Raw genomic sequence first — 53,331 nt, forward strand, 5'->3', positions numbered from 1 at the left:
TGAGTTTTATATTTTTTCTTATTCTATATCTTCGTAGAATCTTGCAATATTTCATGATGTCAATTTATCCATAATTGAAACTTTTTTTAATGTATATTCTTTGTGTATGTAAATATGAGTTTATGATTAGTAAATTGCACAACAAATAATTGTTATTAAATGTAATGATTCACTATAATAATTTAATTAAAATGCATGTGGAATTTAGTAGACCTTAGGAACATTTTGACGGTGGACTCCATATGAAACATGAACTGATCCTAAAATTGTTTACCTCTAGATTTGGCAAGGTCTGACATTATAATTAAAATGTTCAGGACTAAAATGGAAAAAAAAATAGAAAGGATTAAGGATCCGTTTTTCACAAAAAATGTGATCATTTTACAAAATATCTTCCAATAAATCATTTTCTAGGAAAGTGAAGATATTTTTAGTAATTAGTTGAAGTGTGAAAATGAATTGGACAACATTTTGCGTCATTTGATATGTAAAATCTGATTTAATTTTCTTAAATAGACATACACTTTTCGAATGCCGGTAACTCGCGCATGGGCAGCCAGAGTATCAAGTAAGGGCACTAGAGTCTCGGGTCTAGCCTCAATGGACTCTAACTCGGGCGTTGGAATTGGGGTATGGGCATGGCCTTGCGCACTTAAGCATGGCCTTTTTGGCTCTAGACATAGCCTTTGTTACCCTGGTGTTGGGGATCCAAGCTTGGGTACTAGGATCCTATGCTTGCCCTTTGTTGACTCTGTTTCGGCTGATGGGGCATTGGGCATGAGCGTCGGGGCTCAAGGCCTTGCCTCAATGGACCCAAGGGCGAGCACCAAGGATTCGAGCATGGGCACTAACATCTGAGTCTAATAAATGGTAGGTTTTAGAGTATGTAAGATAAATTTTAGGTTGCCAAATAAAATTTGAATTGACCTTGGATTCATTTACACTAGATAATAGCGAGGGTCAGAGTTCTAATCAAAAGGTTGAGATTAAATCGAAAGGTCGTTTTACGAAAAGTGTAACAATATGATTTTTTTTTCCAATAAGTCATTTTTCTAAGACAATGAAATATTTGTTAGTGTTCAGTTGAAATCTGAAATGAATTAAAAAATATTTTCCGTCGATTGGTGTGGAAAATCTGATTTGATTTTCTTAAATAGATATACATTATTCAGGCACTAGTAACTTATCGTGGGCAAACAAAGAATTAGATACGACCACCAAAGTCCTAGTTCTAGCATTGATGGACCTTGACCCAGGTACTAGGGATTGGGGCATTGGCACTTGGGCCCTAGGCATGACCTTTGTGGACCTGGACATGGCCGTTGTTGACCTGGACCTTGTTGGGGATCTGAGCTCGGCTACCGAGATCTCGCACTCAGCTTTTGTTGACTAGGCTTTGAGTAATGGGGCATCAGGCACAAGCACGAAGCTTGGGGCCGGCGCCAGATCTGGCTAGGGATCCAAAGCATGGGTACCAAGATCATGAGCATGAGGAAGACTTGATATTGGATGTTGGGAATCAACATTGGAGTTTCTATACCTCAAGGTAGATTTTAGATTCAAACATTGATATTTAGTCATATTTTAGAGAATAATTTCTGATTTTTTAAAGAGGAATCATTTTTCTAATTATAAGTTTTCGTTGATTAGGAAAACATCTTATATTGACTAATATTCTTAAGCGGAATCGAATACGGAAAAATGAGAGAAAACTTTATTCTCAAAAATATTTTCTTCAAAATAAACAGAGCCTAAAATTAAATTGACATTCATATAAAATGTTTAGGACTTTTTCCTTTGTACTTTTCCCATTAAGGATAAAAATAGAAATTCTATTGAGAGGCTATTGGGCCAAGTCTTGGTTCGGCCCATCCTATTTACATCGAATTAGGTAATGTGTTAACTCCAGACAGATTCCGCTGGTCCATCGGCAGCAATCCATTACATGATTTATGAAATTTCCATCACGCCACAACTTGTCACAATCATATCCCGACACATTATAATGATAGATTTCATGCATCGTTTTATGGGTGACTTATCTTCTTTCGTGAGCTAAAAGATCACCAGGACCATATTTATGCCCAGAATTCCAGATGAGCTGTTTAGCTCGCTTTGGAAAATGATCTTTCAATCGCTCCAGCTTCAACATATTTGCTGCTCTTATGATTTCGTTTGAAACTTCACGCGAGCCCGTTATGTGAAGTCTTATTAGTACAATCAAGCGACGGGATTTTATCAAGAGATCTCAACTCGGGATCAAGTCATTTGTGGCTGCTGCTGTACTCGTGCAGCAACCGTGAAAAGGAACCAATTTCCCCGGAACCGGAAGGACTGCAAAAGCATTACAAATGAAGACTCGGTACGTTCTCATAGCACCTGAACTATCTTACTTCTTTTTCTTCATTCCGAATGAGAATTATTATCGGGGACACCAAAAGGAGGGATCAGTGGCGCGAACAAGCAATTTGTGCTAGCCCAAATGACTGCAGATATCTCTGTCTTCGACAGATAATTTAGATGCGCAGGAGTATCACTTGCACCTACTGAGATGAACTGTGTATCCTACGGTTGCACGAGATATGCATAAACAGGCAATTACAAACAGATACAAAGAGACTTGAATTGCATGCTGAAAAGTATCTCGACAAGAGAAAAAAAGAAGACAAGAACGAAGAGGAGATAATTTCAATGCCGGTAAAGAAGCCATGGGATAAGCAAAGAGAGATGGCCAATTCATTGAAGCTAAGAATGTGTCAATTCTGTCAGTACCTTTCAACATCTAGACAAGACAGTCCAATCTCCATAAGTCTCAACAATCGAAGAAACTGATCAGCAGGCTATCATGCCCGACATTTTAATTGATACGTTAAGAACATGAATTTGCTAGCAAAAGTAGACCATGTCGGACTAAAAATGCTAGACATGAAGGATATAAATACATATTCTAAGCTGAGAAGCATGAGAAGAACTACCGGTCACGCTCCTAGAGATGAAGAACAGCTCCCTCAGTCCCATTAATGGAACAAAGATAGGGAGCGCATAACTATGAGGATCGCTTCATCCTCTTTTTCCGCGACTTCCCTTCTCTTTTCATATTGGTGGCAGTAATCAGCTTGTAGTTTGACAAGGCATTGCACTTAAATTCCCAAATCTTTCCCCGTAAAGTTCCATAACTCCGCCCTGCTCATCACCAAATAGATACAATCACGTTTCGTCAATGTGGAAGGTGGGATTAACAAAGAAGGAAAGGGCGTGTAATAGAATTCCACAGCCTCTCATGGCTTACCAGTATGCGAGGAACTGAAATGGAGCATACTGTCCATAAATATCCTCCACATCACTTTGAGCAGTTTGAATGGTAGAATTTTTTCCATGGACCTAAAGTTCCAAATCTCCATTTTAGATCATAAGCAAATAATACTAAAAGTGAAGCCACAGAGCATACCTGCTTCAAATGCCTGATTGTTTCAGAATCAGTTGGAATGGCATGGTAGAATCCCATGCACATCAGCACATTGGCACATGTAAAAGGACCGAAACCATCTATTTGCCTCAGCCTCTCTGTTAGATCTGCATAACTGGACAAGCACTGTATCACAAATCTCTTCCAGTTGACTCAGGTTTATTCTACCTTCAACAATACCCTGAGAAAGCTTTACAATCCGACCAGCTCTATAACCAAGGTTACAACGTTTCGCTAGAAAGCCTTCATCTAGGCTTGCTAGTTCTCTCGGAGCTAGGAAAGTTTCCCACCACATCCCACCAGCATTCTTCTTCATGAGCGATTTGCACAATAGGCTCTTGACATGCACCTTGCTCGCGAGCTTCCTCAGAAGTCTCACAAGTTTCATCAGAAGCCAGACGAGATTGGCGGTCACAATGCAAGCTACAGCCATCTGAAGAAGATAAGCCTGAGGTCAATTGGCCATTCTCATGGATGCCATTCTCATGGATGCCAATACCTAATGTGATGGTCTCCATCCTTGTGCTTGTAGCTACTTCTGCTTCAGGCGTAACATCTGTAAACTTGGTCATTAAATTAGTTCGAGTCTTGCATCCTCCCCGTTTTCTCTTCGCCTCCTTTGGAGCAGGTGTTGTCGGAGCCAGATGTGAAGCCACGCCTTTGTTGATGTTTGAATACCATCCTTATCTTCCATGCAAGATGAGTTACGCTGCAGCTCAAGCTGCAGCTCAAAAGTGCTTGAGCCATGCTCAAAGTCCTCGACCACCTAATCAAAAAGCTGATCAGTCACCCTACCAATTTAATCGAAATGCAAACGAGTGGAATTCGTGCAGCCCAATCAGTCAAAGCACGAGTAAGGCATCGAGCCGTATAGACATAAAAAAGAGAGTACGTTTTTCATGGATCATTTCGCTTTAGGAAATACAGGTTGGACCCAAGCATTCATTTCCTTTCATTTTCTTTTATCTCTATTCAAAACGAAGAGAGCCCGACATTCTAATCATTTTGAGCAGTCCTGGTTCATATCGTCTGCAAATAGCAGCGGGGATCAAGTCCGGATTTTGAAGAGATGGGAGCGAAGATGGCCACTCCAAAAATGGAGGGCACAGTGCAGATTTTTCCAGTAAACAGAAACTCAAAAAGAGCTAACAACGGGTAAAGTGCGAAAGGCGAGAAGGAAGAGGAGGAGAAGAAGACGAACTGGCAGTTGCAGAGGAGGATGCACTTGACCATGTCCTCGAACAGCGTGGGGGACCTGAAGACCCTCCCCCGAACTCCCTCACGCAATCCGGGACGTCTTCCCCCACCGCGCCGCACACCCTCTCGAACTCCTCGCGTTCCGCTCGTCCTCCTCCGACAGCCGCAGCATCCGCCTCACCTGCCTCTGTTGTTCACAACACCAAAAAAAACAAGATCAGCCCCATCAAAGGGAAGGCGCGGGGGAGGGATGAAGGGGGAATGGCAACGGCGGACGGACCAGGAGGGAGCGGTGCTGGGAGAGGGAGAGGGCGGAGACGCCGCGGACAGGAGGCGGAGGGAGGCGGAGCGAGGAGGGTGGGAGATGCGGACGGCGACGGGGACGGGGGCGGTGTCGTCGGCGTCGTCGTCGGAGGGAGGCGGAGGGGCGGGAGGAGAGGGAGAGGGGTCCCAGCGGTTGGGGGACATCATGAACAGCCCGTGGCTGCACACCGCCTTCTCCAGCCGGAACGTTGCCGCCGCCTCCCCAAGCCCCAGCCCCACCTCCGCCGCCGCCTCCATCGCCATCTCTCTCTTTCTTCCTGTTCCGCTTTCCCCTTTGTCGGAGCTCGATCTGGTGGGCGTTGGGGCCGACCCCAACGGTAGAGTGGAGATAGAAAGTAGGACTTCGAACTGCCCAAAAGTAATGCACGCTGGACTTTCTGTCTCGGCCTTGATGACATCCATGGCGGCCTTGTGCAATCTCTCTCCCTAAAGCCACTAAAGAAAATGTGATCAGATCAAAGGGAGAAAGAAGCCCAAAAAAAAGAAGAAGAAAAAAAACCAGTTTATATGCCTATTGAGGAAGAAATATTGGATCCTTGGTTTCAAAAACTTGTCTCTGTTCCCGATTTTAGATTAAGAATTGACCTCTTTCAGAACCGACCACCCTTGATTTCTCTATGGTATGATTGTGAAAATGTCCTTGTCCCTTTCTTAAGATTTAGTGGTAAAAATTAAATCCTCAAATTGAGTCCGTGTCTTACAAACATTATTTTTGTAAACTTATAAACAACATATTTCAAGTTTAAACGATCTCTTGTTTTATCGCTCGAATTATATGTTTTCACACTTCAAACTTTAATTAAAATCCATTCTATATGTGAATGAGAGTTGGAGGATAGTAAAAAATTTAAATTACACATTCATGTGAGGACTTCAACTTTTAGGATAATCGGGTTATAACTTTGTGGCACCGTTGATTATTGATATTGTTTGTTTCTTCGATCATCACGGTAGACCTATCATAATAGGTTTAGAATTGTTATATAATTTATTCATATTTAGTAAATGGATAAAAAAATGGTTTTATAATGATAATACCCAAAATAATATGTGTATTATATAGGTTTATAGCTTACTTAGATTAAACATACCTTTACAACTCTTTCTTCATTTTCTCATACCCTCACTCAATCTCGTACTTGCTTACTTCATATTCTCATCACAAATTGCGTATGAGTTTTTCTAAATTTTGCTAAATATTAAAGTATTTTAGCAATATGGACCAAGTTAGATTTATGTTAACAGATTGTATGAAAATGAATAAAAAAATGGGAAAATGTCACGAAAAACTCTAAACTTTACCCAAAGTGACACATTTACCTTTAACTTTTTTTTGTGACGTGAAAAACCTTGAACTTTGCCAACCGTGACACATTTATCCCAAACTTTTTTTTGCAATACAAAAACCCCGAACTTTTTGTTACGTGACACATTTACCTCAAAATTATAGAGCATTTTGGTCTATTCATTTTTAAAATTTTTCTTCTCTCTTCCCTTCGCCGGCCTGCGGGCGAGGGCCGTCCTCACTCGACGTCGGTGAGGGTGGCCCTCGCCTGCGATTGGCGAGGGCATCGCTCCGCCGACACCGGCGGGCGACCCTCGCAGACGCCGCTTCCCTCCATGGCCGGTGGAGGGAAGAAGAAGAAAAAAAGAAAAAAAGAAAAGGAAAAACAGAATAAAAAGACAAAAATGCCCTTGATGGGGTAAATGTGTCACGGTTTGAAAAGTTTGGGGTTTTTATGTTACAAAATTTTTTTGGGGTAAATGTGTCAAAAGTTCATGATTTTTCGTAGCTTTTTTCCTAAAAAAATTGGTTAAATATGTCATTTCGAGTTGGACCATTTCTAGCCTGATCTATGCGTTTGACGGGTCCACCTCATGGCACGGGCCGGAACGTGGGTAGTGCACCAAGTTCCGGCGCACGGAAGTCGTGGGCCATTTTGGGCTTACACCTCACCTATCGCTCGATGGGTCGGTTTCGGATTCTCCGTTTTTCCATCGCCTGCGCGTGTTGCGGTGCTTGGGATTTCCTGGAGTTTCTGTATGATTTGCTGCACGTTGCATCCGAACTCGGCGTATTTGTCCTGACATTGCATTCCTGTCGAAAGATGTATTGGCTTCTCGGAATGGAGAGGGCGGCGTGTCGAATTATGGGGATCGACCCGGGAACCCCTTGGCTTCGCCATGCTCGAATTGGGGTGATTTGGAAAGAGAGAAATGATTCAGTCAATCACTAGGGAAAAGGAAAGAGAGAAAAGGATGGGTTAAGTAACATGTTGTGTTTTGGTAGGTGTGATCGAGACAGAGAATTGGAAGGGAATCTCTCGTGCATTCGAATCATCCCGTTTTCGGAGGGAATTCCAAACTTACAAATAATGAACTTCAGAGAGGCTTGGAGGGATTCGGATGGAAACATTTATTCCTTTCTTTTCTCTTCACTAAAATTAACCCGACAGGATGCCTTCCTCTAAATAGCGGTGCAGAGGAAATTTCCCAAAAATAAGGGCTGCCCATGAGATATTTCACCGAAGTTTCTACGAATTATCCAATTAGATTATCCATTATATTTACTGAATGTTCCGCACAAGCTAATGATAAACGCGATGGATTAGATCTCACTGGGAAGTGTTTGCAGTTATTTGAACATTTGGTCTTCCTTAACTAGCTAAAATTTTTGACAGGGCTGATGTTTAAGTGGATGGGATGCTTCTTCACTTCCTCCTTGGTTAAGACTTCCAGTGCACGGTTAATATGGACTGTACTTCTTTCTGCCTATATGTCAGGGCTTAAGGAAGTAGAGTGAGTCTGTTGAACTTTTTATATATCTGTATGCTTAATACAGATCAACCCTGCAGTGATGAGTTCCTGCCAAAACTTAATCACTATGCCCTTTCTAGACTGCTGTAGGCTCTACTATGCTGACTTATGGTTACATTGCGCATGTTTCGTGATCCAAAAGCATTTTGAATTATGAAATAAAATCAGCCTCCTAGATGTTTGTTCAGTAAATTATTTGCAAACCAAGAAATGAGCGATGCAGACTCATTTTCTGCCCCTCTTTATGTGGTTCACTGGTTATATTTTAGCCAAGGAAGAAAGATGCATGTTTGCTCGTGAGTCTTTATGAACATTTTTGTCCTAATTTATCATCTACGAACTGGCTAATTTTGTTGTCGAATTCTTTTTACTTTGCATCTCTTTCTTGTTTGTTTACTGACTGGTCCATGGTTTGGTTATTTTTTCTTGAAAGGTATTGGTTGCATATTATAGATGTCGATCCATCATCTGCAACCTCTGGTGGCTGGTCAGAAGATACTTCATTGGTGGAAAAATATCAAATTTCAGATGAAGCTTATGATAAACGCGATGGTGTGTTCTTACCATGAAGTTGACCCATCCATCCGTTGAAGTATATTTAACATAAAGATCATTTAGTCATTTTGCATTTACTTTACCCGTGTCATACTTTTAATTATGGAACAAGAAAAATATAAGTAAGCAACTTCTTATGTTCAAAAGTCATCAGAACAGGTTGGTGCAACTCCATAATGAAGAGATGTACTTGTTTTGGAATTGCCTGAACTTTTATTGCTATATGAAAATGGATATTTCTCATGGCCTGTACTGTCCTGCCAGATAGAACGGATGATAAGATTAACAGTAATATATAATGAAGCTGATCATGACTGATGTTGGAGGATTTAATCCTAGTGTTGCTTGTTTGGGGACATATTAATCCTACCATGCGTACCTTATTGCGCACATTTGTGTTTTCTGAGTTTACTGCTTCATCTTGTCATTGAATGGATTTGAACATGTATTTCGTCTTTTCCAGGAACTTTCAGAAAATTTAAGGAAAAAATCTCATCCCAAAATTTATCAGCTTTTGAGCCGAAGGTAATGTCTTGAGTTTGACTAGCTGAAAGGTACAACCACTAGTGGAGTCATATGGCTTTAAAGTCATGTTTCTGTAGAGCATTCTGTCCCCTCTTCAAATGTATTTTGTATGCCAGTCATCGGAGGTGTTTCTTTTTCATGTTTTCCTATCATTCCTATTCAATTAGCGATCCCATGTCCTTATTAAAAAATATTTCTGGATAAAGCATTTGAAATTGTCTACCATTGTTATCTACAGATAACAGACAACTACATGGAAGATTTATGCACGAATATCAAGGTTAGTAGGTTGGTCAGTTTTTCCTCTGGTGATAAACGAACGATCTCTTATGTGATACTACTCATTTTTTTTAAACAATCTGGCTATGGGTAGGTGAAGCATTCTGGATGGAAAGGAGGTTGAGGGTGAATAAAAATTAAATGACAGAGCAGTGACCACTTCGAGTGCTCTGACAATAGTTTATCGAAAGTCATCCTTGCATCTCTGAAGAGATCAATGTATCTGGGTTCCTTTGTGAAGGATTCTGTCTTCATACTAAAAATTGCATACAATATTTATCATCTGCTTTGGTTCGGGTGATTCCGTATCCAAGAGAATGAAAACTAGGAGAAGTTTTTGGCTTTCTTATTAATTTCAAGAGTTGCTAACCACTTTTCTTTTTGTGAGCATGGTTGATGGGGAATTAATTTAATCTGATTGATAGCTTTAGGAGTTTTTGAGTCTAAGATCTGTATTTCACCTGTTACGTGAAAGAGGAAGTTGAACGCATACATTTGTGCTGAAGTTTTTTGATCTGAGGTACAGAGGCATTTCTTGGCTTGTTCTATTTTTCTTCCTTCTGTTGTTTCTTGCTATCCTTTTGTCATATTTTGTGCTGTTTCTATGCCTTGCTAATAGGATAGACATGATTTGTGGTTTCTGTATTCTTCGATTGTTAAGGGGGGAGATAGGTGTGAAGTTGAGCCGGGGGCTAAAAAAGGAGTCCTGAAATTTGTGGGTAAAGCAGAATCTCTTGCACCTGGTTTCTGGGTTGGAGTTTAAGGTAATGAACCATTGGGAAAGCACGATGGCATGTATGTCCCTCTTTACAAATCTTTCTTTTGGAGTTAACTTCAGTTGCTTGATATACTCGTCACTGTTAATGATCCATTGTCAACTTGTATCTCCAGATTAATTTTAGTGTTCATTTGTGCTGTTGGGAATAACGGATCCCCGAAAACCGGATTCGACACTAAATCGAACCCCTAAATCAATGCGGAAAACGAAGCCCGAGAAAACACGTATCACCGATCGTAAAGCACACCACTTGAGTCGAGCGTACCTTATTAGCCCAGATTAGACACCAATGCCGAAGATCGAGGAAGAAATTCTGATCCGATGATGTCAATTCGCCTTGAAAAGGGAAACCGTGCCTTTTGCCTTAATGTTTCTTCTTTTTCTTGTTGGAGGGAGAGAGGGAGAGAACGCACGTTCATTTTCCAACCAGTGTCTTCTCTCTCTCTCTCTCTCCCTTTTATATGTCCCCCATCCACGGGCCGTATTCCCGTGGGTCGGGCTTTTGGGCCCAACATGGGCGGACGGGCTTTAAGCCCATCGCCAATTAAAACCATCATCTCCCACTCGCACATGGTGGGCTGAACAGGATTCTCTTTACCTCTCTTCAACATTCATACCGGTGAATAATCCGTGCGACCAGCAATTTGAGAGCTCGTTGCCATACATTTGTTAGGAATATATAGCAGCTCATATTGGGCATCACATCCTGAGTAGATTTAGTATGCAGCACCCTAGATCGATTAATCACATTTATATCTCTCTTGATCTCTTTTAAACAATGATATATATATATATATATATTGTATTCACAATTATGATTATCACAAAGACAGTCATAATTGGTTAACCGGTGAATACAAAAAACTACAATGTGATTCTCCAAATTCGATTTTCCTCTTCCCTTCAAACTCTCAATTTCAGTTCAGCTTGCTTTTTTAGAAATGCCCCATTAGATCGAATCAACTCATGACCATTGGCAACATCCTAAGATAGCAAACACTAAATAGAAATCTTGAGAATAAGTAAGAGTCATGAGGGGACTAAAAAATTGAGGAACTCTTTTCCTCAAGAGTCTCACACGACATAAAAGTTGAGATCAAACTTTTGCCGCTCTTATTGGTCGTTTCATGCATACGTAGTATGAAATACGTATTACGGTATTAACTCATTTCCCATGGAGCGTATGTCTACACTTTCAATACCGTACAGATGATAGTTCAGACATACCCAATGTCTAACTTGAGTTCACGTATCTACTCAATTATAAAATTTATCGAACTCACATCCGGCATCATAGACGAGATAAAGTAAAATATGTGGGTTATTTTACTTTCGGACATAATTAGTATTATGTCCTCATCTTAACACTTAGTTAAGGCGACATACGTATTTTAAGCTTGAGCTCTCGATTATCACCTAGATAATAAGCTTAAAAATAGTCTCATCTCTATCTATCACACAAGTAAATAGAGGCGATTACCCGTGTGAGTGGGCTAATCTTATATCTGTCCGACATACTTTCTCAACTTAAAGTAATGCACTGAGCATTAATATGCATAAAGATCAAACAAAGATTCATAGGCATTAATGATGAAAAACACAAATTCATCAAATGTGAATACTTCAGGGAAATTATAATCTAGTACATCATCCTCTACGCAATCCTAGAGATTTCATATGGCCACAAAACACATCTCTAGGTATTGGCTTTGTCATAGGATCTGCTACCATTTTATGCGTAGTATGTACTCTAAGTTCACATCTTTTCGTGCAATCATATCCTTGACAAAAGTATACTTGGTATCTATGTGTTTGGTCTTGCCATGATATTTTGGATCTTTGGTGTACGCTTTTGCTGCTTGGCTATCACAGTTAACCAACAATGAATCTGCAACACTTCAAATAACACCTAAATGATCCAATAATCACTTAAGCCAAACATCTTCTTTTATTGCTGCTGATAATGCCACGAACTCAATTTCCATCGTGGACAAGGCTATACACTTTTGTTTCTTACTGTTCCAACATATGGTGCCATTATTCGGTAAGAAAACAAATCCGGAGGTAGATTTTCTTTCATCTAAATCTCCTCTCCAATAAGTATCAGAATAGCCTTTGAGTTGCAGATCCTTTCCATAATAACTCAACGTATAATCAGCAGTCCCCTTTAGATACCTTAGTATTCATTTAACGGCTTTCCAACGTGCTTGACCTGGATTGGATTGGTATATGCTCACCATTCCAACTGCATAACATATGTCAGGTCTTGTACACATCATAGCATACATCAAGCTCCCAACAGCACTAGTATAAGGAACATGTTTCATTTGTTCCTTCTCTTGTGGAGTCCTTGGACACAGTCTATGGCTAAATCCTTCACCTTTTGCAATAGGAGTGTCTATGGGTTTACAATCCCATATCCTTCAATTCAAAATTGGAAGACAACCAACTTTTGACAGTATTGACAAGCTCCATATTGCTTCCGGCAATTAGTATATCATCAACATATAATGATATGATCACAAATTGATCCTTGGATCTTTTGATATATATACAATGATCCTCATCTATCATTGTAAAATCATATGCCATTATGGCATTATGAAATCGTATATACCTTTGTCTTGACGACTGCTTAAGGCCATATATCGACCTCAAAAGTCGACATACCTTTTTCTTCTTGGCCTTTCACTATGAAACCAGCATGTTGTTCCATATATGTTCATTCCTTTAATTCTCCATTGAGGAGAGCAGTCTTTACATCCATTTGATGTAACTCAAGATCCATACTAAACACTATTGCTAGAATTATGCGAATCAAGGTAAATCTCACTACAGGAGAAAATGTATCTTCATAATCAATATCTTCCTGTTGATTATATCCCTTCGCCACAAGGCGAGCCTTATGCTTTTCTATTGAGCCATCAGCCTTTCGCTTTATTTTGAGAACCCACTTGTTCCCAATAGCTTTGTGTCCTTTTGGAAGATCAACCAGTTCCCAGACTTGGTTTGATTTCATTGACTCAATTTCCTCTTCCATTGCATGAATCCATTTTTCCTTATTAGGGCAATTCAGAGCCTCATTAATATTTCTTGGCTCATCCTCATCTTGTGGAGCAATCATAAAAGTTTCCCTTTCAATGTCAAAACTTCGACCGGGAATACTTTGGCGACTTGTTCGCTATATGGGAGATTGTACACTTAGCACATCATTCCCATTTATGCTCCCACTCGGATTAGATAATGACGATATCATCTCATTATGTGGTTGTAATTGAGAATGAGTTGAATTCAATTCATCACTTCTCATATTACTCCCACTTGGACGAATTCCACTAATATCATTATCTTGATCCAAAGTTTCAAATAAGGAGTAATTTTCCCCTATTTCGCCCTTCTTAGGAAATTCATCCACTAAGAATATGACATCCCGTGATTCAAATTCAGTTATACTCCCACTTTCCTGCTCACCTACGAACACATACCCTATCGAGTGTTCGGAGTATTTCATTAAAATACTGTTATTTCCTTTAGGACCCAATTTCCCAAACTTGTGAGAGGACTCATGAGTATGGGTAGCACAACCCCATGGCTTAAGAAAACTTAAGTCCGGTTTCTGCTTGTCCATAACTCATATGGAGTGGAACTAACGATTTGGAAGGCACCCGGTTAAGTATTTAGGCAAAGAAGTTAACAACGCATCACTCCAAGAAGGTGATATGTAAGTTAGCATACGCCATCATGGACCTAACCATTTCCGGTAGGGTTCTATTTCTTCTCTCGCAACACCATTTTGTTGAGGAGTATATGGAATAGACAAGCGTATTTCTATTCCTTTTCATCACATTATTTTCTGAACTCATCAGATAAATATTCTCGACCTCGATCGGATCTCAATACTTTTATTTTCTTATCTAATTGATTTTCAACCAAGTTCATAAACCTTTTGAAACAACATAATGCTTCAAATTTATGAGAAATCAAATAGACATATCCGAATCGAGTATAATCATCTATAAAAGTGATGAAATAAACAGCCCCATGCCTTTTCTCACATTCATTGAACCACGAGACATCATAATGGATTAAATGCAGAGGAAATTCAGCTCTTTATCTTTTCCAAATGGTTTCCTTGTCGTTTTCCTACTAGGCAATGCTAACATCCGGGGCAAATCGACTTTTCAATGTTGCCCAACAAACCCTTTTTGGCTAGTCTATTTATACATTGTTGGCCAATATGACCAAGTCTAGCATGCCTCATATTCACATCATTATCACATGAAGTAAAAGACGTGAAACAAGGGAATAACATATTGACATCACCACAGTCAACATTCAGTACAATAAAACCATCCGAAAGTGACCACATCCATAGTAGTTTGTATCCAAATACAAATCTACATCGCTATTATGGAAGTTCACACATAAACCAAGCTTAACCAACACCAAAACAGACATTTAAATTTCGACGAATCTCCGGAGCATTTAGAACGTCATGTAGGAACAAGATGCGTCCACCACGCATGTTCAATTGGCGGTGCCAATCCCTTTAACTTCATTTCTGAGTTATATCCCACATAGATCTACTTAGTTCTAGTCGGTATCGTCGGAATTCCACGAAGGATTCTCTATCCTTCGCTACATGGTCTGTCTTTCCTGAATCTACAATCCACAAATGATTGGATTCAGCCAATAATTCAGAACTTGACACATAATCAAAGTTCTCAAATGTACAAGAGGTGTTTACCTTCTTTGGCTCACAACAGTCGCGAGCATAGTGACCCTTCTTGTCACAATTGTAACACCTCATCCTTGACATTTTCTTCACTTGAGGACGTTTTCCTCTTTTGTGTTGGTTAATTCTTGATTTCTTACAACAAGGACTTGATCCTTTGCATTCCCACATATTGAACGAATCAATATGCTTGCGCTTAGAGCTCAAAGCCCTTTCTGAGCTAAGACCAGCATAGCCAATGTCTATTTTCGGCTCAAATGCCGATAGGCAGTCAGTCCTCTACTAGCTCAAGGTGGGGCATAACATCCTCTAGATCTTCCATAATATGGTCAAGAGCTACTAGTGCTTCTAGCTTTTCCAGCACATATTGAATCTTCGTATTCAATATTCCACAATTGTTGCCGTTCATATCAGCAATTACGTTCTTAGTTGCTGAAACCATCGATCTGAACACATTAGACTTATATGCCCGAATAATTAATGCCTATCATTTATGCATCCCTTTTTGCACGAGACCCATCATATTAATGAATAATTTCAAGTAAGGTTTAGAATCAAAAGGTCACTACGTTTCCAATCATCCTCCAAAATCCTAACTTAAAACTATCATTAATATGATTGTCATATGCAAAATCAATTCTATGAAGCTACAAAAACTTCTAAACTACCCACAGCTAATTACCCACAGCAATTAGCAACAATGAAAGCAAATGATAATTGGCATCCAATAAAATAATAATGCTTTCAACTAATACAACAATTCATTACACTAAGTGATATATCCAAAAAGAAATATCAACATAGAAAGAGATATTCAATACTCAAAAACATCTCAAACTAATCTAAGAAATAAATAGGGAAAGTCCCTTCTAATCTATCAGTCAAAGTATTTGAGAAAACTGAAGGCACATTTGCCAATCATGGAAAAAACTTTTGGAGAGCTCTCATGTCGCCACCAAGGCGCATTCACTCTGTGCCATGTGGTGCTCAATCTAAGGGTTGAAGTTTTGACCAACTCAATTCTATAGTACTCTCTTACAAAAGCTTCCACTAGTCTCCTATAATCCGGGACCACGTTGACCTCCCATAGCCGATCTAACACCGCTTGCCATTCGGGTGGAAGAGTGTTCATCAAAGCCGGCACCTTCTCGAAATCCGGCATAAGATAACCATTCCGAGATGATTTCCGTATCATCTAATTGACCTTGACCATGTGTGATACTAAATCACCATCAAGTCACCGATAATCAGCTAATTCTTTCATCAGCCTTTTCAGTCTAGCTCTTCCTTCGTCCGTTCTCGGGATTGCAGGTATCCTTGCATAATGCATCATAGTTCCTGCAACAAATGCGAACCAATAAATGGATCACTTATAATCCACAATAAACAAAATGGAAAATACATAATTTTCCATGATTCATGCAACAAATGCAGAATAAAAATGGATTACCTACATAATAGACATAATTGAAAAAAAATTTTTTTTTTTTTTCAGGTCAACAGTCCAAAGTCAACGGTCAACGGTCGCCGGTCGTCGGACGTCGGACCGGACGGACCGGTCGGGCCGGTCGGGCCGGTCGGTTCGGTTCGGGCGAACCGACGGCACGTGCCGGCGCGGGCGTCCGCGAGTCGGGCTCGAGTCGGGTCTCGGTCGAGTTGCCGGCCCGATGACCACCCGCCAACGTCGTCGTCGACGTCATCGATGACGTCACCCTAGCGGTTACGAGCGTTGGGTGACGTCATGCCGATCGGACGCGCTGCGTCCGCGGACCGGTGCGGGCGGTTCGGCGGCGGCGGCGAGCACGGCCTGGTTCGCCGCCGGGCGCGTGTGCACGCTGGCCCAGGCGAGCCAAGATTTCCGGCGCGTCGCGCCCACGCGTGGCCGGCTTCCCGCGCGCATGTGGGCGCGTGCGGCGTCTCCGCGGCGCTCGACGTATCGCCGGACTCGTCTCGACGTTACCTTTCTTCCTATGCCATTAGAATTCGATTTCGACTTACGAAAACACGGAAAAATGGCCGAATAGCGCTCGGGTGTCGGGATTTCTCGTCCCGATCCGTACGGCCGAATTGCTTTTTCGAAAAATCAATCAAAAAACGTCAAACAGGTCAGAAAACGTGAACTAGGGCTCATACCAATGTTGGGAATAACGGATCCCCGAAAACCGGGATTCGACACTAAATTGAACCCCTAAATCAATGCGGAAGACAAAGCCTGGGAAAACATGTATCACCGCTCGTAAAGCACACCACGGAGTCGAGCGTACCTTGTTAGCCACAGATTAGACACCAATGCCGAAGATCGAGGAAGAAATTCTGATCCGATGATGTCAATTCGCCTTGAAAAGGGAAACCGGCGTTGCCTTCAGCGTACTGTTCTTGTTGGAGGGAGAGAGGGAGAGGAACGTACGTTCATTTTCCAACCAGTGTCTTCTCTCTCTCTCTCTCTCCTCCCTTTTATATGTCCCCCCATCCACGGGCCGTATTCCCGTGGGCTGGGCTTTTTGGGCCCAACATGGGCGGACGGGCCTTAAGCCCATCACCAATTAAAACCATCAGGTGCAAAGAAAGAGTTATTATAGTAATGACAATGCTAAGAAAGATAAAACTGTGCTTGGATTGATTCATGGATGAATTGATCAGCGAATGTTAGTGGAAAAAACCTATTTATTTTGAAGCTTGTTCTATTATTCCATAATCTCCATCCCAAGTTGAAAACGCACGATTTACTTCTTTCCTTGTCCTCTGCTTTCCGCCAAAAAAAGCCTTTGTGAAGAGCAATGCCTACCTCAATTATAAGGCCATGCACATATGGCCTGTTGCTTGCTTCTGAATAATGGTTGGAAAGCCGCAATAAGCTGCAAAAACTTGTTAAAAACATGAGGAAGGAAAAAGGCTCAAAGGCATATTCACCTTGAGGTGTGTTAACTCCTCTTTTTTTAGATCTCTGAAACTCTGTTCTCAGGACACGATGATTCTTAGGCTGAAAGGCATTTAACAATTCATTACTGCGACGATTCTCAATAAATAACATAATATTCAACTCTTTTGTGTATGTCTGTGGTCATCTGCTTCTGCTAACATGAGTGAGTTCTTTTCCCCATGGCGGGCCCTGCGCAGTTATGTACTTACTGGACATTATGTTGCAGGGTAAAAGGGACACGGTACTTCAGGTGTCCTCCACTGCATGGTGCGGTGGTCAGACCAGACAAATTAAAGGTAAGGCGACAACTTTAGTTTGATGATTATCTTAGCTAATACTTGAAACATAGTCCTGCTGCTACCACTAGATGTTTGAATTATAAGCCAATTGTTGAACTGGAAAAATCGTTAAAAGTGAGGTAATCATTTTGCGCACATCTCTCTTGAAACATACTTGTTGAATTCAAATGTATTGTTGATGCTTTGACACATGTATCTAACTGTGAGATGCAAGAACTTCCAAGTGTCGAATTTTCTTCATTTAGCTTTGATAGAAATGCCTGTGAAAATTCCTAAGGGAAGTGTCCTTGTTAACCATAGTTGGGTTCTGTTGCCTTAGCATGTTGAACTACCACTGTCCTTAACTTGAATTATCTCATCATCATGTGGTTTCCAGGTTGAGGACTACCGTGAACGAGATATTTGTGAGGCAGATGAGATATAAGCAATGCAATGGGTTTTTCTGTTTCAACATAGTACTTGGCAGTTTGCATTTTGCAAGTTTTCTTTCAGTTTTGCTGGCGCTGATTCTTTGACTTAGTTTCTCTGTCTGGACTTAAGTACACGAATATATAAAATACCCTAACCATGTATACAGAGTGAACTTAGAGTAGCTTTGTTATTCGCAATTACTCTTTTGTATCCATTGCTTAAGCAATCGTGCTCGCATGTTGCGGTACATGGAGTACCTGCAAACATGGGCGAACGTTATATGCCGATCTGCACTTTACAATTTTGAAAGAAGAGAGAGTTGTGATTTATCACTAAGGTGATCAATTTAAAAATAGGATCTATTAGGCATTTTAAATAGTTGCATGAATGACAAGCCAGCTGTGTAAAACTTAGTTCCTAATGTGATGCACTTTGAAAGATGCCAGATTCGTAGCTAGAATTAGATTCAATCTGATTGAGTGTGATTTGATATAGGTATCATGTCTTTGGAAACATGGACTGAAGACTGTAGGTTCCGGACTTAATACCATAGGTGTTCACCGCCGATGGGAGGGAGAGAGGGTGGAGATGCTGCGGGTGAGGAGACAGAGGTGGAGGGAGGTGGTGTGAGGACAGGGTAAGCAGTGCTGGCCTTCACATGGAAATGGCAGGGGAGACGGAGGGCACAAGAGAGGGAGGGGGGAGTCTTCCAATGGTTGGGGCACATCATGAATAGTCCGTGGCGGGCACGCTGCCTTCTCCAACCTTAATTTTTGGTCTTATTAGTGACGTATCCCTACTACAGCCAAGTCAGACAGAACTGTTGATAGCTACAAGAATATTCCTAGTGAGTTGACTTTCGATGCGTCTATCGTTAGTCAAGCTCAACTCAAACTACGAAAAACACGTTGCCCTCCAGGACAACCCCAATGGAGCCGACAATGGTTTGGACTCACTTGGTGGTCTTGGTTGTTGTGGGAAACAGGTCTTGGGGCACACCTTTCGACTTCTCCTCTTCACTAACTTTGGGTTTTAATCTTGGATCTGTGTTGCTGATTTTAATGACTAGGCATTGTAACCCAAGAGTGGGGCCAGCAATGTGAAAGCTTCCAGATACGTTGACAAATTTAACGATATGGCTTTTGATACAGAGCCTACTGACCTTGCCTACAGGGGAAGGCTGGACAAATAGGGAGGGGGTAGAAAGAGGTGTTATTTTATTCGATTTCATCTATGGTCATCTCTAGCTTATTGCACGAGGCGATAAATTTTTTATTATGACACGGGTGGAAAACGAGCTATTCATAGCCGACTGACCTTGCCTACGCATGCGAAGTTGTACGCCTTGTGTTTGAGAAATTTCGAAAACTAAATACTTGATTAGGCTCATGAGCTGCTCGTCTCGAGATTTCTTTGAACTTGGACTCAGAATAGTTAGTCAAGATCAACTCGGACTAAGCAAAAGGATGTTTTTAATTAGATTATACGTCGGGCCGAAAAATTTGTGTGAAAGCTCGACTTGATTGCACATTAGGACAACCGATGGAACCCGAAAATGGCGGCGTCAATCAGTCAAAAGGTGATCAAAGAGGGAAATTCGGCGCTCTTGGTCGTCAGGGTAAAGCACACGTATCGGGATACGACGCCAGACTTCTTGGCCTTCGTCTTCTTCTGAATTCCCGAATCAAGGGCACGGAACGTGGGGGCGTTCAAACCTCGATAACCGCCATTCCCACATGGAAACGGAATCTGGGAATGTGCGGCGGTCAAAATTCCCCTCCACTGGGGTTAGGAGGGGTTTATGAGAAAATATTAGGTACCCTCAAAGGACCACGTCATTGGTGCTCTGAACGATTCACCGTTCGACACCTGTCCAGCGGCAGGTCCACGTCGGCCGTCTTCGCTTTTCGGTGCACTTCTCTCTCTCCTCTCTCTTCTCACTCTCTCCCAAGTAACTCCGCGGCTGGTGGCTCGGCTCGGCTCGGCTGAGTAGAAGAAAGCACGAATAATAAATGCGCAACATCCCGCTTAAAATTTCTCTCTCCTCACTTGAATATTTTCTGGACTCTCTCTCTCTCCTCGTGGACGAGATGCAATTCCTCTGTTTCCTTCTCAGCGCATTCCACCCCTCCGCCTCCGCCTCCGCCTCTCCAAGAAGCCTCGCCGATCATCTACCTCTGGCACGTCGCCTCCTCGAAGAGCCCCATCAGTCGCAGCTAGTTCCCGACCCCCTTCGCCTCCAACTGTTTCCAACGCCGAGATCGAGCATAAAGTTTGTGCTCGCGTTGTTCTCTCGGCAACTTCTGGCCTCCGTCCGATTGCCTCCCTCCGACGAACAACTCGTCATCAACTCCGACTCCAAGCCGCCGCTGCCGCCGATGGCGTCCTTCGTCTCTGACATCTGCTCGTTCTCCCCCTCCCTCAGGCCGAAGACGCCGCCGGCCTCCGCCGCGAAGCCGTCGGCCTCCGGCAGGAGGGAGGCGGCCTCGGTCTCGTTCCCGAGCGGCACCAGGCTCCCCGCCGTTGACCAGGTTCTGTCCCTGTCGGTAGCCCGATCGGTCGCGAGGGAGATCTCGGTGTACCTGGGCAGGGCCGACGGCGCGGCGAAGAAGGAGAGGCGTGGGCTAGAGGGCTAGAGCTCGCTGTGGACGAGGTACGTGGACTGGCTGCACCAGCACTGGATTTAGGGCTTTTCCTTGGACGCGAGCCGAATCGGGTTCACGGACGAGTTCGTGGAGAAGATGGAGCCTCGGTTCCAGGCCGCGTTCAAGGCGATGGAGGAGCTGGAGAAGGGCACGATCGTGAACCCGGCCTGGGCGAGGGCCGCATGATCAGGCATTACTGGTTGAGGAAGTCAGAACTCGCGCCGGCCCGGTTCCTGAAGGCGCAGATTGAGAGCACGCTCGACGCCGTCTACAATTTCGCTGCCGACGTGGTCAGCGGTGAGGCCAGTTCTGGAATTCCGGTTGTTGTTGCTCTTCGTGTGGTAAGAAAGTTCGTAGTTCCCTGCGTTCTTTTTTTTTCTTTCCTGGAATCGGTTTGCCGTCGTAGATGCCTGTGTCAGTTTTCTGGTAAACGCCAGCATTGTCTTAGTAGCTTGAGAAGAGCGTGAGATGGGGATAAATTGAATTGGTTTCTGGTCGAAAAGATGAAGAGCTCGTTTACGTATTATTCACTTGAAATGACCGTGTATGGAAATTTCCGACGGTTGGTTTTCTTTTAGTGTGCTTAGCTGATTGCATCGGACACGGATGGATTGATTGACTTGATTATGTTTGACGCTTAATTTGCAGATTAAGCCCCTCTTACTTCTCCCGTGGATCGCTTTCTCTCTTGCCCTTTCAGTTGGAATAGGAGGTTCAGCTCTTGGGCCACGGTTTGTTGCAGAGGCATTGGCTCCCAGTAATCCTCCATTTAATTGTTAAAGACCGGAGTGTCCATCCTCCTCTCACAATCTACCCTTCAGGTATTTAGCTTTACGGAATGTGCTGCTCTTTTAACGTTTTATACCTTCATTGATCTATCCATTTAAGTTGTCAGTGGATGCACATTGCACTGTTGATAGTGGAGGTGAGCACAGCCCTTTTTCATTCAGTTGGGCACAGAACCAAACAAACTGCATTAATACAGTTTACCAAACCAAACCACACTATGTTCTTTTTGGTAACTTTTACTCCATCCTATTTTTCAAAGCAAGCTGAGCTGGTCACTTCCTTCGGTTTTGTTGGCAAATTGTGCGGCAAGCCAGACTCTGTTTTGCTTAGCGCATTCCTTCCCCCTCAACAAAAAGAGTCCCTCTAAAATCTATGGCATGGACAAATATGCACTATTTGGTGGTTTAAATCAGCACCTAACCTAGCTCTTCACCGTATGTCATTTTTTATTGTCTTTATTAGGAAGCAGCCTTGCAGGAGTTGGTATTGCTCTATGCTGAAGAAGTGGACGAAACTGATGTTCAAGGTGAATCTGAGTTCAAATCATTGGATGTATAGATCTATGAGAGAATCCCTATTTGAGCTTTGCCATTAAATTCTTTATGATATCTGACATTACCATGTTTTTCGTTTATTTAATTTTTCAACATGAATCGATGAGCTCTAAACTTCTAGAATTGAATTCACTGCATTTTTTTTTGCAATTGATTAGGATATATTTCCTCACAAAGTATCATTCCGTATCATGGACACGGCATGTAGAAGATCTACTCTCATCATGTCTATGCTCTCAGCATGTCCTGAATGAACTTCTTTTATACTTCTCTGATTTATTTCTTCCTTCAATGAAGTAGTTTAGATTTTTAATAAAGAAAGTGATCTATCTAAATTACTTCCATTCAGATCATCTACAGCTTCATGTTTAATTGCCAGAATCAAAATTTGCTACCTGTTTTATCGCATTTCAAGTAACTTCAATGGTTAATCGTAATAATAATAGAAAAACTTTCATGGTTAATCACATTTAAAATAAAGCGAGGTACAGGGGATGTATATCCACTGGATAAGAAGACCTTAAATCCCAGTACTCATTTCAAGTCGTTAAGTTGCTCAACATTTCACGCTCATAATAATCTTTTAGTATCAGGGAAAGGTGTTGAGAGATGAGAATATGAGCCCCAAATCTATTATTTGATACTCCTGATAATTGCTTAGTTGTAGGTGGCTTATGGACACATAAAAGAGTTACATATTGCTTTACGACTTAAATACTGGCTTCTTGTTGACTACATATTATTGTTTGTCATCTAATATTCGTGAAATTAGTTGGAGAGCTTGGATTAGCGGTGCACAGCAAGTCCAGTTCAAGCCAAGAATCGGGTAGAGCCATCCTGATGAAGTCCGGTTCCAGGTCAATTCTCAAAAAAATTAGTCCACTTCTTGATAATGAAACTGTAGAGTCGGCCTTTTTCTGGTTTGGCTCCCGGTTCTTATACTAAAACCATCTATTGGACCATGAAACCGACCAACCAGGGTGGTTCTAGGCTCAAACCAATCCAGAACCCATGTTTCACTTTATTTATAAAAAATGTAATAGCAAGTTGCAACTGAGAGGGATTGGAAGCCGTGACCTCAAGTATGAGGTGTATGCATAACACCACTAAGCTCACAAGAGTTTGCTTGACAACAGCTATAAAAGATGATCAATGATATTTTAGACATGATTTTCACAAGAAAAAACCTGGTTCTTGAGTACTGGAAACTGGCCCGAAACCGGCCAAGTGTAATTGACTCAGTTCTTGCTTCCAACCTCGGAAATGAATCGCCCAATTCCCAAAAAGAGCTTTGTGGAAATCAGATCATACATATTGTATGTTATTTCCATTGCTCATGTCCAGGCTAGTTGCAGATCATTTGTAACTGAGACCTCCATGGTTGGTACTAGGTTTTTGCCGTGGAATTGACACATCCTAGAACAGGTCACCTGTTGTTTTAGATGTCAAGTAGCAGTATTCTTTATACATCTGATTTTTCGATCTCAAATTTTCCTTTCAATGATTCAAGGAATTGATACTCCACCAACCATTGTTGTTTGATAGGGTGACAACAATCTATCCTTTTTCTCAGTTTTTTTCCCCTGCCTATAGAAGTTTCACCGACAAGTCATTGAGTTTCATGTTTTTTATAAAGATACTAACTAGAGCAGAGTTAACAACTAATTATTAGCTTCTCGTGACGCGCAAGAGCTATAAGCTATCGAATATCAGACTTATCCTTTTTATTGCAAAGAAATTAGTTGATCTTGGTTGATGTGCTCATGTGGTTATCACAGAGTAGGTTCCATGGCCTTTCTATTGTTGTTGCACATAAACAAAAAATTAATAATAATAAATCGAACACCTTGTTGGTTTCTTTTCTGGTTGAGCATTTTCTTTAGGGCAAGCTTCTAGAGGTCTCGGGTTGAACTCTATTTTGGTGCATGTATTTTATAATTAGGACTATCCAGTCTAGTGGCTTTTTAAAGTCATTATTGCTAATGAGGCTTAGTCAGCTTGTTAGTCTTGCGTGGAAAAGTTATTGCTTGTAATGTATAACAAAATCTTGGGTAATTGGATGTCTTCATTTATATGTCATTCTGATGGTACACTTGCATGAAGTTATGTCAAAATTAATCTTTTTGGTCGTTTGCTTAAGTGAAATTTTGGCATCTTTAATTTTGCAGATATTGCATTGATCACTATTTTCCCCATCATGAATGTAGGGTGTTCCCATAACACGAGAACTCGTTGTTGGACAATACTGCGCTGGTTGAGGGCTGGTTGGCTAGATTTCCAATGTTTGACCGGGTGGGTGGTAGAACATCTGACATGTCTGCAGTTGGTCTATTTCCAGCAGCCCTTCAAGTTCGTAAGCCTTACTTCTAATCTCATTGTGGTTATATTCTGATTTGACTCAAGAGCATATTCATTAGCGAATCCAACTTTGGGGGATCGATATCAGAGAAATGCTTGTTGGTGCATCCTTGGTGGATGAGGCTACCACGATTTAAAGTGGTAACATTGCTGTCAACTAATGTTTTTGGTGTTTCTTTGGAACGTTTTGTTGTTACCCAAGTCCAGTAAAGGAATTAGTTTCGGTATCAATGGGGCAACTTATGGTGTAAAATCTTGCTCAGTGTGTAGTGCTCAGGATTCTGCATGTGCACTTTTATGATGTAGGAAGCTGGGTCGCCGGAATGAACTTAGTATGGTCGAGATATCGGTCTTGATTATAGATAGCTAATCAGGCATTAAAGGATGTCAGCTAACAAGTTGAATAGTTGTCACTAATGGTATGCACTGTGATGTATGCAAGAGTAACTTGTGAACTTATATGCAGCAGAATCGTACTTGTATCCAGTCATTATGCGCTGAGAAGATTTTGTAGTATATGTGCTAGAGGATGTCATACAGTATAATTCATTGTAAAATAGAATGTAGAGGATCCATTTGATCCATTTAAGCTCACGACTGGCAATTGCTAGCAATTGCTGTTGTTGTCGTTTAGTTGCTTCAAGGCATGTTCATTTCTAGTTGCTGATGCACGCTACAGTGAATCAAAGTACAATGCACTTTGATTTGTGCCTTCTCTTGTTGCCTGCTTTTAGTATCAAATTCCCCAGCAATTTGAATCCTTGTTCAGGATGCAGAGTAAATCTGCAATGCAAGTCGGAGAGATGATTCTGTTTCCTTGTCCAGGATATCCATTATTTTGTAGGTTGTCTGAAAAAGAACCATAGACACGTTCATTTGGGGACTGAGCATATCCACAGTGTTTGCATTCCTAGATTGTGATTCCTTTGCTTGCTAGCAGTATTAAATCTGGCAGCAAATAAAATTCTCTTTAAGGATACTGTCCAACGTAAGTCTGGGAATCAATTCTGTTTCCTTGTCCAAGACATTGCTAACTTGTATGTTGTGTCAGAAGAAGATCCACAGAAACATTGATGTAGGGACTATAGATTAACTTAGCATGTCCACATTGTTTTTTTATTTTTTTGGTGACCCGGGAACCCCCGAACAGCCGACAGTTGGCGGGGTAAACCCGGGGCGAATTGGGCCACCACCACAGACCCAGCCGCGGGTGAGTCGCGCAATGGAGATGCGGGGTTTCAACCCCTCCCCTCGGTGGGGAGAAAGCGCGAAACCATTTGCGGCCACCGCGGGCGGTGGTAGCATGTCCACATTGTTTGTGCTTCCTACATTGTAAATCCTTTGGCAAGTAACTTATCATTGTACTACTTTCGTCAAATAATCACAAACATAAATGTAAAGGTCTGTTTGGGGTGGCTGTGAGTTTCAGCTTACCCTTCTGGTTTTAGCCGTAGGTTTGAGTTTTTGGCTTTACAAAAATGAAGTTGGCAGAAGACATAACTTCTAACTTGAAAATGACTATGGCTTATTTTGAGAATTTAATAATACTGAATGCTGAACCTTAAATCATAGATGTTTGGATTCCTGGATAATTTTACTTCTAAAATGAAGCATGTGATAACTTTTAGTGACCGAAATCCATATACCTGATGCACAGTCCCTATCATCCCCCCCCCACCACCAGCGGGCGCGGAAAAAGGAAAATAACAACACACACTCACACTCACACACAAAAACAAAAGAAGTAGAAGTTACAACATAAGCAGTATCAGTAGTTTTCCATAGCTGTCTGAGTGGCTTCTATACTGATACTGATGAAAGGATGGTTCTTGCCTTTTGTAGTCCTGTGCAATGAAAATAACTCATTTCTTTTCCAGGTGAAGAACAACCCTGCTGCATTTCCAAATTCTTTGTCCTTTTATTTGGTAGGAGGAGTAAATCCTTTATCAGAATGACTGTTCTGTAACTATAAGTAAGGAGAAAATATGGGCCTCCATCTTTCAAGATTCTTGCTCTTAATGCTTTTTATGATCACTTTTATTTTGTAGATGGGAGAAATATCAAAGTGAGGAGGAAGCAGCTCTTGGTTGGGGAAAGCGTGTCAGAAAAGCTGTTTCTTACAAAGAAGCATAGGCAGCACATCCAAGTGAAATGGCCAACAAGGTATTTTATCTAAATTGCCTTCTCTTATGCTGTTTGGGCTGGAAACTTTAGAATAAGAGTGTACTTGATGGTGTTAAATATTGACCAAGGGATTATGATGGTGATCTAATGGTTATTTCTTTGATATGCTGAAGAAACTCTCTGTTGTGCTGAAGAGCAACTTCATGGATCCACTTTTAACCATGCTCCTTTTATGGAAAGGGCAACTAAATAAATCCCTTTGTCATTGTTCTTTATTTATTCTGGGTCCTGGGAGTTGAAATTTGGATTATGAAGTTGCAAATGTCTTTCCTTTTTTAATTCGTAATTTTTCCACTAATGAAGGAAAGTTCAGTCGCAAACACTTGTAAGGAGGACTCATGCATTGAACATACGGCTTATTTTCCTCCTTAACTTTTGTGCATGCATGAGTTTGCTTTCAAATTCCTGTTGAAAGATATATTTTTTCTCTTCATCTTGTCCTAATGTCGCTGTTGGCTTGAATTGCTGACATCCTTGAAGGTAGGATGCCGGTCTGTATTTTGAGTTTCTCACTTGAGTATATTAAGCTATTTGATCCATTAGAAAATTTACAAGCAATAAAATCAAATTTGTTCCTGATCTCAATGGTGCTGAGGTTTTCATGCATTGACTTGCACTTATATAGCATCATAATTTCATTATTTGTTGGTTTACCTTTGAAACATAAAGCAGAGTGGTGACGAAGAGGAACGGTGCCAGAGCAAGAGCCAGAATGGGAGTATACACCTGCTGGACGCGCTCTAAAGGAAAAATAGTAAGTGCCACAATTCTTTATGTTTTTCTTCTCAGTGTTAAGTTTTTTGCTTCTAATTCAATTGATGAAAGGGATGCCAATGCTAATTCAGTTGATGAAAAAGAAGTTGTGACTGCTCCTCCGCCCCCACCAGATCCTGAGCTGCCGCCCACTGGATCTGCAATAGCTCAATCAGTGAGACTGTTATATGGGGAAGATAAGCCTACCATTCCTCTTTTTGTGATACTAGGCCCTCCTCCTTCTCGACCTAAGGATGCAAGACTCATTCTTAAAAAGAGAAAGAAGTTAGAGCAAATGCGGCCTGTCCAAGCAGAAGTCCAGGAGAGCAGGCAATGCCCTCTGCAGAATTTCTTAGGTGATGATGCTGCTTCAAGTTCTATCCCTCTGGTCCCTAAGCTTAATGCATTTCCACCATCGGTGGCCACAATGCCAAGTCCTGCTCAGAAGGAGGCTCCACTTAACACATCAACTTCAGCGATGCGTCAACCTTCTTGGGAGAAAATGAATGTAGAACTGTCCCCATCATTTGAAGTACTTCAGTTGGTTGTGTTGAGCATTGGTCCGGGTCAACAGCTTGCCCTTTTTCTGCCCCCTAAAAGCTTAGATCTCCCTGGAAGTGATGTATCCTCAATGAAACACAATCTTGACCCTACACACAATTTTGAACCAAATCATGATGGAGGTGCGCAATCACATCCCGTCGATGGGCTTGCAGATCCTGAGAAGTTAGACTAGCCTGAAAGAGGGAATTCTTCCAGTAAGACTTGGTTGGTTCTTTGTCAGACTAATCATCTTGATGCAGAGGAAGTCTCATCTGAGGAGACTGTTTCGGGTCATCCGACAGTGACACTAATCCATAAATTCAAGGCAGGGGAGTGACAATCTATGGAAATCACAATTCTTTCATGGGACTAGAAGCGTTAGGGTGCTTTGCAGATGGTGGCATAAATTCTTTTCTTGTAGACTTTGAGCAATGACAATGAGCAATGAAACTACAAAGATAGGGATAATTAGCCAAATTAGGACACCCCCGTGTAAAGCTTTTGTTATAGAAAATGAGATTATAGTGTTAGTCGATGTACATTCGTCTTACTCAAGTGTTACAGGTGCTAGATTAGCATAAAGATGAGTTAGTGCAAGCGTTTAACCAGAGTAAGGTTGTTGAGTGGCTTTGTCCAATACATCACCCTTAGATCAAGTCTAACTAGTGCATTTACCTTTCTTTTCTTCACTTGCCTTGTTCTATCTCCCCAAGCTTTTAAAAGGTTCTTCTGTATGAGACTAAAAGTTTGTATCATATATATTGTATTGTCAAAATATCACAAATTTTCTATGTCAATAAGGGTTCATTTTCAAGTTATAGTGATGAATTTTTTTGCATAATGAGCAGTATTAGCAACCATGAAAAGCCATTGTTAAAACTCCGCCCAGCTTTCAGGAGGACAAAGGGGAAATGCGCATATAGTTTACCTAATTTGTGCATCATTTCTTATAGATTCATATTAATTGAAATCGAGACTATGAGATTGCAAAGTGTACAGTTTTATCTCTTCAGGCACATAAACATACTTGGTGAAATTGAGTTTTACTATAATGACCAATCGAAGGAAAGAATGGGTATGGAGACTACTAATGAGATTTAACCAGCTGAATTGAGAGCTTAAAGAACCAAAGTGGACAGATTTATAACTTATTAAACCAACATCTCATCAGAGTTGAACAATGCTGCGTCTTCTCACCGACATTATCATATGAAATCGAAGCAGTGTATTTTGTATGACACTAGTATTCTCTAGTCGATGGCCAAAAAGAACTCGAACATAGCATTTCGATATTTGAATAACAAAGTTTTTAAGATATCTTCCAACAATACAAAGAGTGAGAATTAAGAACCACCATATTCTTTATAACAAGAATTAAAAATTCAAGATTGTCCTGATTTCCAAAACTAACTAAAAGTTAACTAATGTCAATTTTGTTTGTATATCTACACACTCAAAAGCTGATGAGAGAATAACCACTGAAAAACATTCAGATTGTGCAGTTTGATATCACTGCCAATGCTTATATCAGCTTGTCTGTCATTAGCAAGTCCACCCCCGTCTCTTGCATCTACGTTGATTTCGCCAGGAAGTACTATGTCGATGTCTGTCCTACTTCTCTGGAACAAGTAAACTAACAGAATTAAGGATGTCTACAATACATACGGAAACATAAAACAATGAACTTGCATCATGACCTCTAACACAACAGCCCAAAACCCGATCAACCTGAAAAGTAGAAATGTATCAAATGAATTAAAGATGGATTCTAAGATCGATCACCAGAATCAAACAACAAAGTTGGTCATAGGTAGATTTACCCGGTGAAATTCACTCTGGCAGCGTAAATGGCGCGACGAGCACCAGCATGTTAGACATGAGAAAAATAAGGACTAGGGGAGAGAGAGGGAGTAGCATTTATACCAGGTACTATAACTGTCTCATATTCATGTGGTCCAATTCTCTCTACACTTAATTTGTACAGCTCAGTACATCCTCCCACAGGATGGCACACCCCTCAAGCGTATAGTATCTTCTCTTATACAGAATATGCATCCCACTAGCTAACTCAGGTTATATGCCTCTCACTAGCTTAGTCACATAACTGAGACCTATTTCACAACCGAGCAGCACAGCATCTAGTTTCTCTGGACATAGAAAAGCCATGAAAACAGCAAGGTTGTGTATGGATTTAGCCAGCTTTCTTCTGAATCACACGTGCTATGACGTCTGAGACTCCACCGGCCTTCTTTTTTCTTGTTTTCTTCTCAAACGACGGTTCCATCTTTGATTGTTGCGTTTCTTAGTGTGACTGTTATCCCTGACCTGATGTAGAATCCTTCTTCTGGTCTATCTGCTTCTTGAACACCCTGTAAATGGAAGGATCACATCCAGTCATAAATCTGGATGGAATTGAAGTATCAGGATTGCAAAAGGCAATACTTACATCAGTGTCGTGAATAACCACATTTTTCCCTATCTGGGCATTCTTGTCAATTATGCAGTTCCTTGAGAAAGGAAAAGCAAGGGAATTTGTCAGTGGAAGGATTGTGAACTACTATTAACATGTCGTCGATTCAGAATTTCCTGTAGACATGCCTATTCAAAGAATGAATAATTACCTGATTTTAGTATTTTGTCCGACCCCAATAGGAACCTTCCCTTGTGCCACAAGAGATGCGATTTCAGCTTCAGTCTGACAGTAATCTGCACCCATCATCACGGTATCCTACAAATTCAAACGTGTCCCAAAAACCAACACCCATTAAAGTATGTCGCCATTGCTATAGAAATTGGCACACAAACTAACCCCAGTATTGTGAACTTGTAGCAAATTTGGAATGTCTATATTGATTACTAGCTTAGTACATTAGCTTGACAAAGGAAATTAGTGTCTATAAAAAAACGACAGGTAAAATGACCATCAAGTAATCAAAAGACTTGTATTAGAAGCATCCTGACTTGTTCTAAGTCCACTATACCTTCAACTTGAGGAAATACAAGCAATAGATGAAGATACAGCAATTCAAAAATATCACTGTACACTAGAGTTATATGAACAAATTAAATGGCATCATTTGCCCTTGTTAAATCTAGTCCACCACCTCAAAATGTTCTGATGGGATCTATTAACCCAAAAAGTTGAAAGCTGAAAATGTCAACATTCCAACCAAATCATCCAAGAATCTGAAAATTAATTTTCTCAAGCAATCACCATTATGATCTTCAAAAGGTCAAAGAATGTATACGAATGCAGCACACCTTAAACTCAACACCATAGTCTAGACGCGAGCGCACACCAACAATGTAAGAAGCAACCGTGAGAGATTATTGCATCTACAATTTGCAGAAACAGTTCAAATAAGAGACAGTTTAGACCATTACAAAAACAGAGACTTATCGTGTTGACAAGCTTACCTTGCATTTATCAACTTTACTGGGGGTAAGAATCTCGAAGATGTGTAGAAAGGTGTTTGCGGATCATAAAATTCGAACTTTGGAGGCTGCATTACAGGAAATTAACCCACTATTAGAAAAGCCACTGTCTCCTCAAAGGACAAACAATATCGCTTTATGACAGCCAAAGTTTGAACTCGAAGCTTCTATGATTTTTCTGAGAATGTGATTGAGATGAGGCCCAGATTGACATAGAAATTGTAGCCAAAAAGATCTAAAGAGTAAGTATTTTTCTAGCCCTAAGGTTAAGCCAGCATATCAAGTGATTAACGACTATAGAAGGTGATGACTGAATTCGCAGATGACATTGACATCTCCAATTTTGAGTTATCAAGCAGAAGATGCAATACCACACACACATCTGCTCTGTTAGGGCCAAATTAGTGTCAAAGAATGACTTGATTGTTCCAATGTCCTCCCAGTAGTCATTAAACAGATACGCCTGACAAATCAATGCATCCTGATAAGTCAGCATTTCTGTTAAGGTAGCTTGCAAGTACAAGTTACCTATAAACACACATCTCTAATGAAGGGGAGAGAGAGACAGAGAGAAAGCCCATAGCTTAGTCTATGTTAAAGAAAAGGTCCTGACCTGGACATTATGCTCTGCAACAGCTGACGGAATTATTTCAAAGCCAAAATCATTGCATGAGGGGTAGCTCCATCTCAGAAGCTTTAGTAACACGTCGATTTTACATACATATACGCCCATTGAGGCAATGTATGGCAAGTTCACTGCATCTTGCTTTGATAGCCCAAGAAGAGTATTGTCGACTTGCTGTGGGTAGAGGTTTGTGCAGGAGACGAGAATCCAAATAAGATTAGTAACTAGTTGATGCATTACATGATGCGCAGAGATGATGTCTGCCAAGGAAACAGCTAAAGCAGTCACGTCAAATGATAGGAAGTGTTTATTGCATTAACGATACCATTGCTTTCAGCTCATTGCCCTTCGGTTTTCCGGCAAATTGGATGATCGTCCAGTTCTGTCAATCTTCATCAGTCCACAACTCAAAGCACGACTGCAGCAACAAAAACCAGAAAGGTTTAGTTGCAAAACCCATCAGTAGCTCTAAATTTAGTGCAATTGAAAACGGACGTAAGAAACAATATAATCACAAAAATTTGGTTCTTCCCAACCATAAGTGGAATGTCAAGGAGAAGTGAGCTTTATATGCTCTTAAATCTTTTAAGGCAATATATTTAACCACAATAAGAACCTGTCATCCATTGGGACACATGAAACTGTGATATCGGCATTTGTATCAATATGCTTCTGCAATCAAGCCACAACTGGTCAGTTTAAACTCACAAACATATTAGATGAAGGAGTTTACGATGAAATCTTCAAAGTTCCTGCACAAAATTCATGTAATTCATCCAGTACAGGTGGTCACCAGACAAAATCAAGATATTCTCCACATTCTTGTACTTGGCATCCTGCGGAAATAATTTGAAACCAACATTCAACTTCAAGAGAAACTCCAAAAAACTTTGCACAAGTAATTGCCAAAACCCTAAGCACTTGCCTCAAAGACCCATATGAATTGCCTAATAGCATCAGCAGTCCCCTAGAACCACCTCTTTCCAGCTTCACCCGGAGTTTGAGTTGCCGCAAGGACCTATGTGTGTTACCAAATTTTTTCATATTAACTGCAGTCGTTTCTTGAGTTAAGTCATCAGAATCCAAAATAATAAATCGGAAAAAAATTATACCTCCACAAATCCATCACCAAAACTAACGCCATTATCAAAGTTGTATGTCCAAGAAAGGTGGCGATTGAGGGAAAAGGAATTAAACTACGTTAAGATGAATATTTTTCTGATACCACTGTTAATGCAATTGCTCATTGGGATATCAATCAACCGGTAGCATCCTCCTATAGGAACTTGCAGATTTAAAAAAACCACATAATTGAATATATCGTTGAGAGAGTGCTATGTGGGTAAGCAATGGGCATATACAAATAATCACTAACTGCTGGCTTGGCCCTTCTGCTAGTAAGTGGAAACAATCATGTTCCAGCACCTCCTCCCAGTATAATTAAAGCAACACTCTTCGGGTCTGCTCTTGGAGTTTCCAACATTGGAGCTTGAAGAGTCTGAAATCACAGTTCAAGGAAAGTAACAAGTAACCCACATTAGGGAACAACATATTGGGATCAAAAGTAAATCTCAGATAAGAGGACAGACAGGAGAGCATCTTCAACTGAGAACTTCCCCATTTTTAGACAACTAAATTATCTCAATCAAGTATGATAAGACAAATGATAGCAATTAACACATCGAACTCAAGGCAAGACCCCTCAAATAGCTATGAACTACCTTGAGAGGAGGATCAAGGCACTCAATATGAAAGGTCCGGGGAGCTATCACAAATAACGCCTTCATAGTAATACTGCAAGACAAAATGTTACAAAAACCACCAGTGAGAGAACAATAGATGGTCCCCAAAAAGTCCTCAACATCGAAATGATACAAATCGTCAAGACATCTAATTGACACAAAAGAGGATAAAATTTTATCCTGTAGACAAAATTTTGCCTATGGTCACTGTTATGATTCAACAAGGGTGTAGTGTAAATATAAAGGAAAACTAGAAGGTGCCTCACAACTTTAGAAACAGCATAGTTACGAATAAACAGAAGTGGTATGTGATGGCAAAGCAATTAACAATATATTACCCCATCAATTCCTTTCTTCTTAGATGAATACCAATCCAGAGAAATTTCAGATTTTAGCTTGTTCCTGGCAGAAGTCGTAGTCTCTGGGACCTCCAAGCCTACTGAATTCTGTTCTTTCTCATATTTCTGAGTGTCGGGATTGTTCTTAAGTACTCGGGACAAAAGCCTCGAGCTACAACATGTAAGCTCGAGACTGGAAAACTTCTACAAACTCCAGAATTTAACAGTCAATTCATCTCAATCCAAGAGCAAATAATACATTCCGCAGGGATATCTATGAGCTCAAGACAAGGGATGAGCGAGAGAAGAGGACGGCAAGAGAGAAAGCGATCCACGGGGGAAGTAAGAGGGGACTTAATCTGCAAATTAAGCGTCAAACATAATCAAATCAATCAATCCATCCATGTCCGATGCAATCAGCTAAGCACACTAAAAGAAAACCAACGATTGGAAATTTCCATACACGGTCATTTCAAGTGAATAATACGTAAACGAGCTCTCCATCTTTTCGACCAGAAACCAATTCAATTTATCCCCATCTCACGCTCTTCTCAAGCTACTAAGACAATGCTGGCGTTTACCAGAAACCGACACAGGCATCTACGACGGCAAACCGATTCCGAAAAGAAAAAAAAGAACGCAGGGAACTACGAACTTTCTTACCACACGAAGAGCAACAACAACCGGAATTCCAGAACTGGCCTCACCGCTGACCACGTCGGCAGCGAAATTGTAGACGGCGTCGAGCGTGCTCTCAATCTGCGCCTTCAGAACCGGGCCGGCGCGAGTTCCTGACTTCCTCAACCGGTAATGCCCGATCATGCGGCCTCGCCCAGGCCGGGTTCACGATCGTGCCCTTCTCCAGCTCCTCCATCGCCTTGAACGCGGCCCGGAACCGAGGCTCCATCTTCTCCACGAACTGCGTCCGTGAACCCGATTCGGCTCGCGTCAAGGAAAAAGCCCTAAATCCAGTGCTGGTGCAGCCAGTCCACGTGCCTCGTCCACACAGCTCTAGCCCTCTTAGCCCGCGCCTCTCCTTCTTCGCCGCGCCATCGGCCTTGCCTGTGCACACCGAGATCTCCCTCGCGACCGATCAGGCTACCGACAGGACAGAACCTGGTCAACGGCGGGGGAGCCCGGTGCCGCCGGGAACGAGGACCGAGGCCGCCTCCCTCCCGCCGGAGGCCGACCTGGCCATGGGCGGAGGCCGGCGGCGTCTTCGGCCTGAGGGAGGGGGAGAACGAGCAGATGTCGAGACGAAGGACGCCATCGGCGCAGCGGCGGCTTGGAGTCGGAGTTGATGACGAGTTGTTCGTCGGAGGGAGGCAATCGGACGGAGGCTGGTTGCCGAGAGAACAACGCGAGCACAAACTTATGCTCGATCTCGAATGTTGGAAACAGCTTGGAGGCGAAGGGGGCGGGAACTAGCTGCGACTCCGATGGGGCTCTTCGAGGAGGCGACGTGCCAGAGGTAGATGATCGGCGAGGCTTCTTGGAGAGGCGGAGGCGGAGGCGGAGGGGTGGAATGCGCTGAGAAGGAAACAGAGGGAATCCATCTCCCCGAGGAGGAGAGAGAGTCCAAAATATTCAAGTGAGGAGAGAGAAATTTAAGCGGGATGTTGCGCATTTATTATTCGTGCTTTCTTACGCCGAGCGAGCCGAGCCACCAGCCGCGGAGTTACTTGGGGGAGAGAGTGAGAAGAGAGAGGAGAGAGAGAAGCGCACCGAAAAGCGAAGACGGGCCGACGTGGACTCGCGCATTTGGACAGGTGTCGAACGGTGAATCGTTCAGAGCACCAATGACGTGGTCCTTTGAGGGTACCTAATATTTTCTCGGGGTTTATGGGTTTCCCAAGTGGGCCCAATAGGGGCCTGTCCTTAGCTCCTCAAAAAGAGGAGCTTCATGGGACCCAAAAAAAGAATTTATCTATCTTAATTACACCTTAAATTTACCAAGTTCGATTGCAACTAAGTAATTCATTAACTTTTCACTGATTAAATTACCGACTGGTAATGGATTACCAATTCTTACGTCCCTATGCTTTGCATGTCTTCGAATATTTTTCCGGAAACGACCAGATGATCGTTCGCTCTGCTATTATGTCACTAACGTCTGCATGTACTGCGCAGGGTACTTCCCTAGTCAACTTGACGTTCCCTACAATTTCTCCTTCGCCTTCAACCCATGTTTCGGTTCTCATAATTCTCTGTTCTTGATTATTTGGACTTTGCCACCTGGCATTGACTGAGTAAACCTTCAGGAGAAATCAAGCACTTAGAGAAAAGAAATGCATGTGAATATGGTTCTGGTGTGCTGATGATTACATTGCACGTCAATTGGAACAACGAGACTGCAATAAAAAAGTATTCACGGACAATTACTTTTTCTTTTCCCTGATAAGAAAAGGGAAAAGAAAAAACAGAAACTGAGTTGACTAGGAAAGAAAGATATGCTATTTAAGTCGGCAACCCGCCTTTACATTTTGCCATCATGTCAACCGAGTTGAAGTATCCCTTGATGAAGAATTCGATGGGACGCAACTGCTGAAGCTGAAAGAACAACTTTTGAGTTCTCCAAGTTTCGAGATTCCGGGTCATGGGTGGGCCAGTTCTGGCGATTCTGCTACTTGCTCTCCTTGGAGATTCCACTGGATATGCAGCTACAAATCCTTATGATCGTAAGCTTGGTTCAACCACTTTCGTGACTTTTATTTCCCAGAATGTATTATTTCGTATAGGTGAATTTGCGATGCAGTTCTGGACTTTCTGCATATTGTCGAGCCCTTGCTTACTTAGACGAACTAAGGTTCCCATAGTCAGAGGATGTCACAACATCTGCAGGAATCAGAGTTGACCATTTGTCCACAACCAAATATAAGAACCCCAGCGCACTCAACTCTCTTGAGATATCGATGTTTTCCTGTGTTCCTATCAACGATGCTAACGTCATTTTTGAAGTGATCTAAATCTGGTTTCACCCCCTTTTGCCTGCCTCTTTCATCCAAGGAGGCTTTATTACCTGCCATTTTGCCTGAGAAAGTTTCAGAAGAAAAGCGAGGGCTGACATTTCGCAATGCGTCGAATGAGTAAATCTAACTGTTTGTAGTTTCTAGAGCGGGTTCACAAACAATTAATATTAAGCATGTTCTGGACTTGGAAGTCATTATCTTACATTCAGGTCATTCTACACAGATTTTGTTTTGGTACAAAGATCATGCTACTTTCGTTAGATAAGGGAGTCGGTTACAAAGATTTTACAGGGTGTTAGTTTCTCTGGAACAAAGATCATGCTGTTGGTTGGCTATTAAAGCAACCAAAGTTCTAGACATCTCTAGAGCAGCTACTGTCGGATAATTTATCTACCTTTTCCATTTTCCTGCTTGCGCACTCCCGGAGGACAGAGGAATGATGACTTTGAAGCAACTTGCTTCAGAAACTTATGCAATCCTCAGATTTACACAGAAGATGTTGGATAATTGCTATTCAATATACACACAACGCATATCTATTTATTAAATTCTTATTTTTCAATTGGGTGTATTCCAATGCAGTCAGTGCGCTTACGGGGCTAATGACTGATTGGCAAAATGCACCACCCAACTGGGTGGGGACTGATCCTTGTGGCGATAATTGGGTTGGGATTCGCTGCAATAATTCTCGCGTTACTTCCATGTAAGGTTTTGAGCATCCTTTTTGACTTTATGTTTGAGAATCTGGCTTTAAGAATTCTATCTCTACAAATAATTGGAATCTTAATTTCAGAATTCTGTCGAGCACAGGTTTTGACAGGTTCGCTCTCGGGAGACATTGGACAATTATCTGAATTACAGATTCTGTAAGTTCACCGTCTCTTTCACTTCCCGGTTAATGTTCAGAGCAAGGACTAAATTACCACTTATGTAGTCTTTTTCTCCCAAAAGATAATTTAGATATATATTACAAAAATATCTATCTAAAAAGTGGATGTAGTAACCATAATTGGAGGCAACTATTGGGAAAAAGGGCTCCAGTTTTTATTTTGCTGGTGTCATGTATGTAGTCCTCTTATGTTGATTTTTGTGTTTTCTTCTCTCCCATGTGTCCTAAATTGCATATGGAGCTGTCAATGTTGTGCAAGTAGCGTGATTCATGTCTACGATTTGGTCTATTATCTGTTTAAGCTGCTTGAAAAGGCCTTCAATTTGTTGCTGACTTTTGAGCCTTTTCATGAAGAGACCTATCTTATAACAAGGGCCTGACTGGATCTCTTCCTGAACAAATTGGAAACTTGATTAAGCTCACACGCTTGTAAGCTATATATCATCAGCATTTCTAGTGTATTTTGTGTCCCACGTCTTTCAGAGTCACAAATGACCAACCTACCTTTTCATCTCAAATTGCAAGAATTCTGGTTGGTTGCGGATTTTCTGGCCAAATACCAGATTCCATCGGATATCTCCAGAACCTGGTGCATTTGTAAGTCCTCTACCCCATACACTTGATTTGGACCTTGCATGTGCATGATCGGTTTCGGACAAGCTAGAACATGTTCGCTCAATTCTGTCATACATTATTCTTCTGGTCATCACAAGTATCTGAACTCTTCCTTCCAATATATTGCAGAGCTCTAAATTCAAATAGATTCAGTGGGCCGATTCCTGCTATCATTGGTAACCTTTCTACACTTTACTGGTTGGATCTAGCCGACAATCAGCTAACTGGATCTATTCCCATATCGAATGGAAGCAATCCTGGCCTTGATATGCTACTTCGCGCATAATTCACTTGTACGTGCATGTCTTCTAGCTTATCATATAGCTGTATCTGTGAACTGATTTGTCTTTGTTGTGTTATCTGACTAATATTCTGCCTTCATGCACAGTCATTTTGGACAGAACCAACTCTCTGGCACAATTCCTCCCCAACTATTCAGTTCCAGGATGCATCTCGTACATGTGTAAGTTCTGAGAATCCACTAGGGTGCTGCATTTGGTCTATTCATTGTTTCCTCGAGGCTTCTCAAGCCTTATCTAAAGAAAAGTTTGATCTTCTCCTCCCCCTCCTCCTCTCCCCCACCACCCCCCCAACTGCACGGCTTTGTTGTCCTCTTAACTTCTTTAATGGAGCAGGCTTTTTCGACAACAATCATCTCACAGGTAGCATCCCTTCCACTCTTGGACTGGTGCGGAGTTTGGAAGTTGTGTAAGTATTTATGGTTCTACACAATTGTCGTGAGGATTACTTCCTTGTGCTTATTGCACTTCAGGTCAATGTTTGACCTATTTCAATGGTCAGTCGTTTTGATAGGAACGCTCTAGATGGTGCAGTCCCTGGAAATCTCAACAATCTTACATCTGTTCAAGAACTGTAAGCAATACATAATTCTGGTCGTTTTCACTGTTATCTAGTGCATATCACTATCATCAATCTCCTAAATTTACTGGTCTACTCTTTAGTCTTCTTTCCAACAATAGGCTAACTGGTCCGTTGCCCAACCTTGCTGGCATGAACGCCCTCTACTACCTGTAAGTAATAATTGTCGTATATTATCTAATGGCACACTGTGTAATCGCTGATTATGTATGAGCTCTATGAGGGAAACAGAGCACATGGTGAAATGTAAAAGATAATCTTAGACTCTTTTTCTTAATTTTGAATCCGCCATTGCTTATTGTCCCACTACAACTGTATAAAACATGGACTTCAACTGACAGAGGTGGATTTGCAGGGACTTAAGCAATAATAGTTTTGATGTGACAGATTTCCCTTCATGGATTCCAACGTTACAGTCTTTGACAACATTGTACGTTTCCCAATCTGTGTCCGTTGCATCCATCAATTCCCTTCAACTGTCCCCTGCCCCTGGAAATGAAACATGACATTTAATTGTTTTCTGGATGTGGGTTTCCGGACTAGCCATCTCTGTTCCTTTTTCTTAAGATAAAATAGAAGAGTTTTAAGTAAATAACAGGGTTATTCCTTTTATGAATTTCAGAATGCTGGAACGCACGCAAGTTCGAGGAGTGCTACCTGTTATCCTTTTCAGCATTTTCAGTTTTGCAAAGTGTGTAAGTATTATCTCGATCTCAATATTTACCTCAATGTAATGGATTTATACTTCTTCAAATCTCAACCTGCTTCATTCCATCGACTTCCTGGTTCGTTTCAACTTGGACATTAGGGATGATGGTTGAACGTGTGAGTTTTCCTGTGATGTTAGGGTCTTAAGAAACAACCAGCTGAATGGAACCTTGGATATAGGCACCAGCCATGACAATCAATTGCAACTCATCGATCTCCAGACCAATTTTATCGATAACTTCAAGCAGAGTACTGGAGGTTACAGTGTTGAGGTGATGTAAGTCATATAAAACTCTTTGGCCCTTTCACTCACTTTGTCACAAGATGAATCGAGAATGCTTTTTGTTTTTCACAGTTTTTTTTGCTAATGTTGTGCCCGTATATTGTATTTCTGCAGACTTGTCGGTAACCCGGCTTTGTCAAGAAACAGGAGCAGCTGGGCAAAGTTACTGTACCATTCCACAATCCAACTCCTCATACTCGACACCGCATGACAAATGCATCCCAGCCGTTTGCAATTCAAATCAGACTTCCAGCCCCAACTGTAAATGCAGCTATCCTTACACAGGAACTTTAGTCTTCACAGCTCCTTCTTTCTCAGGTTTAGGAAACTCGACTTATTTCAAAACCTCGCAAGCTCCATGATGATCTTTTTTCAGTCCTATCAACTTCCGGTAGCTTCCGTCTCGCTGAGTGATCCGCTCAAGGATTCATCTGATTACCTTAAACTGAATCTTGCGGTCTTCCCATCTGAAGGGTTAGTTTCAATCGGACTAGCATAAACAGTATTGGCTTTGTGCTCAGTAATCAGACTTACAGGCCTCCAAAATTATATGGGCCTTTCAATTTCATTGCTGATCAGTACACGTACTTTGCTGGTAATATCTCCAATTAACAGAGACACACATTCTGTTGCCTTGTCTATCTAGATTATCTTTATTTCTATCATACTAACAACAATCTCTCTCCCTCTTTCTCACTTGCAGAAGTACAAGTACCAACTACATCAAAAAATTTGTCAAACATCAGTGTCATCATTGGTGCAGCAGCCGGTGGTTTTGTTCTCTTCTTGCTATTGCTATTGGCTCTTGTAGGGCTTTATGCTTTTCATCAAAAGAAAAGAGCAGAAAAGGCTACAGAGCAAAGCAACCCTTTGGTATGGGCAGATTCACTGCATTCTTGCCACTTAGCTTGTCTCTGATTCTGAAGTAAGTCTCAGTCAATGTTCGTTGTTATTCATGGAAATGCAGTAAACTGGGACCTGAATAAGAGCAGTGGCGAATTTCCCCAACTCAAAGGAGCGAGATGGTTTTCTCTAGAAGAGCTTAAGAAATACACCAACAAATTTGCAGAAGCCAATGAAATTGGATCCGGTGGCTATGGAAAGGTTTCCTCTCTTGTCTCTCGGTTCTGCTAAGAGAAACCTCAGTTAGCATTCTCTTGCTCCTGTACTCTTTATAATAAACCCAGAGACTTTCGTTGCAGTCCTCACGTTAACAAGAAAGAACTTTTTTATAAGTTCCATTTATTCGCCACCTTGTTTGAAGCGTAGGTTCACTGTATGACAGTTACTGAGTTCGAAATCTCCTGGTAGAATTTTACATGAACAAATAAGGGCTTCTTAGACTTGACAAAACCAGATGTGAGTTTGCTCATACAGAGAAAAAGTAAAGCTGAGAGATGGGAAGTCGTACATGTTGCTGCACATTAGTTTCTACTTAGTTTTATTCGCTTTCAAAGAGAATCTTATATGCTCACATGGCTTTAAATTTTTCAACTGCTTTTCTTATCTGAATGTTTCCATTTAAGTTGATCCCCTGATTCCATTATATTCCTGAACAGTAGATGATTCTAAAATTTTGTCTTGCTTTAATTTCCTTCTTATTTCTCTTTAATCTGAGAACTGTATCGATACTGCACCAGCATTGTGAAATTTTTTATTTGACTTCAAAATCATAAGCTGCCCTGGAAACTAACCGAGTTATAAATTTTGTTGTTGCTGTGGCAGGTCTACAGGGTACTTTTCCCACTGGAACTCTAGTTGCCATAAAACGAGCACAGCAGGGATCTATGCAGGGTTGGGTCGAGTTCAAAAATGAGATTGAGCTTCTATCAGAGTCCATCACAAGAATCTTGTCAGCCTTGTCGGTTTTTGTTCTGAGCACGGTGAACAATTGCTAGTGTACGAGTTCCTTCCAAATGGTACCATCAAAGAGAGTCTCTCAGGTATCTCTCAAGATTCTTATGTTGAGAAAGCATTTGTGTGGAATTTAGGTTTTTTAAGAAAAATTCCTCCCTCATATTATATGTGTTCACAACTACAAGTTTCGACTTGCAGGAAAGTCAGGAATCAGGTTGGATTGGGCAAGGAGACTCAAAGTAGCCATTGATGCAGCCCGAGGTCTGGCTTATCTTCATGAGCTTGCTAATCCTCCGATCATACATAGGGACATAAAATCAACCAACATCCTATTGGATGATCACTTGAATGCGAAAGTTGCTGATTTTGGTCTCTCCAAGCCCGTGACAGAAGGTGAAAGGGGTTATGTCACCACTCAAGTCAAAGGAACAATGGTCAGTAATGAGCTTTAGTCTAACGGTAGATGGTCAAACCTTTCTCAGCAACACACAAACTTTGAATGAGTTTTTGATTCCTAAGACGGCCCATGTTCTTGAGAACCAAAAACTAGGACAATAATTGTCTAGAGAAGAAGTGCACTTTACAGGCTTTGATCAAGAGTCTTCTAGACAAAACAATTTATGATAATCGTTCTTTTCAGTTTTGATGATAATCATGATTATTCCTGCAGTCATATGAGAGAGGATGCTAGTTTGTCTCAAAACAAGAGACAATCAGTTTACCTGAGTTGATGAAAAAAGGGTGATAGAGTTGAAGCCATTTTTGTTAGTCTAGCTTTTCTGGATGAGTTTTACAAACCAATCATGCTATATTCTTGTGAAGGGCTACTTGGATCCTGAATACTACATGACGCAACAGCTGACTGAGAAGAGCGATGTATAGCTTTGGAGTAGTGATGCTGGAACTCCTTACAGCCAGAAGGCCGATAGAGCGGGGCAGATATATTGTGAGAGAAGTGAGGGTGGCCATGGATAAGGACAAAGATTTGTACAATCTGCAGAGGATTCTCGATCCTTCCATCAGTTTGGGCACGTCTTTGAAGGGACTCGAGAGGTTTGTGGAGTTAGCAATGAGATGTGGAAGAATCCAAGAGCAGACAGGCCAACCATGGGAGAGGTGGTGAAGGAAATCGAGAACATCATGGTTTTCGCGGGTTTGAATCCAAAGGCCGAATCTCCAAAGGCTGAATCGGCGACCACTCAGCCAGTTATGAGGAGGCGAGGCGGAGTATGCCACACATCTCTACAGCAACGAGGACTTCACAGAGGATAGTGGGGGCTTCCCACCTTCAAGGATCGAACCCCAGTAGGCAAATTACAGTCACGATCAGCTTTAGTGTACATTAAGAAAATCAAACTAGCATATGTATTCACGACCAACTCTTTCCAGATGTTCAGGTCTAGTGACGTTTGTATTCTGTTGAGAATTTAATCATGTAAAATTACCGGCCTCTATGTGTGAGTAGAATTCTGAAGGAAGTGATCATTCATCTTCCACTTGTACAACCAGTTGGTCTTCTCGCGGAGAAGACAGTGTATGGACTCGTTTTATGAGTGATTGGGAGGATATGAGGGCCACCACGAACACCTTGTAACTTCCTGGACTGCCGGTTCTGGCTTGCCTGCTTCTTCGCATAGTCTTCATGGCTCCCCATGTCTCGTGAATCTTGCTGTGAGCGAGGGCTGCTTCTGCTTCTGACGAGACAGGAAGAAGAGAGTTGGGTCAGGAGGAGCCAAGAAAGAGAGGGGTTGCAAGGGGACAACGACCACGACATTGGCTACTGTTAGTTGAGATTCAGATGCCATCACCCCTGCATGGTGGTGCTTTCTCGGCCAGTTGGTGTAGAGGAGGAGAAGGGTAAAAGGAAAAGAAGAAAAACGGGAAAAGAAGAAGAAGGATCAGAATTCAGGCCGTTCAAAATGCAAGTAGAGGAAGGAAGAAAACGCATAACTGTGCTGCTGCGTTAACGTTTGAACCAGATAATAAGATGAGTATGTCAGAAATAAAAGAAGTTGGTTATTTACAGAAAATCAAATAAATGTTAGTAATGAACTCAAAGAGTTAATAACGCTAAAGTGACCAGTCATAGAATTGTATAAAATGATTAATAAGTAAGGCAAATAAAAATAGTAATTTAAAATGAAAATAAATATTATGGTATTGTTTAGTGAACGATTGCGTTTAAAAGTAGATTACGATCGAAATGATTTTTTATTTTGTTTCCAGGAACCGATTCTAAGCATTTTAAGCCGTTTGGTAACTGTCCAAAATTTCGATTTAACGGAATAAGTGCGTTTGCATCAGATTCATTGATTATGTTCCAAATTAATTTCTTTTAATTTTTAAATAATTTTTATACTTTTCTTTTTCTTTTTTTCTCCTATTCTTCTTCTTCAAGCCAGTAGCCGGTTTGGCGGGCGGCCACGAGGGCCGGCAACCTCGGAGCGTTGCGGCCCTGTGAGGCCGACCCTCATCGGCCGAGCCTCGCCGGTGGCCGAGCCAGCCTTGCGGGCCGGGCGAGCCTCATCGGGGCCGAGCGAGGCCCATCCGGCCACCGGTGGGGCTGGGCATTGGGAGGCTTGCCCAGCCACAGCGGGCGAGCCTCGCCAAGTGGCCACGTGGGCCTCCTGGGCCGGGCGAGCCTCATCGATGGCCATACGGGCCTCGCCGTGGCTGGGCGAGCCTCGCCCGGTGGCCACGTTGCCCCCGGCGAGCCGCTGGACCTCGCCCGGCTTTGGTGAGCCTCCGCAGCTTGTCGGACTAGTTGCTAGTGATCGCTGGACGGTGGCGGACGGTGGTGGATGGGGCGGATGGTGGCGCGCAATTGAAGAAGAAGAAGAAAAGAGAAGAATAGTTAAGTTTGATTCTTTTTTCTGATTTTGGAACAAGAATCATATATATATATATTTATTCTTGATTCTACTCCCAATCTGTTCTTGGGAACAAAATTTTTATCAAACGCAATTCTGTTCCCAAATTGATTTAGGAAACAAAGAATTAGAATTTGGCCCTGTTTGGATGGTTACCAAACAAGGCCTTAGTAAGTAGTAAGTAAATGATAACTAATCGGGGAAAAGGCAGTAAGTTATATTAAAAAATGGTCTTTTTATATAATGGTTCGTAAACATGAGGTGTTGCCAATATAGGTAAATAAATGTGGTTAACAATGGAAGAAACATTTTGTTGTCGGATCTAAGAACAGTTTGTAATTGAATAGCAAAATAATCCAAATAAATATTGGTGAATAATCAAATAAGTGTTGGTAATGTAAAGCTAGTTGGAATCAGAGAAAATTCAATCACTCAAATTGATAATTTTAAAATGAGTTGGTAAAAAAAGTTTGTTAGTAGAGCAAATAAAAGTGATAACTAGATAGAAAAGTCAGTAAATATAAGAGCAACAAATAAATACTAATAAGCAACTCTATTGATAATCGTAAGCTAGTTAACAATTTAAAAAAGTAAGTCAAGTTAACAATTTAAGAAAAGTAAGTCACACAAATAAAGATCGATAAATTATTTATAGTTGACAAATTTATTTGTTTTGTAGAAAGGTATATAAAAATTGGTAAAGGGATGAGAGAAGCTCTTTTTTAGGGGGTCAAAGAGTAGGAGGTTGGTATTTAAAAAAAGAAAACGCCAATTAAATATTAGTAATTAACTCCTACAGGAGCTGGTAAAACATTGTTCGTTAGTATGTGAAAAGTTGATAATTACTTCAATTTAGATTTGTGATTATAAAAGAGTTGTAGTGAGATTAAAAATGTGGTAATTCATAGAGAAGTTGATAAATAAAAGAGAACAAATGAATGTTAGTAATATGCAATTGAAATGAGAGTTGGTAACAAAAAAAATTGTCGGTAAGAAACTCTTTTTAACAAGTCTTTTGATTCTTACTAAATCTTAAAGAAGTCCACCGGCACGAAATAGAATCTATTTTTTAATGGAACAGTAGAATCGCCTATAGTTTGAAAAAGCCTGCAAGCAACCAAATCAATTCATCAATAAACACAAATCCGAGCTGCAATTACATCTAATTCACCTATCTATACCCTGACTCTTTCATTCACTATGTTCTTATTGACTTCATAATCATCCATTGTGAATTTCTATTCGTCGCATTGCATTGAACGTTATTATGCTTGGAGATGAGGACATCTCCAAAGTCTCCTCTTAAATAAATTTTTTGCTCCTTCAACTTCACCAAACGAAGACATCATTATATTTTGTTATGACTTGATTGTAGTTGGTGGGAGTAAAAATTGGGAACTTGATCTTCCTCTCCCCCATCCAGTCTTTATTGCGGACCCCATCTTTGCATGTCTCAAGTAAACTTATTGATGCAGCCCGCATTGAAGACCAACTCTCGACCAAGAAGATCGACCGCATTCAAGCTCGACGAAACCGAGAAGCCGCATTGACATCTTGAGTCCATTCCAGGGCTTGAAAGATACCTTGGAGCTTACATGATGCTTTACTAGCTTATAGTTTCCATGCTCTTTACTATTTCTCCTATTTTCAATGCTCTGTTTTTATTTTCCTAGTTTCAACGCTCTATCTTTTATTTCTTTGACGATATAAGCCATCCAATCCCTTGTTCAAGACAGACGACTTTTGATAAATGAAAAACTTTGCTTGAAGCAAGTATCGTGGAACTTGTGAGTTTATCTCCTTGAAAACTTAGAAGAGTTTTCACCCGTCCTGAAGAGTCGGAGCTTTTCGAAACCTTGCATCCTTGAAGAGTTGCAGTCATCGATCTAGAAGAATCGGTGCCCTCAACTCTTGGAGGCCTGAAGTGCAACCAATGAAGTTTCTATCTTTTCCTATTCTGTTCGTTATTTCCAACCCAAATTCGACCATCCTACAATGCTTATTTCAGAAACCCAAAACAGAGAATTGTAGATCCAGAAGCTTTGTAACCAGGTCGATCTGATCGACCACGACAAAGATATTACTGTTCTCTGGGTCGTGCAGTGCTGAAATTCCTGTTCGTCCCATTTCTGTGTGTAAGTCACTCTCTTGACTCTACTGCTTGAGAAAGCCTACCTAGGCTTGCATCACTTATGCATCCAGTTTTTATTCTAGTCCACTTCGGTTGAATGATTCTTCGAAAACAACTGGTCGTTGACTTGCTACCATTGTCATGGACGCCGCCAGTGTCTGCACGTACAGGTCACTTCATTCGGCATCTTGTCGTTTTCTACCTTTCTCCATCATCTTCAACCCATTTTTCGGTGCTCATCTTCTTTCTTCTTGATTATCAGGACTTTTGTGACTTGGTATTGCCCGAGTAAACTCCCAATTAAAATAAATGCAGCAATGGGAGACAAGAAATGCAGACGAATATGGTTCCGGCGTGCTGATGTTAACATTTCTCGTCAATTGAATCAATGAGACTACAATTCATAGTTGTCACGAACAAGACTTTTCTTTTCCTGATAAAAAAGAATAGATTGCTAGGAAAAGAAAGATTGGCTGGGAGTTGGCTGCCAGCCTTTTCATTTTGCCATCATGTCAACCGAGTTGAAGTGTCTCTTGAGGAAGAATCAATGTGATGCAACTGCCGAAGCTGGAAAGAACAGTTCTCCAAGTTTCGAGATTCTAAGTCATGGGTGTGCGAGTTCTAGCGATTTCGCTGGTTTTTCTCCTTGAGATTCACTGGAGATGCAGCTACAAATCCTTATGATTGTGTTTAATTCAACCAAATTCTTGACATTTATTTCCCAAATGTGTTATTCATATTGTTGAATTTGCGAATTCCACAACCCTGCCTCGCCTGGACTTTTGCATGTTTCCTAGCCATTGCCACTTAGATCAACCAAGCTTCCTCCTAGTCAGAGGATGCCACAACATTTACGGGAATCAGAGTAGACCATTAGTCCACAACCAATTATAAGAACCCTGGTGCACTGAACTTTTTCAAGATATTGATGCTTCCTATATTCCTATCAACAATGCTAAGGTCATTTTTTGGCTGATCTAAGTCTGTTTTCTCCCCCTTTTGCCCGCCTCTTTGATCAATGGTGGTTTATTGCCTGCCATTTGCCGGAGAAAGTTTCTAGGAAAATAAGTAGCTGGAGATTTCAAATTTCACAATGCATCAAAGGAGTTAATCTAATTGTTTGTAGTCTTTAGAGTTGGTCAAAATAGTGAAATTTGTTACAGATCTATTGGTGGTATGATTTTTGTTTAGGCATGTTCTGGCCTTGGAAGTCATTATTTTACATACAGGTCATTCTCATAGATTTGGTTTTGGTACAACGATCATGCTACTTTCGTTTGATAAGGGAATCAGTTACAAAGATTTTTTAGGGTCTTAGCCCCTCTGGTACAAAGATTCTTGGTTGCAATTCAAGCAACCAAAGTTCTGGACATTATTAGAGAAGCTACTATTGCTTTTGCGATTCACAGATTCAAACAGAACTGTTGGATTATTGCTATTCAATACACACACAAGACATGTATATATCATTTTCTCATTGTTCAATTGGTCATATTCAAATGCAGTCGGTGCAATTACGGGGCTAATGAGTGATTAGCAAGATACACCACCCAATTGGGTGGGGACTGATCCTTGTGGCAATGATTGGGATAAGATTGGCTGCACCGTTTCTTGCATTACTTCCATGTAAGTTTTTTGAGCATCCTTTTGGACTTTATATTTGAGAGTCTGCATTTCATAATTATGTGTGCAGTTAATTGGACTCTCTTAATTTCAGAACATTGTGGGAGTATTGGTTTGACAGGTTCGCTTCCAGGAGACATTGGGCAATTATATTAATTACAGGTTCTGTAAATTCACTATCTCTTTCCCTTCCGAGATTATGTTCAATGCAAGGACTTAATTACCACATTTGTTTCCCATGTCTTTTCTGGCGAAAGATAATATAGGACACAAATTTCTATAAAATTGGATGTATTGACCATAACTGGAGGCAATTATTGAGAAGAAGGGCTTAATTTTTTATTTTGCTGTTGTCATGTATGTAGTCCTCCCATCTAGATTCTTATACTTTCTTCTCTCCCATGCATCCTGTAATGCATGTGAAGCTATCAATGATGTGCAAGTAGTGGGATTCATGTCTAGAATTTGGTCTTTTTATTTGTTTTAGTTGTTTGAAATGGTCTTTTGTAAGTTGTTATTGAGTATAATAAGCCTTTCGTGTAGAGACCTATCTTATAACTGTTAGGGAAATCCCTTATGATGTTTTGAAGATGATAAAATAAATCAAAGGCTACTAACGTGTTTAATTGTTAAATAACAGACTATGCAGATGATAAAATGTGTAAGTGATATTATCAAGGTTTATATTTGGAAGAACCAGAAGACAGACTCTATCTCAAGCTGAACTTATCCGGACCTTAAGGCTAAATATGTTTAGAAGCAGAATATATTCAGACTTACATCCAAACTAGAAAGTCTACTTCAAACGAAAGACACTCGGACTTCGAGAGAATATTCTCAGACTTTACATATAGAAAGAGACACAAGTCGAGAGGAAAGTGACAAGGTCGAGGAATGAGACACAAGTTCGAACGTAGCGCATTCGGAACAGAAGCATATTCGAACGAGATAACTTGGATAGGAACGTAACACAAGCTCCAAACATATAACAGCTAGTGATTTGGTTTTGGATTCTACATCAAGATAGATTTGATTGACTCAATCTAATTGATTGGCAATTGGATATTGAAGAAAATAACTTCCTATACGAAGAAGCTTTACTTATGGAAACCAAGATTCTGTTTGTATGGGCGATGAGAATCAATTTGGGATTCCACTTCTATTACTCAACGGCTACTAAATCTTCTAATTACAGATTTGTCCAATGGGTAGATTGAAAGACGATTCTTTAGATACTGTCCAACGGTTAGTTTGGAAGTGGAGGAGTATTTAAGGAGACCAAGGATCGAAGAGCAAGTAAGAGACGGAGTGTAGAATTTATAATTCCAAAGTTCGAGCGAACTTTGATCATATACTTATCTTTGGTGAGCTTAAATGTTTGTGATCGTGACCAGAGAAATACCAAAGAGTGACTTAGTGAGATAGTGTGATTTACTACTAAGTGTTTGCACTCAAAGTTGTAATCTCTTGTTGATCGCATAGTGGAATCTAGCCTTAAGGCTGTTAGCGTGGGAGAGTAGGCGTAGGCTTGATTTAAGCCGACCACGTGGTGTGCAACATTCTCTTTCTTAACTCTTCATATTAAAATCTGTTGCATACTTGCGGGTTATTTCAAGAAGTGTTCCATCGCATAATAGATTAGAACATCTACTAGAAATACGGTGGCTCGTTTATCGACTCTAATCTTTATTCAGACTTTGCTCACAACTTATTTTATTCTAGACTTTTTTAAACACATATTCACCCCTCTAGGTGTTCATACTAGCACTTTCAACAACAAGGGCTTGATTGGATCTCTTCTGTGAAAATTGGAAACTTGATGAAGCTCACGAACTTTTAAGCTATATACATCAGCATTTCTAGCATATTCTGTATCCCATGACTTTCAAAGTCGAAAATGACCAACCCGCCTTTTCATCTCAAAATGCAAGAATCCGGTGGGTTGTGGATTGTCCGGGTCGAATACCATCTTAAGCACAGCCATCGGTCTTGATCTCTAACTAGCCAACCACTCGCCTGTCGCCGCCCGTCTCGTGATGAAGGAATCTATGCTTTGGACTAGGGAAAACCAACTCAGTTGCAAAAGGTATTCTATCTTACAATAGCCAAACCACATATTCAAGCCCTTTATGGATTGCTTTTTAGTTGTAGACTACTCTGAGATTTAGTTCAGAGCACAAAGATATTCAATGATGCCGGGATGATAAACATTTTTAATTAGGTGAGTTGTATTTCTTAAAGGATCCTTCTAGGTTGGAGAACAAGAAGTATTTAGAGAGACTTGGAGGGCTTGGGAGGTAGGAATTTACTTCTCTCAACCTCTTACTTCTTCATTACCATTACAAGGCCTTTTATAGGCTTATGAGTACATATGAGATCTGAAACATCGGCAGAAAATAAAGACAAGACATGATACTACAATGGACTGGGGTCTTTGACATAATTATAATGGATGAATGACGTTCGTGATTATAGGGTCCCCTCATTAGTCTTGAGAGGATTATGCGGGATCGTTTGTGTCTATCATTCAATGGATCCAACACAATCAACAAATAACTTGTAAATACGAGCTTTTGGAAGATGTGGCTGAGGTTTGTAAGTTGTAGTACCTTTCCTGGGCCGGAGCACTAGAGATGGTGCCATTATTATGTACAAAGGTCCATGGACGATGGAGAAACACAATGGCGTGTGTTTCATGTGTTGCTTACGTAGTTCTCAGTTCTTCTGGGAAGAAGAGTTTCCAGTAGATAGGAGAATAAAACAATTTAAGCACAATTAACAGATTTTTGTCATTCTCATTTTCATTATTGTAACTGAGTGCAATCATCTTGGTTAATTTGACAATGAATTTTTTGGTGGGAAACTCAATAGCTATTAAATACTTATTGATTAGTACCATAACAACTATTGATTTTTTTTCAAGGAAATATTCTTCCTTCAGTTAATGGATATAAAATGGATACCTCGGGCTTAATCCAAAAGAATAAAATCCTTCATGCAATCTAAAGAGAGTTGTGTGGCATTGCCACATAAGGCTGTCGAGATTTTCAATGACACTATCATTTTGGATTTGCTCAATGATCTCCTAGGGGTGTTCTAGACTTGGCCATTCTCGCATTCTTTCGATTTTATACTTCTCTGATGGGGAAAAGAATGCCTTAGAGTGTATATGTTGATATTTGTTGGTGCCTTTGGCTTGGGGAGAAAATTAGCAAGTGCATTTTTTTTTTTACTTGTAATGTGTTTGGTTTCAAAGAATAATTCGAGAACCATTTAGTCCATCGAAGTAGTTGGGAATGAGGAATTTGCTTATGCTTGAATTTGGTCATATAGGGAAAAGATACCATATGCAATTCTACTAGGAATTGATGACCAATAAGATGGAACTCAAACTTTTTATTCCATTATTTACTGTCAATATCTCCTTGAAAGTAGAATGATAATGCGTTTAGCTTGGGAAAATTTTCTATTTTTGTAAACAAAATGTATCGCTTACCATTAATTTCTTCAAACAGTATGGTTGCCTAGTATCATCACAAGCATCGATTTGTAGAATTCTTTCCCAATAGTTGCAACAAGGGAAGAGTCCGCTTGATCTCCTTTAGTCTCCAACCGCTTTCCGGTTTGAGCCCCTTTCCCCAAGGTGGATGATTTTTCTTCAACATCAACTATGATAGGATTAGTAGGTTTGCAATGTTTGGAAAAAATCCCAAGATAATTAATTATTTCCAAGAAATTGCTAAACTTTCTTAGTCGTGAAATCATTTTCAGGAATTTCAATAATTTTTAACAATGTGTGGCCTTGGATAATATGTATATTTGTTAAGGTGCATTCCAAGGACTTTTATTTGTAGTCCGAGCAATGATCACCTTTCTTTGGGAGACCATGATCATATTTTCTTTACTTTGGCCAAGCTACCTGAGGAGTCAGAGAGATTCTCTTCATATGGACCGTAGCACATGTCATTAATGCAAACCATTACACTAGGCAAAATTGACTCGAAAGATAGATACATGGTCTTTTGAAATAAGGAGGGGCTTACTTTGAGACCAAAAGGAAAAACCTTCCATTGAAAAACCGATTTGGGATACATAGTTCATCTTGGTCTGCTCTTCGTGATAAAATGCCCAATTGCTAAAATCCAGCTTTTGAGGTTTCAAATTTGGGTATATACGTGAGCGGGTTAATCCAGCAAAAGGGGAATTTCGAGAGGGTATGGGAATTTATCATCTGG

At 40.9% G+C, this 53,331-nt stretch overlaps 2 long non-coding RNA genes and 3 pseudogenes across 3 annotated transcripts; 3 read left to right on the forward strand and 2 right to left on the reverse strand.

Moving 5' to 3' along the window:
• Positions 1 to 3,052: 3,052 nt before the first annotated feature.
• LOC120295485 lies at positions 3,053 to 3,589 on the reverse strand. The gene is made up of 3 exons (XR_005552892.1): positions 3,449 to 3,589; positions 3,290 to 3,381; positions 3,053 to 3,183 (listed from the first exon to the last, which is right to left on the reverse strand). It is a non-coding gene; the product is annotated as an uncharacterized LOC120295485 (long non-coding RNA).
• A 1,543-nt stretch (positions 3,590 to 5,132) lies between these two features.
• Positions 5,133 to 18,319, forward strand: LOC104454728 (annotated as a pseudogene).
• Positions 18,320 to 21,604: 3,285 nt separating this feature from the next.
• Positions 21,605 to 26,969, forward strand: LOC104454290. Of its 2 annotated transcripts, XR_005552711.1 has the most exons (5): positions 21,605 to 21,772; positions 22,203 to 22,266; positions 23,067 to 23,151; positions 24,502 to 24,643; positions 26,701 to 26,969. It is a non-coding gene; the product is annotated as an uncharacterized LOC104454290 (long non-coding RNA). The 2 variants fall into 2 exon arrangements; XR_005552710.1 differs by lacking the exon at positions 23,067 to 23,151.
• Positions 26,970 to 30,025: 3,056 nt separating this feature from the next.
• On the reverse strand, positions 30,026 to 34,625 carry LOC104428302 (annotated as a pseudogene).
• A 3,114-nt stretch (positions 34,626 to 37,739) lies between these two features.
• LOC120295646 lies at positions 37,740 to 43,744 on the forward strand (annotated as a pseudogene).
• Positions 43,745 to 53,331: the final 9,587 nt, after the last annotated feature.

Source organism: Eucalyptus grandis, chromosome 7, assembly GCF_016545825.1.
Source record: "Eucalyptus grandis isolate ANBG69807.140 chromosome 7, ASM1654582v1, whole genome shotgun sequence".
Classification (NCBI taxonomy): Eukaryota; Viridiplantae; Streptophyta; class Magnoliopsida; order Myrtales; family Myrtaceae; genus Eucalyptus; species Eucalyptus grandis.